Source organism: Salvelinus namaycush, chromosome 16, assembly GCF_016432855.1.
Source record: "Salvelinus namaycush isolate Seneca chromosome 16, SaNama_1.0, whole genome shotgun sequence".
Taxonomy (NCBI): Eukaryota; Metazoa; Chordata; class Actinopteri; order Salmoniformes; family Salmonidae; genus Salvelinus; species Salvelinus namaycush.
The window spans coordinates 12947253-13019174 of record NC_052322.1 but is presented as its reverse complement, the minus strand read 5'-3'; the positions used below and the strand labels follow the sequence as shown (position 1 = coordinate 13019174).

At 43.3% G+C, this 71922-nt stretch overlaps 4 protein-coding genes across 8 annotated transcripts in view; 2 read left to right on the top strand and 2 right to left on the bottom strand.

Moving 5' to 3' along the window:
* Positions 1-19975: 19975 nt before the first annotated feature.
* fam3a (FAM3 metabolism regulating signaling molecule A) lies at positions 19976-26134 on the bottom strand. Of its 4 annotated transcripts, none has more exons than XM_039010482.1 (10): positions 25764-26134; positions 24957-25011; positions 24724-24831; positions 24291-24314; positions 23979-24102; positions 23633-23691; positions 23435-23485; positions 23095-23179; positions 22479-22605; positions 19976-21879 (listed from the first exon to the last, which is right to left on the bottom strand). In XM_039010482.1, exons 2-10 carry the CDS (start codon positions 24967-24969, stop codon positions 21781-21783), a joined length of 690 nt encoding a protein of 229 aa, XP_038866410.1. In that variant the 5' UTR covers positions 24970-25011; positions 25764-26134; the 3' UTR covers positions 19976-21780. The 4 variants fall into 4 exon arrangements, with proteins under 4 accessions (XP_038866410.1, XP_038866408.1, XP_038866411.1 ...); XM_039010480.1 differs by lacking the exon at positions 25764-26134 and adding an exon at positions 25281-25613; XM_039010483.1 differs by lacking the exon at positions 25764-26134 and adding an exon at positions 25114-25155.
* Positions 26135-26294: 160 nt separating this feature from the next.
* LOC120061005 (isocitrate dehydrogenase [NAD] subunit gamma, mitochondrial-like) lies at positions 26295-40665 on the top strand. 2 transcript variants are annotated; one of them, XM_039010478.1, is made up of 13 exons: positions 26295-26660; positions 32336-32380; positions 33239-33250; positions 33411-33508; positions 35200-35309; positions 35496-35556; positions 36311-36443; positions 36584-36717; positions 37044-37146; positions 37377-37523; positions 37788-37882; positions 38022-38082; positions 39374-40665. In XM_039010478.1, the coding sequence occupies exons 1-13, from the start codon at positions 26580-26582 to the stop codon at positions 39473-39475; spliced, it is 1182 nt and encodes a 393-aa protein (XP_038866406.1). In that variant the 5' UTR covers positions 26295-26579; the 3' UTR covers positions 39476-40665. The 2 variants fall into 2 exon arrangements, with proteins under 2 accessions (XP_038866406.1, XP_038866407.1); XM_039010479.1 differs by lacking the exon at positions 33239-33250 and having other exon boundaries at positions 26311-26660.
* Positions 40666-41335: 670 nt separating this feature from the next.
* Positions 41336-45815, top strand: LOC120061007 (translocon-associated protein subunit delta-like). Its single transcript, XM_039010485.1, has 6 exons — positions 41336-41513; positions 43371-43489; positions 43564-43638; positions 43770-43859; positions 44447-44512; positions 44960-45815. Exons 1-6 carry the CDS (start codon positions 41465-41467, stop codon positions 45062-45064), a joined length of 504 nt encoding a protein of 167 aa, XP_038866413.1. The 5' UTR covers positions 41336-41464; the 3' UTR covers positions 45065-45815.
* Positions 45816-67077: 21262 nt separating this feature from the next.
* LOC120060625 (vasopressin V2 receptor-like) overlaps positions 67078-71922 on the bottom strand; it is a 15701-nt gene continuing 10856 nt past the window's right edge. The window contains exon 6 of the mRNA XM_039010011.1: positions 67078-67277. Within this exon, the coding sequence (XP_038865939.1) occupies positions 67078-67277 (200 nt within the window). The remainder of the gene's footprint in view (positions 67278-71922) is intronic.

Here is a 71922-nt window from a genome sequence, read left to right as displayed (position 1 = left end):
GGTCCTCCAATAAATCGGTATTGGCGTTGAAAAATCATAATCAGTCAACCTCTAGTCCACATACCATGTTGTGTGTAGGCTATGCCATATGTATTAGCTAATATGCATATTCAGCTGTCGTTTTTAAACCTCCATTCTAGCATACACGACACACAAAAATCTTTCTAATTACATGCTTTGATTTGTGTTTCTATGCAAATAATATAATTTAACATTTCTTTAAGCCTGCAGCTAGTTACTTGAAATGAGACAATCATGCCAAAACATGATTCAGAATTGCAGGGGCACAACATTGGTTATAGAATTTGATGGGACATAATATTATTCTAATATTTTTTTATATAAAAGGACCAGGTGTCCGCTTGGTCCTAAAGCACGTTTTGTATCACATTCCAATGATAATACTGGAGGAGACATGTCCCCCCCATCCCCAGGGAAAGTTGCGCCCCTGCAAAATTGAATTCGCTGAGACACAGCTAATGAAACACTAGCTTCCTGTGCAGGCACATTGACATGTACAGTATTAGCTGGCTAGGATAGTCAACTAACATTTGCTAACTTTAAATAAATTGGCTAAATGGTCAACGAAGTTACCTCTTCATATGATCAAGACCATTCGTATTGCATGCTGCATAATTCAAGTTCACTCAAAAACAGATATTTATCTTATTTCAGTCTTTGGGAGCTAATGTTATTTCCTCTTAACACACAGACAGCAGATCAGAGGCTGTTTACATCTTAGAAGCAGGCCATTGGCTGCCTTTATCACGAGGGAAATGTACGGAAGTTCTGATTGGTTCCAAGTTCAGCAGTTTGCAAATTTGCTTGAGCTAGACAGTGTTGAAATATACTTTTTCTGAAGGTGAATTGAAGGTGCCAACATATTTTACAGCAGAATATTTCAATGTCAATTTTAAATCAGCTCCTCGCTCGACATCGATCGATCCACTTCACTGTCTTCGGCGTCAGCCCACCACCTTATGGTAACACAACCAGCTAACACATATAATATATGTGTATATTTTGCCCACGGAGACGGGAGATCTTACTTGTGCCCAACCTTCCTACTGTGTCTCCCCTTCTCATCTATCTTCATGTTAATTTCAAAACTGTCTGAATGAAGCAAAAAAAATACGATTTTAAAAAGCGATGCTCTAAAACAGGGGGACAGAGCTAAAAAGTAAAGGAGAACAATTGAGGTGGTTAGGCCTACAAGCAGTGCTCTAACACAGGGTTAGGGTCAATTCCATTTCAATTCAGGAAGTAAACAAAAAATGCCAATTCCAGCCAATTTGCCTCATTGCTTTTCAATGAAGAAAATGGAAATGGAATTGACCCCACCTACACCCTGGCTCTAAGACAGTCTATCCCAAATGACACCCTATCCCCTATGGTCCCTGGTCAAAAGTAGTGCCCTACATAGGGAGCCATTTGGGATACAACCTGGGATACATTTGGCAAGCAGACACAGAGATTGGACACGGCTGCTGTTTAGCATTAGCTACAAAAGATTAGCTCCAAAGCCAACACATCTCTGACCAGGGTAAACTAGCCTACTAGCCTTTTCACACAAAGACACCAAACAAGTCAGCTGCCGAATCACACAGCTTCTCTTTTGTGTCTGAGAACAGTAAGTAGTGAGACAAGAAAATAAACTTGTGTCTCCCGCCAGTTGAGCCCACGACGTTTGACGTCGTTGGTTATTGCTAGACAGCGTCATTAAATCACAAGCTGCTCCGCCGTGTAAAGGGTTCAGCCTTGCTCAGGTGAGAGTATAATCCCACTTTTAGCTTGTCACGCCTTCACCCCTTCAGTGCCACTAAACGACAGTTAACAGAGTCTGAGTCCCCTACGGCAATGGTAATTCTCAAGGCTACAGTTCCTCTTTCGCTACATAGGCCTACTGTTACACATTCTTTCTATGTTCACCTTATCCTTCATCTCAATCTCTTGGTGAGGTTTGTTCTCATTAGGGCCACTGTTCCTCTTTCCCTACCTGTACACACACACACCTACTGTCAGTAAGTTACCGTGACAACAGGATTTCTTTTTACAGTGTAGGGCCCTGTTCAAAAGTAGTGCACTGTGTAGGGAATAGGGTGCCATTTTGGGATGTAGAGTGTACCTACTCTACTTAACCATTATTTATATGTTTCCTGGGTACAGTTGCCCCATTTTTTTCTCCCATTGCTTCTGTCATTCAAACCAACCTGAGTGCAACAAAAAGTGAATATTCTTTCTCTCTTGTATTTCCTTTCCCTCTTCTCACCCCTATCTTTGTCTATGTCTCCAGTGTGCTGCAGTGAGTCTCAAGCTTCATCCCAAATTGCACTCTATTCCCCATTTCACCAGGGCACACAGAGCTCTGCTCAAAAATAGGGCCCTAGTCAAAAGGAGTGGACTATGTAGGGAAAAGGGTGCCATTGGGGATGAACCGGTCTCCAATGTGCTGTAGTGAGTCAGTCTCACAGTCTGAATAGCAAACAGACAACAGGCTGAGATTTTCCCAGGGAGGAGAGAGAAGAGAAGCTCCAGGGAAGACTTCAAATGACTGTTGCATTATGTGAGTCAAGCAACTCTGTGTCAGTGTGTAACTCGATGCAAAACTAATAACTATATATTTTTCCAATAGCCCAGTGAAAACAACACAATATATTGTTACCATTATCATCCCCAGGATGTTTGGCAAGGTGGGGGGATATGTCCCCCTTGGGAAGCTGGATCATTTTGTCTTTTTAAAACACCTGTAACAGCCATTTTCTGCAATCAAGAACCTATGATACAACTATAGAGATCCTATATATTATTATAATGGTTCTATATGTAATTCTATGGATAGAACTAGAGAATATGGCTTGTAAATTGTTCTCACCTGTACTGTAGTTCGCACCAGGCTACTACATACAGTACCATGACCTGCATAGAGTAATGCACAGTATTCTCACCTGTAGTTCGCACCAGGCCACCTCCACCCAGGTCTCAGTGTCCAGGCCTTTGTAAACGGTCTTGAAGGCACCCCTCCCCAGCTCAATGTCAAACTTCAGAAACCTCCCCCCCGGCGAGGTGGCCACGGCCTTCATCTCTGCCTCCTCCTCCTGCTCCCTGTCTCTCTCCTTCCCCGTCTGGGGTGGGGCGGAAGAGGGGGGGTCCTTGGCCCCGGGGTCCTGGGTGGAGCTGAGGTTGGATGGGTCGTGGTCGGCCGTGTCATGTCCCAGGGCTGCAGAGGCGGCGGTAGCGACCTGGGTGCCACCGAGGGTGATGACTGAGTCCAGGTGGGGGGCGGAGTGCGAGACAACTGGGGGATCCGCTACCACATCGTCCTCCTCACAGATCTCCACACTCTTCCTGAAGAAACGCTTCTCTCTCCTCAGCCTCGGCCCGTGACCCCCTGACCTTGAAGCCGCCGCAGTCGCAGCCGGGGACGAGGGTGTGGAGAGAGACATGGGTCTAACCGCCAGGGGCTCCACTTCCTTACTGTCCCTGGTCTCTCCGGGCCCTCCACCCCTTCCGCTGCCTCCTCCTGTCTCCCCTCCCTCTGCGGTTCTCCTCTCCTGGGTCTGGGAGGAGGGGAAGTCTGAGGGGGTGCTGTGCGTCCTCTCCCTCCTGCTGCCCTCCTGGTCCGTCTCCTCCTCCCGTGCGCCAACAGGTTTCTCCGAAGAGTCCTCCGTCCCTGTGGGTTCCCCAGGGTCCGTCGCCATGGGGATGCGCCGCCTCCTCCTCCCCGTCCTCTCCTCCGACCTTTTGGTTCTCCTTCAGTCCCAGTCTCTCCTCTCTTTTTGTGGTCCTCTTCTTACCCACCTTCTAGGTTCTCTGGCTGCTGTTCTTCCAGTGTTGCTGGTGACTACGAGACTGGGCCCTGCCACTAGATTAGACTCCCTCCTTCTCTCTTCTCCTCCTCTCTCCTTTCTTTAGAGTCTTTACAGAGGTAACAGATAAGCAGTACAGTGCTTCTTTTCTCCACCCGACCGACAATAACTTTCGATCCTTACTTTCCTTCTCTCCATCTCCTAAAGTACATAGCCTTTCCCCTGCACCTTCTGAGGGTACCTCAATAAAGCTTCACCTCGGCCAACCTATATACACACAAACACACACAGGCCAAGGAAAGTCTTTCAAGTCTCTGGGAGAGAGGGAAGCTGGTGTCCCTTCCCTCCTTTTCTGGATAAATCCCTCCTTCAAAGTGTAAAAGGTGAATCTCCTCAGGTAAATTCTGTGAAGAAAACAAACAAATAAAAACGCATTAATATTCAGCAGGCTAGTATAGTGAGATGCGAATAACTTTCCACTGTAAAAGTCATATTCGTGCATATTTAAAGCATTCATTTCCAAGAAGAACAACAGTTTGACGTTGATGTTTGAGAATGTTTTAGTTTGATGTTCTGGTCATTGGGGGGACAGAACAGTTTCAGAGGCACAGAGAGGGCAGGCCTGAGCGGATTCTGAAGAATCAAACATTGATTGGATTTTTTTTACTGGGACTCTATACTCATTTCCACAGTCAATACTGACTGTCAAAGGATGCTTGCTCGCAGTGTCTAAAATCATACCAAATCCGATGTTCTTCATTAAAAATGGGGAAATGTTCATACAATCCTCGGAGGAAATGGTTCCATCATTTTGAATGTAACCGATTCCTAATAGCACACGTTAAATACTGCCAGGCTAACACCAATTCATGGTGTTATTCCCAGGCATTTCCCCAGTGTCTATTCCACCTCAAGTGTTGATTGCCTTTTTTGCAAGGGACTGGAACAGGGCATTTTTTTTATTCCTGCAGTTTGTGTTGTATCCAGCCAAACTTGATCTTTTAAATCACAGAAAGCCTTTATTTCGCAGCCAGCCGAAACCGACATAAAGGTCCACTCAGTTTCAACCATCATAAGCCTGCTGAAGAAATTCTCTAGTAATTGGATACTGGCTAATACTTCATGTTGGACGAAATAGTCAAAGATGGCATTATTCCCAGTGTTTGTGGGTAAATGATGAAGACCGTAAGGTGATTAATTGTGCTAATTAGATGGCGTAAGCACAGGCCATGCCACAAGTTTCCCAAGTATGGTCAGACTTGAGATGATTATGGCCTACTCTGAGAAAAACAACAAATCAAAAACCTTGATGACAGCCTAACCTTCGTTAAGGGCTAGAGTAGCATTGATGATTCAACTAAGGAAATGATTGCAGTTTCCTACAGCCCAGCACCACCTATAAAGTGTTGTGCATGACTCCGTAAACTATTTCAACTAAGGAATCTTTAATTGAAGACTATCTTACCCAGCTTTGCTTTGAGTTTATCAGCTTGTCATCAATCAGAAGTTTATGAGTGTGTTGCAACTGTAGTTGTGTTCAGTGAAGACGATTAATCAATACAGTGGTGCTAGATCCTATTGTGATGATAAAAAAACAAATGGACGAGGCGGTATTATGGACCATTTCTGCATGATTCATTCATGAGCAGAGGGGGATAAACTGCATCACAAATGGCACCCTATTCCCTATATACAACCCTGGTCAAATGAGCTCTGGTCAAATGCAGTGCACTATTAAAGGAATAGGGTGCTACTTCAGACGCAGGCCTAGTCAAATTGAACTGGAGTGAACGCCACAGATCGGCACAATGGGGGTAATATATGTAGAGTACACACAGTCATCATAATCATTATCGTCAGCACAGCAACACTGCCCAGGCAGTTAGTAAGGCATGTCATTTGATGCCCGCCAATATACTTCATTAATTTATTCAATGACAGTCAGTAGGGCTGGCTAAGTGAATTTGAGTCGCCCATCAATGGTGTCCACTTCCACCAGACAGACAGTGAGTGAAACTGATCAGACGGAATCTCCACTACTAACACACAACCTTCTATAGAGGGGTAATAGATTAACACACACACACAGATGGAGGATCATAATTTGATCTCGTTTATTGCTGAGAATTTTCCTGCAAAGCAAGAAATACAGATTAACTTTGTGATTTACATAAATTCACTTAAAACCCACCCTAACACAAATTATATTAACAGGAATTCACTTTTCATGTAGCCTACTTTTGGCCAGCTAATAGCCTAACCACCAATCAAGCAACATTATGTACTAAATGTTCAAATGCTGTTGCTGCAGGATTTTATTTTGCTGTGACAATATAGGTCGAATTAAGATCAGGGTTGCACATTTTGGGGAATATTCAGAGGTGGAAACTTTCCGCGGGAATATATGGGAATTAACAGGAATATATGGGAATGAATGGAAATACATGCAAATTAATATTAATACCATTTAAATGTAGATGTTTTTGGCATTGGATATATTTACCATATCATATGGAGAAGGAAACATAAACCTTTTACCTTATCATAAGTAGACATAATTGCAAATGATTAAATCCTTCCAATAGAAATGTAAAAAAATTGTTACGAATTGAACTTTAATTAAATGAGTTCTCTTCACATGGGATGATTTCACTGAACAACAAAATAAAGGGAATATTGAATGATGCATCGCATCTCCCAAAAATGTTTTCAACATACATCTGTAAAATGATAGTCTAGAAACTAAAGCTTTGGTTGTGTTCCACTCAGGCTTCCATGTCTTCTCCCTGGACCTCCTCAATGTCCACCTCTTGAACATGAGACTCTGAGGCCTCATCTTCACTGTCACTTTCCAACCTTGTTGAGGATGGCTCGTTGTCAGGCTCAAAAAGCCTCAAATTTGCCCAGATGGCCACCAATTTTTAAACCCTTGTATTGGTCAGCCTGTTGCGTGCTTTGATGTATGTGTTCCCAAACAAGGACCAGTTGCTCTGAGGCGGCGGCTGTTGGTGGGATTTGGAGGATGATGGAGGCAACAGGGGAAAGAGCCTCAGATCCACAAAGTCCCTTCCACCAGGTGGCTGATGAGATATGTTTGCACGACTGCCATATTGCATCTCCATCCCAAAGCGCTTGCTTGGAAGAGTACTTTGCCAGACTGCCAAGAACCTTGCCCTCATCCAGGCCAACGTGGCGAGACACTGTAGTGATGAGACTATAGGCCTTGTTGATCTCTGCACCAGACAGGATGCTCGTGCCAGCATACTTGGGGTCCAACATGTATGCCGCGGCGTGTATGGGCTTCAGGCAGACGTCTTCCCGCTTTTTGATGTATTTCAGAACTGCTTTTTCCTCTGCTTGGAGCAACAGTGAAGTGGGCAGGGCAGTACGGATTTCTTCTCTTACATCTGCAAGCAGAGTCTGAACATCAGACAGGATAGCATTCTCTCCCTCAATCTGTGCAATGGCTACCGCTATAGGTTTCAGGAGTTTCAGGCTCCTGACGGGTGTTGCTGGGCAGCTTCAATGTGGTGCTCTTATTCTTCTCACTTTGCTTGGTGAGGTAGATTGCTGCTATAACTTTATGACCCTTCACATACCTAACCATTTCCTTGGCTCTCTTGTAGAGTGTATCCATTGTTTTCAGTGCCATGATGTCCTTGGGGAACAGAATCAATGCATGAGCAGCACAGCCAATGGGTGTGATGTGAGGGTTGGAATCCTCCACTTTAGACCAAGCAGCCTTCATGTTCACAGCATTGTCTGCCACCAGTGCAAATACCTTCTGTGGTCAAAGGTCATTGATGACTGCCTTCAGCTCATCTGCAATGTAGAGACCGGTGTGTCTGTTGTCCCTTGTGTCTGTGCTCTTGTAGAATACTGGTTGAGATGATGTAGTTAATTATTCCTTGCCCACGAACATTCGACCACCCATCAGAGATGATTGCAATATATTCTGCTTTCTCTATGATTTGCTTGACCTTCACTTGAACTCTGTTGAACTCTGCATCCCGCAAATGAGTAGATAAAGCATGTCTGGTTGGAGGGGTGTATGCTGGGTGAAGAACATTCAGAAATCACTTCCAATACACATTGCCTGTGAGCATCAGAGGTGAACCAGTTGCATACACAGCTCGAGCAAGACATTCATCAGCATTTCTCTGACTACGTTGCTCCATTGATTCAAAACACTTGACCATGAGCTGTTTCTATCGATAAGGTGTCTGATTCATCATTTGCACCTTGAATAGAAGTAGAGGGACTTTTGTCAGAGGTTGCTTGTTGTGAGCGCTGAGGGAACTTTATGCACTTGGCCAGATGACTCTGCATCTTTGTTGCATTCTTCACATATGATTTGGCACAGTATTTACACAGCTTTTCCTTCTACATTAGTTGCAGTGAAATGTCTCCACACATCAGATAGTGCCCGTGTCATCTTCCTATAAAGATTAGGAAAACATTTGTAAAAAAAAACAAATACAATTCCATGTACAGATAAATAGTTAAGCAGTTATCTCATTGGTGTGCAAGATCTTGAGAATCAGCTGTACATGTGATGGAAGAATGCACTGTGCATGCAGAGGGTTGCAATTCCATTGAATTGGGGCTAGTTTAACCAAAATATGCCACAAGACCTAGAATTGCCTTGTGTATCCCACAAAAAAAGGTTCACTGTTATGAGCTAACTTTTTTGATTAAATTAAGAAAAATTCCCCAAATTCCGGAAATGTAAAGGTAAGTTTCCGACCCTTTGTAACCCTAATTTAAGATCCTACATCTGTACGCACACACACATACAGTACACACCCACAACCATTTGAACGCTGTAATAATTCCCTCTGTGTGTGTGGGTGTGTGGTTTCCCCTGCAGTAAAATCTCTGTCACTCTCCGCCTGTCTCTAGGTGTCAGGTATTTTCCGACCCTGTCACAGCAGCCAATAATCTGTAAACTCTTAACGGTGTCTGTCAACTTGTTTTTGTAGCTCCTCTATTACACAGTAATAGCCTAATACATTTCACAAATATACAGTACTGTTCATAAAGAAAATTGTCAGGGCAAAATCTCAACTTTTTACATGATAAAAGGGCAATGTGCTAAGTAAGCCTAGTTATTGATCACTCGAGCTCTAAAATGTAGCTGAAATATCCTCAAAGAAAACAATAGACTTCCAGAATTTACACAGTTTGAAACTGAATTGAGCCCAACCCTGACACTAAAGAAGCGATCCACTGTTAAATGAAGTTATCAATAACTAAAGAAATGTTCAGAGAAGTGAGGAAGTGAAGAGGTTAAGACCTGTAGTAAATGAATGAGTCTGTCCAGGAGAGTGTGCAGGTGTCGGTACATGTAGGGAGGTAAGCGCTTCAGGACTCCAGTTAGCCTACAATGATATTCATGCGCAACGGGACACACAGTTACAGTATGGTGCTAAAGACTCTTGTCAACCACCATCCTTGTATAGTGTTACGTAACAGCTAGTTCAGAACAGTCAGTTGTGATGACTTGTTCATTTGAATAGCCTACATATGGCATTGGAAGGCTATCTATCTTGTTCAGAAAGAAAAGTATTTTAACAAGGTATCTAAGTAGTCACATCCACCAGTCAGCTCTCTCTGTAGTTGCAATTTGCCAGGGGACGAGGTTACAAAGTAAGTAAATAAAAACGTAATTGTAACGTTGTTATACCCCAACATTTAAAATGTCAACGTTTACTCTCCACAGGGGGACTAACAGAAGCTCATTACAACCATATGTCTCCTTCATATCCTATCACAATTACTCAACATCCAGTCAAGCATGTCCTCTTTGAGAATCAGAATCTCAGACCCACAATATCAATACCTGTCACTCAAATGAGTGATACAATAGTAAAGGTGGGAGGAGATACTAGACTAACTGCTCGGGACACCATGAAGGGAGGAGACCCTAGACTAACTGCTAGGGACACCATGAAGGGAGGGGAGACCCTAGACTAACTGCTAGGGACACCATGAAGGGAGGGGAGACCCTAGACTAACTGCTAGGGACACCATGAAGGGAGGAGACCCTAGACTAACTGCTAGGGACACCATGAAGGGAGGAGACCCTAGACTAACTGCTAGGGACACCATGAAGGGAGGGGAGACCCTAGACTAACTGCTAGGGACACCATGAAGGGAGAAGATACTAGACTAACTGCTAGGGACACAATGAAGGGTGGAAATCCTAGACTAACTGCTAGGGACACAATGAAGGGAGGAGATACTAGACTAACTGCTAGGGACACCATGAAGGGAGGGGATCGAGAAAGAATTCCAGTTCAGTTACATTCCAGAAGCAGACATAAAGACATGTACTAAGACCTATACGGTACAGTAATAAACACTACTGCAAGGCAAGAACCTCCATCTGACTAAAGAATATAACTCCAGTGTGCAGCATGAGGATTGAGACAAAGATGAAAGGTATATGCCCTTTTTCTATATACGGCACAAAAGCTATTATGGTTGTGGAAACATGCCATAGGACTACTCTGGGTCTAGTGGCTGTCTAGTCGAGTAAGCATCTACTAGCCTAATGGGAGCGAGACAGTAATATTCTTCCAAACCTCTCAGCTGACGTATTCCCCTCACATTACCGTTCTTACCCGAGCCGTATCGTCCTGGCTCTCATATGTCCTTTTCACATTGTCCTTATCAATTGACGTGACCACAAACTAGGGAAATGAACCACTGTGGTGAACACCAATGGGGATTCGGGGAAAGACATTTCTATAAGTCTGTGGGATAGACATACCAAGAGTCTTGCTGGCTGGAAAGGTAAGTCCAACATCTGATTGTGGTCTTCGTCTTTATCAATAGATATAAATATGACCATAAACTAGGAAACGGAACCAATGTGGTTGTGGTGAACCCCAGACATTATGTAAGTCTACGGGACATACATTAGCCTGGTCCTAGTTCTGTTTGTGCTCTCCTGCCAACTTCTATGGTAATTTGCAAGACAGCACAAACAGAACTAGGACCAGGTTAGACAGACATACCAAGAGACCACAGACAGTGGGGACAAACATACTATATAAAGTGAGTCTATGAATCAGACAGACATGGATAAATAGGTAAGGCCTCAGCATGAAATGGGCGGCGCAGGAGACAAAACAACAGAAAGGGAAGTTCTCCTTTAAACAGCTTCTTTCCCAGTGTCCCGTAAGGCAAGGAGTTCCTATGTAATGACCGCCACATCCACATACCAGACAGTTATCACAGTGCATCAAACACATTCACACAGCCCATCCCTCTTTCTCTCACACACACACGCAAACACACACACACCCACAAATATGCACGTACACATACAGATGTGTGTAACGTACACTCACGCACACACAAACATGTCCCCTTAAAAAAATGATTTTTTAAAAATAATGTCAAAAGGAATTTCCCGTCACCAGGCAAATGACCGCCCATGTAGGCAGAAAATATGTTAAACCACCACGGTACTGTCCCAAAAATCCCCCTATTCCCTATATAGTGTACTACTTTTGACCAGAGCCCTGACAAAAACTAGTGTTTGGCACCCTATTCCCTATAAAGTGCAAAAGTTTTGACCAGATCCCTGGTCAAAATTATTGAACTATATAGGGAATAGTGTGCCTAGGCATCTGGTCAAAAGTAGTGCACTATATAGGGAATAGGTGCCATTTGAGACGCAACTCCTGTGCTTTTGTGTGAAGGCACATGTTCACAATCACATGTCAATACTGGTCTGAATCCCATCCATTCAGCCTTGCAGTAATGCAGTTACATCAAGTAGGCTTACGTGTAATGAGATGTGAACATTCAATACATGCTGTATTCTGCCTCCCTGTCCCTCCAGGCCCTTTACGGAGCATATCGGTATGTACACCTGCAGTCGGGCTAATAACAAGGCCTAATAGTTTTTTGAAATGCACAGCAAATATCACCATGGCACATTCAGTTGGTTATTGCTTCCTTTCATTTAACCCGCAACTCCTCTAAAGAAACTGGAACTCAAAGTTTGAACATTTTACAGGCCAATTCAAACATGGGAAACTAAATCACACAATTTAGGCTACCACACTCTCAATCACATAGTTAGATATGGAGAATAGACTGAGGGTCTCTCTCTCACTCTCTCCCGTCACACTAAACTGCAAACAAACACTGTGGTACATCGCTCCCTCCCTCTCTCCCTCTTTTCATCCCTCCCTCCCTGCCTCTTTTCATCCCTCCCTTCGTGGGCATACACACATTAATCCCCTAGGACTGAACGGCCTCTGTAGATGTAGTCAGGCAGACAAAGGAGGAGCCAGGGGAATGGGGGTGCATGCCAGTGTGTGTGTGTGTGTGTGTGTGTGTGTTAGTGATGCGCAGTTCACAAACGAGTCGTTCTTTTTGAACGACTCTTTTTACTGACTCGAGAGTCATGATTTGTTTTCTGAGTGACTCGTTAATTTTAGTCGTTTATTTTACCTGCTAGTCCTACAGCAGGATTAATACACGCACCGCCGACTCAGTGGCTTCAGAGACGTGCTACGACCAACAACCGTCTATCATATGTTCACAGGAAAATAGATCACACTGCAGGCAGCACAGAGAAGAAAAATGTTAAGAACTGATAATTGATCGCATGGTGCAATATGTCAATTAATTGATTATTGAATGCTATGATGGACACAGCTTTATAGAACCAAAGCATACAGACTCCACTTAAACTCGAACTCGAGAACAGATTGTTTGGCAGGGCTGCAGTTCGCAAACAATATTGTGCTTATCACCCCCACAGCAGTCAAGCAATACATTCCGCCAAAAGTCGTTCACAATCTAGTCCGGTCCAATAAGTCCCCTATGTTGAATGACATATGATCGAGAGGCTTGTAGAATCATGACTCATGAGTTTTAGTTAATCGTTCGCTGGTACGGGGCCCTGCGAGCCCCCTATGGTAAACGAGAGGCTTATAGAATCATGACTCATGAGTTTTCAGTTCAGCGTGCTCTGGGCATTACTGATTAAAATGAATGAAATGAGTCGAAAGAGTTGTTTTTTTCACTGAACGAGTCAAAAAGATCTGAGTCAGCAAAAAGAGCCGAACTTCCTATCACTAGTGCGTGTTCCTGCATGTAATTGGGGGGGGGGGGGGGGGGGGGGGGGCTGTGTGTGTGTGAGTGGGAGGCAGACAGATGTTTGGGGGGGGTAGTTGGGACATGAGTTTGATGAAAAGTGTGAATCAAGGGGGGACAGAGAGAGAGAGGAGGAGAGAGAGAGAGAGAAACCGCAGGCAGGAGGGGGGCTGGATGGTTTGAAGGGGTGGGAAAAATGTGTGTGTGTGAAAGAGAACAAGAGCAAGAGAAAGAGAGGGGGGTGACACAGACAAAAAGGGGGTTGGAGGGGATTTTCGCTGATAAAATATGTACCAGTGTGTGTGAATGAAAGCAGTGACTATAGCTACATTTCTGCTTGAACAAAAACAACCACAGTTTGCGCAGGGAGGAGTGGGACAGAGAAAAATACAATTACAAAGACAAATGAGAGTCAGATAGGAATGAGAGAGGTTGGAATGGGCGTAGAGAAAAATGAGTGGAGAGATTGGAATCCATTAACATAGAAATATTACTACAGGCTGAGTGACTTGACTGTGTGACTGGGAGCATAAGGAGTAGAAGCTCTGCAAGTTTTGCCCTGAGATGATTTGCTCTGTCCAGGGCACAGCAGTCATAGAAATAGAATCACTGCACAAAATCAATGCCGGTCCACCCATTATGGCATCATTGACTTGAATGGAGATGCCGTTCTAGTGGTTGTATTTCTTTGCGTTTGGTGCCCAGATGCCACCGCCACACTGCCCTATCACTCCTTGCTATTGGTGGGTTCAAACCCTTCTGGGGGGCACGGCAGACAGACAGGGATGGATGGGGACATGGGGAGTGAGGAGTGGGGGACACGGATGGAGGAACCCTCATAAGTTTGCTATTGGTTCAAACCCTTCTGGGTTGGAGGGGAGACATGCATATGAATGGAGGGGGAAGACAGGGGACAAGGCACGGGTGAGGGCGGGGGGGACACGGGTGATTATGGGGACAGGGGGGAGACACGGACAGAGGAATTCTCATAAGCTCGTTTAGGGCTCATGACATTTTGTCAGCCGGTGATTGTCAAGCAAATAACTGCCGGTCTCACTGTAATTGACCGTTAATTAGCATAAACACGTTTAGCATAGCCTACAAGCCACTGATGCAGACCTTTGGAACATCTACATTTTTAAAAGTCTAATAAATCCATGTAATATAGCCTACACCATCACAATAAATCCATTATTTATTCTAAAGTAACATGATAAAGAAAATGTAGTCCATTTCAGAAGAACAGAATAGCACACTCTTAACTTGTCCTTATGTTAGGCCCTGATCTGGCTATGCCATATGGCTGTGGGCTACACTAGTTCATTTAGCAGACAATATTTGCTTTGAATTCCATGCCATTGTTTTATAGTATGAAGAATAAAATTGAGCACAGCTGAATAAAATGGCAAGGATATTTTCTCCAAACTATTTCAAAGGAAGTGTGCACATGCAGCTATTCTGTGTTGAGCGGTTAACAAAGAAACAGGTCCTCTTATATGCTTAATTTAGAGTTATTTATGCCACTTTAGTAGTGATACAAATGTTGGGTTATATGTTTTGATGTTTAATACATTCTAAGGCTGCATGAAGGGACTAATGATCTGAAAAAAGTCACAAGCTGCACACACTTCATCAGTCTCTCATTCCCAATTTGACAAACACTTGATAATTTCCCGGCAGCATCCCCCTTGTGTGGCTGTAATGCCCCCTAAAAATCCATGCCTTATGTGGCCGTCGTGCCCTTGGGCTGAATATAATAGGCTAATTATAAATTTCCATCTCCCGGCTGCCGTGTTCCGAAGCACCTCTCACTCACATGGTTCTCTCAGATGTAGCCAATGCCCGTCACATGATCGGGTCCTTCTCACAGGAATTTCAGCTAAGAAATAGGCTACAAGTGAATGAAGACAGACACATCCGGGATGCAACTGCCCGAATCACTCTAAAACGAATTCTGAGGCACATACTTAAGATGTTAGAACTGTGCAAGAAATATATATTCCAAACATACTCTGGGACAGTTGTGGGATGCGATAGATCCCAAATTAATACAAACACTCACATCAAAAAACGTTTTAAAAGCAATGAGGCTGATCGTTTAGTTAAAAAAAATTAAATAAACTATTAGGCTATTTTTTCACATTATAAGCCCAGCAATGTGCACATTGTAGGCTATAAGAGCGAATGTTCCAAAATGCAATGAATTAGCAGGAAAAGTTACGGCAAATGTGATTATGCATGTAATGCTTTATTATAAAGATGCATTTTTTTGGTGGAAAATTAAGCGCTGCTTATGCTTAGTTAGGCTCTACACAAGTTATAAAGCGGATTAATGTGCTTAATTATAAGAAGTTATTTGTCCACTTTAGTTGTGATACAAACCTTATCAAAACATATAGGCCTATGGGCTAGGATACATGAGGTGTGCGACTATGATTTGAAAAAGTATGGGATGTTTCTTGCCTTAATGCACAAGCAGGGCATCATTCACAAGTGATAAGCTAATATTGTCACCCATCAGACTATTCTTAATTTAATGTTTATTAAATTAAATTCTTAATTGAAATTATATATGTGTGTGATATTAGTTTTGATTTAGTCTATAGAAATGTTGCGCAACATGAAGTGTTTGATTAGATTTTTGATTACATTTGCACTGATGTCAGAGTGATTAGAGGGACAATAGAGTGCTGAGTACCAGGAAGTTAGCCAGTTTGGTAGGCTACTAAATGACCGCTACTAAAGTACCAGGAATCTGGTATTCAATCACAGGCTACTGGTCAAATCCTAACTTGAAAGGCATGCACGTAAACTGGAACTGTCCTGATATCAATACATGATTAACGTAACAGCGTCATTAATTTCACTGGTTAGACTTTGGCCCAGAGGTGGGATGGATACTGAGATGAACAGAGACACTGGTAAATAGCCCACCTGAGACAGTTAGGCTAACTTACAGTATATCAAAGCCCAAAACACTGATCTTCAGCTAACAGGTCTACACTAGAGAAACTTACCATGAAGTGAAAAATAACATTTTGTATTTAAATAGAAGCTGAATGAAAATGTGCACTTGTACCCAAAAACAGACTGTCCAACAACCACCACAAAAAATATACAAAAATCATCTTTCTTGAGAAGAGAGGATCAAACGGACATAAAACACCTTATCTGACTTTGAAAATATAAAACCATCAAAGTTAAACTTCCTTCCTCTCATAATAAATCGACATCACAGTATCCGACTCTTTGACATGTTGCGCCTGTCCTGCATCTACAGATAGACTGGGAGTTGGAAATGTGTTGAAAAACTAAAAACTGAACTTTGATTCTTGTATCGAACACAATGATTGTTCTCTACCCATTAGGGAAACCCAGGGCTGAAAAACACAGCAACTACTTTAGTCAAATCCAGGTCAAGCATGTGAGACGGAAAGTAGTGAAGGTATCAAGCACACAGTGGACCGTTCACTACCAGATCCCTCAGAGAGAGAGAGCAGAATAATAGATGGTTCGATAATTCTGACTCTTTCACACCCTCTCCTGTCCTCTCTCCCCTCGTCTCCTTCCCCACTGAACAGTCTAATCCAGGTGAGAGGGCCATAATCAGCAGATGGCTACATGATGAGTCAGGATTACAACATGTTACTAAAGTGGCTTAGGCCGACTACTGGAGTGGAGCTCTCATCACAATGGATGGATCAACCGGTTTTATTGTATTACTACGCATCAAACTCTTATCTACTCAAGCTCCAATCACAATGGATGAATGAGCCCTTTTATTACTATTACTAGGCCCACTACACATGACTAGTGGCTTGCTATTCCTGGAGCTTCTTCCTATCCATGGATGAAATCAGCCCTTTGTCTTATTACACATCATTACAACTGACCGAGGATAAGCTGATCACGTTTGAACTGAATTTTTTCAGACAAACAAAGAGTACTAAAGTGGCTTAAAGGACACAACTATTGGAGCGCTCTCCTATGCGTGGATGGATGAGCCTGATAGCGTACTGCAGATAGAAATAGAATGATTAGAATGGCCAAAGCCTCTCAGATCATAGCAATTTGATAGGGTACTTATTATATTTCTATGCTACAGAGAGCATCACGTCTGAAGCAAACGGTTTCACTGGAGTTCATTTTGGTATTGCGATTTATTAAGAATATGGATGCTGTACTCATTATGGCTTTCAGTGGTTGTGTTCAGGGGTTTAACATGAAGTCGTCAGCATTTCTACTAAGGAGGAATGGTCTGATAATGAATTGAGCACATCACTATTATAGACCATGGCAGCATCCAAAATGGCACCCCATTCCTAGTGGACTACAAATAGGGAATAGGGTACCATTTCAGACACAACCCATGTGCTTTACTCCCTGTGGGCTAATCCAGTTCCAACTCACAACCAGTGCTTTGACTCTACCGTTTTACAAAAAATGAAATATATTTTCATTAAATGCATTATATGAAGGTCCACTATCCCAAGTGATTATTATTCATTTTCATCAAACCTCAAAAAGTTGTTTGCTCATCAAATAGTCTACTTAAAGCGAATAACCAAAAATAGGTGTCAGGAAAGAATATTGCTCTTTGTTTAAAAAGCAAAAAAAGCACAATAATTTTGCATAGCCAATTTTGACTTACAAATGCACAAGTCATTTACAGCCAATAATTTTTATAGACAGTCACTTCTATAGACCGTCTGTGGTATAGGGGCTGGTGTGGCAATCGTCAGACAATAAACACACTGACTGATTATTGTTTGATCATAACCTAGAAAGCAAATGGCAATGTTAGAGCGTTTGCAGCCGATAGCCGGACATTGTTTACAATAAACACAGCAAGGGCAAGTCCATCCTCAAAAGGCTTCTTTCTTGCTTTTCACTGGCTGCTGCAACTGAATGTTTCGAAGCAGTAGCAGGAAAAAGGCTGTAGTCTAAAATAGGCTCCAGCGAGCGAGGGTTTGATATAATTTATAATTATAGCAAAGTTATTTAATCCCCCCCCAAAAAAACATAAATGGATACGTTATAATGACAAAATATATTCGTTGTTTAAGCAGGGGATGCTAAGCTACCGTATAAATCAATTGGCAAATAATACATTTGATGGCATTATACTAGGCTATCCCCGCCCGCGCTACTAAATGTAAGAATGGCAGAATGTAAACAACGTACCGGTAGCCTTGGAAATAATTTATGAACATTGTAGCCTACCATGTGCTGAATGTAAAATATGACAATTTGACCCGATATCACCGGCTGCAAGAATGTTAAACCCCAATCAGATATCACGGTAGTTTGCGTACAAATGACACATTGTAACAGCTAAACTACCCCGGTGAATAGAAATATAGACTATATTCCAAGCGGTCAAGCAGGGTTGGAAATGTGTTACATTGCAATAGAAATGTCGAAAGCAAACTGCACTTACCTAAATGTATCATCTCGTTGACGTCCGTTCGGATTTATTATAGACAAGCTGGTACCAGACAGCTAGCAAGCTAGCTAAAGCCCTATAATGTATATTCCTGTTATGAAGCTCTATAGCTAACCAAAATATTTCAAACGTTGCTCAAGCGACCTTTAAATTGCACTTCGTTGCCATTAATTGTTTAAAAACAATATTCCCTCAAAATAGGCAAGATACGACACGTTTTCAAATTATTTCCTTTTAAAAATTGTAGCTGCCTGTTGGTAAATCCAAACTTGAAAATCCACACTCGAGTCGTCGAGTCTCAGTCTATACGGGAGCAGGCGGTATGGTATGTCTACGTGCTGCCATAAAGATGCTTGTCTTTCGTTGGTTTGATTACATATTTCCCCGTCAGCTTTCGTTGTGGCGAGATATTCAAGTACACCTACCTATACGTGCATATACCTTCAGACGTTCCTTTATGTACGTAATAGACAAGATACGAGTCACACGGCCATCTCTGTACAAGGTGTAACTGCATACGCTTGCTGGCTTCTCCTTTCCTCACTACAATCCGTGGAGGCACTTGCCACAGGCTCGTCCGATGTGCGCACGCCACCGCTACCCAACAGGGCCACAAGAGGGCGGCACGCAGCTCGACGGTGGCAGAAGTCCGCGAGTTGTTGTGATTCTGGATGGACAGATAGCTACCAACAAATGCAAGAAATTGCCATGTGTTGAATCGTAAGTGACTCGTTTCAGCTAGTTTAATTTTGTTGTTGATAGCATGTCTTGTTTTGACTGATTTCATGTCAATGCTAATATGGCAAAGAAAATCGCCAGCTATTCAACCAACTGTAACGATTTATGAGAGACAAGTGCAAATTAATTTCAAACATTGGATACGAAATATAGTTTACATATATATCTAAGCCAACCGTCCTTTGTCCCATAGTTGCGCACGCGTTGGTTTTGTTGCTAAACAACCAACCCATGTATAAAGAGGCTCAAGTGCAAAATTAACACGTATTTTGGCGCCCCCTGGTGGATTAATGAAATGACCGCTGTCGCTGCACAGTGCATGACTGAAGCATGATGCGGCATTATACATGAACAATTTGGTGCTGCATGCATCAAGCGTCTGAATCCTGATCGATTTATTTTTTAATCATAATTCATAAAATTACATGGACAGGAGGGACCAGGGGCTGTACTGTATGTGTTATGTGTCCAAAGAGTATGAGTGCTGCTCTAGGATCAGTTTTGCCCAACATAGACCAGGGGAACCTGATCCTAGATCAGCACTCCTACTCGGCAACACTTGATACATACGATCTGATCTTCTTTAAGTTCAGTTGACATGCGCTTATTCAATCTTTCACATCAACCCATAAGGCATGACAATAATTGCCAAATACATACTTTACAAGCACTCATACTTCACAAAAGGATAGCCTATAAAATACACCCAAGGTAGTATTTTCATTTACTGACCCACACCTAACCTGGTCCCAGATCTGTATGTGCTCTTGCCAACTCCATTGCCAAGCCATGACAATCATTGACAAGGATTTGGCATGATAGCACAAACAGACTGGCACTCAGGCTAAACCACACAGCACACAGATAATATTGAGATCTTTTAATAACTTACAAAATAGTTTTTCACAAAAATTAATATTAAGAATTCTACAGTACACTTGGTTTCATAGCACTGTGTCTATTTCTGGACCAAAACATTATGCTATGCTTGTTTTCAGTGTATTCTAAATGCAACAAATCATGTATATTTTACTATCAAATTCAAAGTGGAGGAAACTGAGATAAATATCTAACTTTTTCCACAGGGAAAGAGATTCTGTCTTTGAAAATGCAAATAAAGTTACACAAATAACAAAATAAAGACAAGGCCTGAGACACATGGATAGTGTTGTTACCTAACAGTACAATTTCAAAAGATAATGTTTATCTTAGGCACTAACGTCGTCACTCTAGTGTACAATTCATGAATATAGCCTACGAGGTGTAAAAATAAGTTTCTCTAGGATTCTAGACTAGTTCTTTTCCACGTCAAATACACAAGATTACTCAAAGACACTGTATACATTTGCCAAACAAACAATGATTGCTACACAGCAAGTTATCTATAAAAGGTGGGAATTTTCAGCACTTTAGCCTGGTATGTTTGTGCTCCTTGCAACTCAATTGCACTTGCCCATTGTCAAGCCAAATGTTTGACATGACAATGAATGACAAGGAGTTGGCACTATACCAGACAGCCACAACTTAATTGAAATCGTTAATTTTCTATATTAAACCTAGGGTACAAAATATGAATTAATCTTAATTTAGCACAAAACAGATCTTAGATCAGCCAGCAATAACATATTGCTCATGAACTACTTACTTTCTATTATACCTAAATTGTATTCTGGGCAATGTCCATTCAGATAGGCAGTGTTCTCTGGCCTCTTCTTTTTTATTTATTTTTAAACAGACATTACTTGTTTCAGTTATTAATTTCTATCAAGCATTTACATAAAAAAAAAAAAAACTTTTTCCACTTCTATGCATTTGGTCATCAAACATTTGGTCTCTGAAATATCCCTTTCCTCTATTTGTGGTCACCTGTTAATTCTTTCAGCAAAGTTATTAGGCCTCAAATGATTAAATAAATGCCAAGTTCAGATGTCAAGTGCAAATGGTTGCTTCAACTATCAGTCAAGCTAGCCTATTGAGCTCCAGCATTGTCACAGTGAGATTCCAATCAATCAAAGGATGTCCTTTGCAGCATGTGTTACTTGACCAAAAACAAAAAAGTATTGTAGGAGCCTCTAGTTCCATGATTTTGTAACAGAGCATTATTTGTCCAACTTAACTGTCGTCTTACATTACCAATACCATACTCCTAAGTCTCATCAGGGACAGAGGGCAGTTCTGACAAATGCCAGATGGGCTGGTCCATCTTAAGATCAGTTGGCCTGTTTTAAATTGTTTTTGCACAAAATGATCATTGTTTGGCTAATAACAGGGGCCTCAATGGAAAAAAAAAAGATTTCTGGTCCCAGTCCATCCCAAGTCTCACTAATCAGAATGAACGTGACGAAGCCTGGAAATCGAGGAAGTCAAACGATCATAGTCCATGCTTCTGCTGCAACAGTTTCTCAAATAGATATGTGCTGCTAACCTTAGAACCAGAGAAAAATTGGGTCTCAAAAGGTGCTAGTCCTTAGAAACTGTCTGCATTCCAACACTCCACCCGTCTCCCAAAATGTGCACTTGTCTTGCACACTCCCCGTTATTAAAAGCATTGGATCGGTGTAGGGCCTAAGCATTGGCTGGAGGGGTCCCACCATCGTTAAATCCATGATGATGAGTGTGCACTCATTAGGAGAGAGTGGAGGAAGGGATACATGTACCTGCAGAGAGTGTTTAATTCTCTAAGGGGGCACGGAGGGGGATACAGCCGTCCATTTCGAGAGACTCAGGCCAGCCTTCATACTTGTTACTGCTCTTACTGTTCTTCATACGCTGGGGGAGATGGAGAGCATGAACATTAGGCTTTACAGCAGGTGTTCTCAAAGTGCGTCCGTGCAAAAGTATATAATTGGGGGGAAAAATGTAAACATAAATGCACTGTAATGTAGGCTTTAAAACTACCAAGTTCCCTCTGCCTAGTGGCAAACTGTGTAGCATTACAGGAAATTAGCTTAAACTGCTAAATCTCTCCAATGCCTTGTAAATTCTCTTTCCCCGGGCACAAGACTCGTCCAGCCATGTACTGCAGACGTCATAGTAAAACTTCTTGTAATCGTTCTTTAAAATCACAAACAAGTTGAGTTCTCATTATGAATTCTGATGAATTTGCAAACACAAAAGGGGTCCCCGAACCCACAAAGATTGAGAACCCCTGCTTTACAGAACAAACACACTGACAGAGCCATACATATATTACCTATGGACAGAGCTACAAGGAAGAGAACGGTGAGTGTACAGGTGCCTCATGTGTCAGAGGTCATGTCTCCTCATCTCACACATACACATGTTCAAGCACACCCAATTCTAAGTATGCAGGATCACCGTTTGAGTTGCGTACTGTATAAATTTGGCTTAAGGTAAAGATAGTCTACCTGTTCGAAAGGACTCTTGTTCTCGATTCCCTTGGCTCCTACAAACACCCAGCTGTCTCTGAAGGTGAGCTCCTTCACTACTGTGCTACCCAGCTCCTCAAACAGACGACGTGCCTCATCATTCAACCTGACAGAGACACATTAGGTTACAGTCAAGTAGGCTATAATGTCCATAATATCCATTAAGAGACAGTTTCCTGGACAAATATTAAGCCTGGTCTTGGAAACTTCCAGTGGATTCTCCATTAAGTGTGCTTTTTAGTCAGAGTAGTGTTAATCTGTGTCCCTTAGTGTTGTGTTTCGTGACATGCAGAAATGCATTAAAAGTTGTCAGGATGCAAATGTACATTTTTAGATGTAATTGTACTGTAATGGTGTACTTCATTGTTAATCTGGTTTTGCTAAGCAAAACTAAACAACTCGCCCCTCCAGAATTATGTGTGTGTGCCACAGGGCGTAATAACCAGTGTTAAAAGCTTTGCATGTGACTGGAACTCACTTAGCAGTGCCAGGGGGGCAGAAACTACACTATAACAACTCTCTGGGGGGGGGGGGCTTCCATGTGTGTGTGGGGTGGGGGGAAAGAGTGTGTGGAGAGAATATTCTGGACTCTTACTTTGTGGCAGGATCATCAAAGGAAGCTACAAACACAAGTGTTCCCTCATGTAGGGGCCGGAGATACTTCAACAGGTCAGTTACATCTGAGAATGTAGTACAGAGACGATGTCTTAAAGGGGAACGGTTAAACACCTGGATTTATCAGAACAACATGGGTTGGTTTCCTACACACAGATTGATTCTAGTTCTGGATTTAACAGCATGTTCAATGGAGATTCTCTACTGATAGTGCTTCTTAGTCCAGGACTAGACTTAATCTCTGTCCGGGAAACCGGCCCCATTTGTACCCCTTATTTCACAGAACAGCACATTAATATTAGCTAGTTTAATCCTCTCACCTCCTGCCCACATATCAAAAGATTTAGTTTCTAAGAGCTCTCCCGATACCCCTGAAGAGTAGAAACATGAAGTAGTGGTGTAAGTAATTAGTACACACATAATTCAACAGTTAATCAAGCATCACTATTCGGAAATCAATTGGAAAATGTTACTTTATCAAGATTTGTAGGAGTATGAGTGAGATTCTAATTTCTTACCATTTACTAAAGCAATGTTTAGTCCTCTGCCAACATTGTTCTTGACACTGCTCACAAGGCTGAGGGGGAGAAATAGGAGAGGTTGGGAGGCGAGAAGGGTACGAGAGCACAATTATTGTCTGGAGGGGTTAACATACTGTTCAGGGGTCGGTTTTCCCAAAAGCTTTGTAGCACTAAGACCATCCTAAACCCACTGTAGGCAATAGACAAAAGATGAGAGATGAGCTTAGAGCTACTAAGGTAGAGGTAGAGAGAGTGAGATGGATGGATGGAGAGAGAGATAGATGGATGGAGAGAGAGAGAGAGTTGGCGAGAGAGAGTGTGATTGATAGACAAAAATTCTCACATCTTATCCTCCAGGCAGATTTTGGGCCCAATGACGTTGGCGGCTCCAGAGACAAGACGGAAGGCCAGATGTTTCTGAGGACATGGAGCCGACAGACCACACTTGTACCTGCGTGGTTTGGTCTCTGGAAGAGGGCAAGAGAGGAGACATGAATTAGCACAATAGAATGAAAGTGTACCCAGGGGGGGAATATGGTTTTCTACTAAGGGACATAAATTAGCACTGTCCCACTGACATTGAAAGGTTCCAAAATACAACACTTCAAACTAAGTGATTGCCACTGTAAATAATGGTCTTAACCTTGCCACATACCAGCTGTTGGCTCCTCGTTTGTCCCTGTAGAAAAGATAAACATAAACGTTGACCCAGTCTGTATACTCCAATGGATTCTGCTTACGTTTTCTTATGATGTGTCTAATGGTTAACTCTTCGTTTATCCAGCTCTGTCCATTCACCTGAGCTCAGCCTTTATTCTGCCTACACATGTCTATTAATTAACCCTATGTTTTCTGTCTCAATACTTCTGGGAGAACAGTCTAGATACTGGAAAAAAAATCACCCATAGTCATGAATTTTCACCTACACTGTTTGATCAAAGTTCAGTTTAGTTCAATATTATTTCAGCACACAGAACCAAATCTCACATGCACACTGGTCAGCTTTGTTTCATCAAGACTGGGTTCAATCCAAAACATGTAGATTATACTACACACATACAGAGAACAGCAGTGGGGTTGTCTCTTACCACTGAAGAAGTGTTTGACCAAAGAGCTGCTGTCCCCTCCGAGTATGGAGCTGGCTAACACCCATGTGAGGCCCAGCAATAGCAGCACAGCCACAGCTCGCATTGGCCCTGGCACACAAACACAAACCATTACATTAGAATGATCAACAACAATACATTACATTCATTAGATAGATGGGCACACACACACACTTTCTGACACAGACAGTTTTGGTAAGCATATCAATTCTTACCTGCCAATCTCATTATTGATTTCTTTCAGAAGCAAGGGCAGACAGGCAAGTAGTCCTAGGGATAGAAAAACAAACAATGAGACAGAGACGAGACTAATAGTAACGTCAGTAAGCATATGGGCTTTTCACTGGAGAACAATGATGTTTGAAATCTTACAATTATACATTTTAATCAAATTACAGTAATCTCTACCAACGACATGGATTCGATAAGACATGGGGGGTGAAGAGAAGGTGCCCACTGCAAGGAGGGCAAAGTGGCAACACCCACCCACCGTACAATATATATAAACTTTCATTAAAATTTGCATATCGATTTCCTACCTATTGTCTAAAAGAGGATGAATAATCGATTGTCCCAGCTGGTAAATCACCAGCTCGTCACCTGGGACTTTTATTTCTTCCAAGGAAACCTCAATAGTTTCCCCTCGTGAAAATACACCTTTGCTGGGAAACCACACTTGGAAGCAAAAAAAGTAAGCCAATGAAATATGATTTGGACGACTTAGTTGACCATCTGTAAGGTTTGATTCGTTCCAGTTTTGACAAGTACGCCGGATTTATGTTTATTTCATCAAGCTTGCGATTTTCCGGATTCGTTTTTGAGCCTTGAATTTTTCGGTGACGTCGGTCACGGGTATGCGCAATATGGGCTCGCTTATCATCCGCGCGTTCATTTTTCTACGCTACATAAAAACATGTTGACGATATGATGGGATATCATCACCCAAATGCATTACATAAACTAATACGAAGCGAGAATGGATTAGAAAAACTCAATAAAAATATGACTTGAAATACACTTACCCCTTAGTCTAAACCGGTCTAAAAACGGACTTTAGAAGAGCATCAGCTCTAACGTAAATTCTGGCAACATTGGTCGAGTTCGTTTTGCATGGCCCGGTGCCCCGGGTAAGCAGAGTTTGGTTTGTTAGATCATGCCATCACAGAGTTTCTAAACACAGAGATGCAATATCGCGAGACTTTCGGGAACGCTTGCTCGACCGAACAAGCTGAACAGGCCGGGGTTTGGGTTTTCAGAAGGCAATGAGAGAAGTAAAAAATTATTCCTTAGTTGTTAATTTTCTCAAAATCGAAAGGCATAACCTAGATTCGAGGCAACGTCTTAAATAGTTGAACATGGTATTACTCCAACCTCCTGAAAGTGACAGACTGACACGTTTTCATTTTTGTCAAAAACAACTTTATATCGAAGGAGTGCCTTTGAATTGAAGGACTGCTCATGCGCAGTTCTGTGCGATACGACCGTTAGACCCGATGACGTGTTTCTCCGTATAGATGCGGTCTCCTCAACCGCCCTTTCACCCACGTGTTTCCATGGCAATTCCATTGTTTTGGTCAAGTTCATTGCCTTTTTACGGCATCTATGAGCTTAGCTAGCCAACGTCGCCATGACATCGCCTACAAGCGTTATCGGAAATTTCTATTGGAGAAGCAGTTCCTGCCTATCTTCATACTGAATTGTCTTTGATTCCATTGGTCCTTAAGAGAAAACTCTACTCACCCGGTGCAACGGGCCATGCAAAACGAACCCCCAATATTCTCTCTGCTGTGTGGGCACGAGCAAATGTGCGTGCACGCTGTCAGTCAAATTGCATCAAGATGGCCGCCTCCAGTGCAGTGCTCTCAATGTCCAAAATCATCAAACCCATTTGGGGTGGACGGTTGGCAGCGACGGCAAAAGTAAGACCGTTTTTATGATTCACAGTTATGATGATAAAGGAACTACATAAAACTAGGCTTGAAAGAAATAGTGTTTCTAGACTAAAACACAAGGTCATATCTGGTTAGCTTGCTAGCTTCCTGGGGTGCAGTCAATACTCCAAACAGTTATAAAACGTTTTTTTTTCCAACAGAATGTAGCGTTTCTATTGGACATATTCAGGTAGGTCCCGCCCTCTTTGCCGTACCTGGACAATAAATCGAAGGTTAGGTATGTAACCAAGATTATGTGAGCTATATGGATCACTCCAATATATTGTATCACTCTGTGGTGGAGAGATACATCCGAGGTGAAGATTTACAGATTTACTCCCGTGTACACCTGTGTCACGGCTGGGGTCCGCCCCTATATATAGACCCCATGTCCGCGACACGTTCTCTCATCCTTTTTGAGGCACCTCTAGCACTGTAGAGGATTGGATTGATCCATATAGCTCACATAACTGAGGTTACATACATAACCTTCATTATGTTTCACTATATTGGATCACTCCAATATATTGGTATACCCATACCAGATTTAGTCAGTGCTAGAGGGACCTGGTGCAGGTGCTGTCAATGTGGAAGGGGGGTCCCGGCACAGTCCCCGGAAGGGGAGGCGACGCCCAGGATGGCTGAACCAACCGCAGAGGGAGGTGCCATATTTACCCGATAGTACCTAGCAAAGGTGCAAGATGAAGCCCAGCTGGCCGCAGCACAGATATCAGCGAGGGGCACTCTTCTCAGTAGAGCTCAGGACACAGCCACACCTCGTGTTGAATGTGCCACCACAGATCCCAGCACTGGCCTGCCAGCCAGGCGGTATTCTGTCGTAATCGTGTCTACTATCCAGTGAGAGAGCCTCTGCTTTGATAACCCAGCCCCCAGGACCCTCTAACCATAGCAGACAAAGAGCTAGTCTATTGTTCTCACTGACCATGTACGCTCCACATAGGCAGCCAGTGCCCTCACAGGGCACAGCATGCTGGAGGGAGGCCCATCACTCCCCAGCCACTGCCGGGGGGTCGTAAGCAGACAGGATAAAAGGGATGTTCACATGCCTGTCTGACAGAACCGGCTTTGCCAAAGCTGCCAAGACCAGATCCCAGCTCGCCATTGAGCGGATCCTAGTTGGACGCAGGCGACGAACCCCCTTCATAAACCTGGAGACCAAGGGATGGCGCCCCACTGGCCTGTCCATCCACCCCACATGGCAGGCAGATATAGCGTGCCAAATTCCCTCTCAGTGTAGAGGCTGCCAAGCCCTCATCCAAGCGAGTCTGCAGGTATTGGAGGACATACTGCACCCTGCATGACTCGGGCACAATCTCAATACCAGTGCACCAAGAGCAGAACAACCGCCAGCACAACTGGTATTCTGCGATTGTTGCCGGTGCCCTTGCGCTCTGCATGGTGTACATTACACCCTCCTGTAGTCCTAACATGGACCATTGGTGCCGTTCAGAGGCCAAGCCCACAGACTGAGGCAGTGCGACCTCAGATTCCACAGAGTTCCCCCGGCTTGAGACAGCAGGTCCAGTCTCATGGGAAGTTGCCAAGGTGTCCCAGACAACAGGGACAGGAGAAGGCTGAACCAGGGTCGACTGGGTCATTATTTGGCCACCAGAAGCAGACAATGCTCTGCCATCCTGGTCCTGTCCAGCACAGCCTGGATCAGGGGAAAAGGGAGGAATGCGTAAAGCTTCATCCCTGGCCAGTCGTAAGCCAGAGCATCCAAGCCCAGAGGCCCTGGTGGCTCCGACATGGAGTACCACAGGGGGTAGTGTGCGTTGTCCAGGGAGGCAAACAGGTCCACTTGCGCCCTCTCAAACTTGTCCCACAGGTGCTGCACCACCTGGGGATGTAGGCTCCAGTCCCAAGGTGGCTGGCCCTCCCTCGAGCATATTTGCTGCCACATTCAGGATGCCAGGTACGTGCGCGTAGAGATAATAGACGTCCCTGAGCCCAGAGAAGGAGCTCCCGTGCCATAAGATGGAGGCGGTGGGACCTCAGTCCACCCTGATGGTTGATGTAAGCCACCACTGTGGTGTTGTCCGTTTTCACCAGGACATGTCTTCCTTTCAGATGTGGAAGGAAAGACTGCAGGGCCAGCAGTACAGCTCGGCGCTCTAGTGTGTTGATGTGCCTGCCACTCCAAGGGGGTAGCCAACAGCCGCTGGCCGACCTGCCCTTGGTTCAACCCCCCCTAGCCGATCTGGGAGGCGTCTGTGCTGACCAGCTCCCGGCAGCACATCCTCAGCATCTCCACCCCATCCGAGAGAAAGGAGTGACAGCGCCACCTCAACAATGCCCTGATGCACTGTGCGGTCACCCGCAGCTGACGGTGGCGCTTCAGGTGCAGCCGGTGGGAGTTGAACCATCGTTGAAGAGGCCAGAGATGGAGCAGGCCCAGGGGAATCAACAATGAGGCCGCCATCAGCAAGCCCAACGGGCGTTGGCAGGTTAGGGCGGATACCACCTGCACCTGCCGAAAGTGGTCGAGGCAAGATAAGATCGTCGGAATCCTTATGGTGGGCAGGCGTGCTCTCATGAGGACTGAGTCCAGTTCTATGCCAATGAAGGCCACCCTCTGGGTGGGCGTCAGATGACTCTTCTTGTCGTTTACAGTAATGCCCAGCCCGCCAATGCGGGTCAGGAGCATGTCTCTGTCTGACAGGACCTGGGTCCTGGTCGGGGCACAAATCAGCCAATCCAGGTAATTGAGGATCAACAACCCTAGGAACGTGAGAGGTGCCAGGACAGCATCCATGCGCTTTGTGAAAGTGCGAGGTGTCAAGGAGAGGCCGAAGGAAAGAACCATGAATTCGTAAGCCCTCGCATCGAAGCGAATTGGAGGTACTTTTAATGAGCTGGGTAAACAGGAACATGGAAGTATGCATCCCTCAGGTCCAGCGTCACAAACCACTGGTCCGTGGACACAGCCTGCAAGATGCAGGCTGGGGACAGCATGTGGAACCTCAGTACCTTCAAGTACCCATTGAGGTTGCGGAGGTCCAGAATCAGTCTAAACCCTCCTTCTCTTTTTGGGACCACAAAATAAGTGGCGTAGAACCCACCTAGCTGTTCTGATGTCTCGATCCTGCGGATGGCACCCTTGTCCAAGAGCACCAGAATTGGAGTCGGTACCGCTTGAGCATTGTGGACAACATCCATGGGGACTCCACACACTCCTCCTACTTTGCCCTTTGAGACCGGGAGAATTGGCCGGGGAAGGTTGTGTCAGGGGTCCTTCCGGGGCCCGCCTCTCCTCTGGCGCCCCGAGCTCCTGGGTCCCCGAGGCACGTCCCTATGGCGGTGAGGTTGAGAGGTTGTAGCTCCACCGCACGCTGTGCCCCTCCCCGATGTCGTCCCTCAGCACGAGGCAATGGGGCAGAAGATGGACCCCACCGTAGTTCGGGTGCAGGTGGGTGGTGACGGTCCGTCTGCCTTGGACCCGGGGACTGAGGAGGCGGCATGAACTGTCTCAGGGTCTCCCAGTCCCTACGAACCTTATCGGTCTGCTCCAGAATGTCATTAACCCCAGGGCCAAACGTCAGCCCTGGGGTGATGGGGAGAGTGGCAAATGTGTTCTGGAGAGCAGCTGGCAGACGGGATTAGGCCAGCCAGAGATGGCGCCGGGAGGTAACCACCTGCGCCATGGCCCATCCGTTGGAGCGGGCCACATCCCTCTGGAGCAGGGAAAGCAGGCGAGACAACTCCATTGCAGCATGGCCGCGTTGGAGGCCACGAGAGCAGAGGGAGAGCGTATGTGGCTTTCAAGTCCCAGCTTCAGTGGCGGGTTCCACCCTATAATCTCCCAGTCCGGGAAGACCATGGCAGCTATCATGGTGTCCGTGGTCGGGCACTCCCAGAGGCCGAGTGACTCTGCGCCTGCAACACAACTCCGTGGTCAAGTCTCTGCTGTGAGTCGGAAGCGCCCCCAGGCAGAGGCCCAGCTCTCCTGCAAGGCCTTGCAGAACTCAGCAGAGATGGGAACAGATGGAGAGTCATCACTGTCCACCAGTTTGATGTCCAGTGCAGTGGCTACCCGAGTGAGTAGGCCTCTCGAGCTGCTGGGGGGCGATGAAGCCCCACTGCCGGCTTCTGATGGCCTGTCAGCCTGGTAGCCCCGCTCACGGTGGCGAACAGTGCCAGCATCGTCCCCCAGGAACAGCCTATCACTGGCCAACAGGGATCAGCTGTCGTCGCCATCGACGCTATCAACCTCCTGACGCAGGGCATGCGCCCTCCGTTCAAGGTGGTCCCAGCGGTCCGACTCCTGCCCCCGTCCAGGACTGGCAGTAGATTGGCTCTGCCTGCGGTGGCTCTTGCCATGCTTCCTGGGAGGGGTACTGGGCCAAGTAGAGGGAATAACTGCTCGCTGGCGCACCACTCCTGAGGGAGGGAGCTTGTCCTCAGTCCGAGTCTGGCCAACCCATTCGCGAATGGCCTCCAGGCGCAGGCGTTCTGAGAACACCACACAAAACAGGCATCCAGTAGGGCGCTCCACCGCCCTCTCCGCGTGGCTCAAACCCAGGCAGTGCATACACGAGGTATACGGATCTCCAGGGGGATGCCACCATCACACCTGTCCCAAAGGGATGCCATAAGCTCAGCCAAGCCAGCAAGGCCACGGAGCAGGGGTCCGACGTGACCCGCTTGGAGGAATAGGAACCCGGTGAGGAATATATTTGTTTTTTTTGTTTTTCTCCAACTGCAATATTACCTAGCCGGTTTAATATCCAAGCAGGAAACAAAAAACAGAACCATATGATGGAGTAACTCCGTTTTAAGGAACTCCAAAGTTAATGTCTCAACGTAGTGGAAGCCCACCACGATATTCTTACATTCTGCAGGGGAAAGAACAAGAAAAAAAACCCTGCAGGGTAATTAAAGCAATTCACAACACACAGAACAAGCCAGTCCGCAAGTTGTGTAATGTAAATACATTCTGTGGCAGCAAGAGCCACCAATATATTAATGGATGCACACGGAGTCGTAGTGTAACGCTAACGAAACACAAGCACGACAAACCACGGGCGGAAGATACAGATCAACCGCGCGCAGCGAGTGGAGCACTCCAGATGATGGGCTGGCCATGTGGCCAGCTGCTCCAGGCTGCAAACAGCCAGTGAGTATACTTCCACGCAAGGTATTACACTTACCAGTGACTTACCAAGCGAACTTCAGAAAGTTTGTACCTCAAACCATACGGACATCCGCCGAGAAAATGAAAGAGAACGCGTGTCGCGGCCATGGGGTCTATATATATAAGGGCGGACCCCAGCCGTGACACAAGTGTACACAGGAGTAAATCCTCACCTCGGATGTATGCCTCCGCCGCGGAGTGATACCAATATATTAGAGTGATCCAATATAGTGAAACATAAACGCTAGTTTTCGTTGCAAAACGTTTGGAGTAATGATTACACCCCTGGTTAGCATCAGTAATGATTACACCCCTGCTATCTCCTCATCATTTTTGTTTCCAGAATTTGTTCTTAACTGGCTTGCCTAGTTAAATAAAGGTAAAATAAATTAAAATACATTCATACTGTACTGTTGAATGTGTATCACTACTAGAAAGCCTCACAGGTCCTTAATAACCCACATAATCCACAAATTGAGTTAGCTAACGCCCTGTTCTGTTTCCTCAGGTTTTTGGAGCCACAGTGAGCAGTCGCAGAGAGAAGTCAACAGTAGTGAGTGCCTATCTCGGAATCAGTATCAAATAGATTATCTGTGGTGTTATGAGAAGGCCTGAATCTTGTGAATGCTGGCTGGTAGAGTTAGACTTCTTCTAGCCAAGTTTTTCCTTAACTCCACAATGTACATCACATCACTGGAGTTGAGCGGAGACCACTGTTGGCGTACTGAACCTCCGACTTCGAATCGCTGTCAGTCGATACTTGTAAAAATGTACATTCTTAAACTCTTACCGTGTACCTTTCTTTGTTTGCTGAAATCCATACTTTTTAATAAAACCTTCAACCTTCAAATACAACCAGTGATTGTTTCCTCGCATCGACTGACAGCGACTCAATGTAGTCGCTGCAACTCAGCTAGGCCTCTTAACACTTGACATTTTAGCTACACGAGTTGCCTGGTACACTTGATTGTCAGAAATCATACGGGTTGCTGTCAACTATGTCTATTTGAAGCATCATACTAACAAGGTAGTGTAAGTTGTGTGATGTAGCTAGCCTACCCAGGTATTTTACTATGACCAGAACGAGCTTCACACTGCCACTCTGTCAGATGAAAATGTTTCTGAGGGACATTCAGACGGAACTCTAAATACTTCTGCTTGGTATTGATTATTGTTGTGTTGATTTGGTGTGACAAAGCTAACTCTGCTAATGAACCCAATTGTCAGCATCCAGCTGAGCCTGTGTAACCTGATCAAGCCCCTTTACAAATTTTTGGGACCACATTGGGGAGAGGGAATCAGGGATGAGCTACCAATCTAAGGGGGGAAGGGCAACTGTTGGATTTCAGGTGCTTTGCTAATCTCTCACTGTATTGTTCCGCTTTTCCGGCTGTGTTTCTACAACTAACAGGGACAAATCATTGTAAGTACCAGATTGCATCCCATCACATCATGTTACAGGCCTCCACATACCCATGTTACACATAACAAACAACACACCTTATTCACACAATTGCCACACAAACATAGCATGGTAACTCTGGCAGAACAATACACAAAGATGACAAATGTGTACATTTCAGCCCCCTCCTGCAAAGTATGGTGGCAGACACACTGTAACTCTCATACCTGGAGATGGTATTGGACCAGAACTTCTCAATCACGTCAGGGAGCTCTTCAGGTCAGTCAAGTGTGTATTATAACAGTCGATAACATGTTTATGAGCTGTTATTCACAGATAATAAACGGCTTATAAACACACAGCCACTAATATGTCCCTGGGAGCTCTGAACATCTGTTAAAGGAACAAGCCACTCTAAAACTATCCTTTGGTATTTGTTGCATTAGTCCACTGTTGATACAGTTCCACAATGTTTTTAAAATATTTAACATTCAAAACGCTCTGTCACTTGTCACATCATGATGATGGGTTTTGATCATCATGATGATGTGACAATTAGCATTTTGAAAGTTCTATATCATGAGTGGATTACCAAAATATTGTTTGAGTGGATTTATTCCTTTAAGTTTATTATAACTGGTTATAACATTCATGGCTTATAAACACCTATACCAGTTCATTAATTAAACCGTTTTTATTAAATGTACACTACTGTTCAAAAGTTTGGGGTCACTTAGACATTTCCTTGTTTTTGAAAAAAAAAAAAAAAAGTCCATTAAAATAGCATAAAATTGACCAGAAATACAGTGTAGACATTGTTAACGTTGTTAATGACTATTGTAGCTGAAAACAGCAAATGTTTTATGGAATATCTACATAGGCTTACAGAGGTCCATTATCAGCAACCATCACTCCTGTGTTCCAATGGCACGATGTGTTAGTTAATCCAAGTTTATCATTTTAAAAGGCCTATTGATCATTAGAAAACCCCTTTGCAATTATGTTAGCACAGCTGAAAACTGTTGTTCTGATTAAGGAAGAAATAAAACTGTCCTTCTTTAGACTAGTTGAGTATCTGGAGCATCAGCATTTGTGGGTTCGATTACAGGCTCAAAATGGCCAGAAACAAATAACTGTCTTATGAAACTTGTCAGTCTATTCTTGTTCTGAGAAATGAAGGCTATTCCATGTGAGAAATTGCCAAGAAACTGAAGATCTCGGACAACGCTGTGTACTACTCCCTTCACAGAACAGCGCAAACTGGCTCTAACTAGAAAAGAAAGAGGAGTGGGAGGCCCCGGTGCACACCTGAGCAAGATGACAAGTACATTAGAGTGTCTAGTTTGAGAAACTGATGCCTCACAAGTCCTCAACTGGCAGCTTCATTAAATAGTACAAGCAAAACACCCGTCTCAACGTCAACAGTGAAGAGGCGACTCCGGGATGCTGGCCTTCTAGGTAGAGTTGCAAAGAAAAAGACATATCTCAAACTGGCCAATTAAATTTAAAAAAGATTAAGATGGGCAAAAGAACACAGGCACTGGACAGAGGATCAATTAGCCTTTCAAAATGCTAAACTTGGATTAGCAAACACAACGTGCCATTGGAACACAGGAGTGATGGTTGCTGATAATGGGCCTATGTAGATATTCCATTAAAAATCAGCCGTTTCCAGCTACAATAGTCATTTGCCACATTAACAATGTCTACACTGTATTTCTGATCAATTTATATATATATATTTTTTTTTATGGACAAGAAATTTAATTTTCTTTAAAAAACAAGGACATTTCTAAGTGATCCCAAACTTTTGAACGGTAGTGTATATTGGATTAAAGCAGTAGTGAGTGGCTACCAAGTTCCTAAAATGTTATTCACAGCTTATAAACACATCGACATATGTCTCATATATACGTAGTGGTACAACCAATGAGTTGAGGTAGAACGGCTGAGTCTGTTGTGTTCTGTAGGTTCAGCTGTGTGCCTGTGGACTTTGAGGTAGTGAACGTTTGCTCAGCTACTGAGGATGACATCAACAACGCCATCACTGCCATCCGCCGTAATGGAGTGGCCCTCAAAGGTAGGAGAAACACTGTAATGCTCATAGCACCATGCTCTTGTACTCACATTGTAGGCAGGTTCCAGCTATAGAACCAATTATCCATAACTGCAAATGTGTCACTCACTGCAACGTATGATCAATTGTCTGTGTTCTATAGAATGCCTATAACACTGTCTCCATGTTTATGCATTTGTTTGTTTGTAGGTAACATTGAAACCCTCCACACCCTGCCTGCTTCCCACAAGTCCAGAAACAACCTCCTCCGGTAAGTAAAACTTAATATCCAACGTTTTATTTCAAAAAGACCGAGGACATCTTCCTCGAGTGCTCCGTTTCTGCTCACAGTTTTCCTATCTCTAGCCCAAACGGTCGTCTGTTGCTCTGTGGCTCTCTCTGTCCAGCCCTGTCAGCTTACAATGTCTCCACCCGTCTCTCTGTCCAGCCCTGTCAGCTTACAATGTCTCCACCCGTCTCTCTGTCCAGCCCTGTCAGCTTACAATGTCTCCACCCGTCTCTCTGTCCAGCCCTGTCAGCTTACAATGTCTCCACCCGTCTCTCTGTCCAGCCCTGTCAGCTTACAATGTCTCCACCCGTCTCTCTGTCCAGCCCTGTCAGCTTACAATGTCTCCACCCGTCTCTCTGTCCAGCCCTGTCAGCTTACAATGTCTCCACCCGTCTCTCTGTCCAGCCCTGTCAGCTTACAATGTCTCCACCCGTCTCTCTGTCCAGCCCTGTCAGCTTACAATGTCTCCACCCGTCTCTCTGTCCAGCCCTGTCAGCTTACAATGTCTCCACCCGTCTCTCTGTCCAGCCCTGTCAGCTTACAATGTCTCCACCCGTCTCTCTGTCCAGCCCTGTCAGCTTACAATGTCTCCACCCGTCTCTCTGTCCAGCCCTGTCAGCTTACAATGTCTCCACCCGTCTCTCTGTCCAGCCCTGTCAGCTTACAATGTCTCCACCCGTCTCTCTGTCCAGCCCTGTCAGCTTACAATGTCTCCACCCGTCTCTCTGTCCCCCAGTACCACTTTGGACCTGTATGCCAACGTCATGCACTGTAAGTCCCTCCCTGGAGTCCAGACTCGTCACAACAACATTGACATCATGATCATCAGGGAGAACACTGAGGGAGAGTACAGCAGTCTGGAGCATGAGGTTACACACACACACGCGAACACACGCACACACTCACACACTTTCACTCTCCTCAACTTATCCCTTTCTTTTTTTAATACACACTCTTTGCTTTATAAAACCTGTGTTAGCATCCCTCTCTCCTTCCCTTCCTCCTGTAGAGTGTATCAGGGGTGGTGGAGTGTCTCAAGATCATCACCCGGACTAACTCCCTAAGAATCGCTGAGTATGCCTTTAAATTGGCCCGGGAGAAAGGTCGCAAGAGGGTCACTGCCGTCCATAAGGCCAACATCATGTAAGTCAAGTCAGCCGAGGTGTAGATGTGTATTCCACCCGTTGTCTGTTATAATGACTCACACTCTGAGCACTTTGGGGCTGCGGTCCAATTGTGTACCCTTCTCCCCAAAGTGTGCACTCGTTCACTCCCTCTCATAAATTTAAATGACCCAGAGTTGTGTAAGAAATATGGTGGTAACTGCACCCGCCCCCTAGCCCATGCGTACACTTCCAATGCTTTGAAAAGCATGAGGTGAAGTGAACAAGTCAAGTGGACACTTCAAGAAGAAGGGTAGAGAGTCAGAATGCAACCAAGGGGTTGAACGTCCATTCTCCCCTTCACAGGAAGCTGGGAGATGGTCTGTTCCTGCAGTGCTGTAGAGAGGTGGCTGCTGGGTACCCTGACATTGCCTTTGACGCCATGATAGTCGACAACACCACCATGCAGGTATGAAAACCAATGCTATCTTTATTATACAGGCACACCAGAACGTTTTTACTTGGTCCCAGATCTGTTTGTGCTGTCCCGCCAACTCATATGGCCGTTGATATTGCCAACAGGCACTTGGCAAGACGGTACAAACAGATCTGGGACCAGGCTAAGAAAGTTTATATCTCTTTAGTCCATATTACTCATGCTTATTAGTGTTGTTTACCCATTCCCCTCTGATTCCCTAGCTGGTGTCCAAACCCCAGCAGTTTGATGTGATGGTGATGCCCAACCTGTATGGGAACGTGGTCAGCAACGTGTGTGCTGGCCTGGTGGGAGGGCCAGGGCTGGTGCCAGGGGCTAACTACGGCCGCGACTATGCTGTCTTCGAAACGGTCAGTCCACTGGGCACCTGTAATGTCTGCAACTCTGATAATGTAATGCGATGCTCCTACAGTGGTTTATTGAGACGCAACTACAACAGACAACGTTTCGATCCCATTGGGATCTTACTCCAAATAGGGCTTAGCGTTTGTAAATTGAGGAGTGAATGCTGAACTTAAACAGTAGTCAGTTGACTTGGCCAAGTATGTCAATGATCTCTCGATATGCTCGCTCTCTGTCTCTCTCTCTCTGTCTTTTCTCTATGTGACTTTCAGGCCACCAGGAACACAGGGAAGAGTATTGCTGACAGGAACATTGCTAACCCCACTGCCATGCTACTGGCCAGCTGCATGATGCTGGACCACCTCAAGTAGGTTCACCTCGCATCGTCTAATAAAGGGGCTGTTTCTAAACCATGACGATGTGTATGTGTTATTTGAGCTGCAGTCAACTTGTTGAACAGAACAGATGGCGTGAAAGTCAACTCATTGTATTTCTGTGCGTCTCAGGCTCCATGATTATGCCACTATGATCAGGAATGCAGTCCTGACAACCATGAACGAGACTCAGGTAAGTCAGGTTCTCTCACCTCACTGCACAATACACTCACCAGGGGTGTATTCACTAAGAACTCCCGAGTGGCGCAGTAGTCTAAGGCACTGCATCTCAGTGCAAGAGGCGTCACTATAGTGCCTGGTTCGAATCCAGGCTGTATCACATCCGGCGTGATTGGGAGTCCCATAGGGCGGCGCACAATTGGCCCAGCGTCGTCCGGGTTTGGCCGTCATTGTAAATAAGAATTTGTTCTTAACTGACTTGCCTAGTTAAATAAAGGTTAAATGTAAAAAAAAAAAAAATTTAAAGAACCCAACAGAACCAAATGAATGCAAATGGAATGAAATGTGGAGGGACCTAACTGAATTTGTCATTGTAAAATGTTTTCCGTTTGGAGTAAACTGTTTGTGTTGCAAAATGTTTTGCAACTGTTTGCTACGATCTAATGAATACACCCCTGCTCAATACTCTCACCTCACTCTATCTGTATCACGCTACTCAATACTCTCACCAGACTTAACACACGTCACTGCTCTGTATATACACACACACCTCACTGCCGACTGACCTGCTGAGGGTCTGGACAGTTATCAATGGAGCGCATGCAAATGAAGAGCTATTCACATTTATTCTTTCTTTTTTTAAAGTATTTGAATTGTCTGCCATTCTAGCTAGAAATGTATCAAATTCCTCCTTTACACTCTGGGCCACGGGTAGGCAACTAGATTCAGCCGCGGCCCGGTCAGAGCGGATGGGCGGGGGGCCGGAACATAATTCTAATAATTTGTACAAAATAAAAATCACTCACTTGGCCTAGTGCAGGGTCGGCAACAGGCTGCCCATGGGCCAAACCCGTCCTGCAGGCAGCCTGTTGCCGACTCTGCTCTAGGCCAACTTGTCCATCCTGTAATCAAATGTATGCTGCTCTATAGAGCCTCTTCATCGTACAAAATGTTGCCATTGTACCCACTGATTTATTATCGGTGTAGAATTCCTCTGAGCAGGGTGTGATTGATAGTAATTCTGGGGCCTGGGGAAAGCAATATTACAGAATATTCAGAAATAAATGTATTGTGTAGAGTAGATATGATTGTCTGTCACGGAGAATATGGAATGGTGTTCGGTCTATTTGCTATATTTATATCTGTTTCACCTATATAGTTTTTTTGAGTAGAATGTGATTTGTGACTAGTTATATGTCTGTTATCTTGCAGTTGCACACAGCTGAGGGGGATATAATGGCGATGTTGACAATTGTCTCAAGTATCATCCTGCCTATCATAATAATATTATTCTTCTCCTGCAGTTGCACACAGCTGACATTGGGGGGCAGGGCACCACCTCTGAGGTGGTCCAGGCTATCATGAGGAACATCCAGAGCAAGGGGCCTCTCACCAGCGAGCTCTGAACACATACACTTTGTGGATGTGTCTCGTATGTTTAAAACAGCTGTAATGTACTGTATGTGTGTGCTGAGTGAGTGGGGGAGTCTTTGTGCATGTTTGTTTCTATAGTGATACTCCTCAGTGTTGTTGACGTGTGGGAGTGGTTCAGTCCTGTCTTTACACACACACACACACACACACACACACACACACACACACACACACACACACCTCTTTCAGACTAGCAGAGTGTATTCATCAGTTGTCTTCTCCTTTGTATTCATGTCTGTATCAATGATTACGTTTAATTTCACACCAGTCTGTCTTTCCATAACCATTCCCTGGCCGGTTCACGCACATTAACCTTTGTGCATAAACAAAGGAAGTAGTAGGCCCAAACTCTACATCAGTAATAGCATGCTGTAGTGAAGAAGTAAAAGCAAGGATCTATCTCTTAGGTTTAACCCCAGGACATGATAGCTACTCTCTGCATCCTACAAGCCAGCACATAATAGCTAGATTGCAACACATTCAGCTCCACTTGAGACATTGGCTTTGTTTGATTGTATTTAAGCAACCGTTCTTGGGTACATGGGTTCACTGTAGTCATTTGTGAGAGTTGAACCGGTTTTAGTATTTTCTCACAGTACAAATTACAAAGAAAGAGTGTAAACAGTTATGTTTCTCACAGTACTGCAATCTTGATAATAAATGTTTTGATGTTCTTCTCACAGTCCAGCAGTGCTTAGCCTTGGGTCTCTGTCTTTCTGTTATCATCTTTATCAGATGCTGCTCGTCTTTCCCAAAATCAAATCAAATGATTTACCAATGTCTTTTCTGTGGTCTTTAGATCAATTCACTCTCTTTATTTGACAAGGTTTTTGTTTTACTGTTCTATTTAACTTTTATCTGTTACATATGTTCTATAACAACGGTGTCTTCATTCGAACAACTCAGAACTGTACACTGAAATGCCATTATTATATACTTTGTCAAACATACTGTTTTTCACTTGATCCTTTGAAAAAAACTAAACCAGACTCTGTGTTGTACTCAAAAGCAACCAATGTGTTTGTACCTCAAATACCTATATACTGTCTCTCATTAACGCACAGTGGTTGAAATCTAGAGTGAACTCAAGCACATTTACCTGCTAAATGAAATTGTGTTTATTTTGGTTTCATGTACTATGTAAAAAGGTTATCTAAGCCTACTTTTGTTGGGTAATACTTTTTCCGGATCCAACACATTGCTTGGTAAATTTCAGTGCAATAGATGCTGCAACAAGGGAACGGTATTGGCATCAAAGCAGGCAAATTGAAGGGATACTTCCCAAATGGCACCCTATTCCTTGTATAGTGTACAACTAGTCAAAAAGTAGTGCACTATATAGAGTGCCATTCGGGACTTTTCCAGGCAGTTATTTTGGAACTAGTAAACATACCTATAGACACAAAATGAGTTATGAAAGGTAGGGTGCAAATACTGGTTGTCAGTAGAAGTATGATTTAGGTTATGATTAGGAATGAAATACGCAAAGGAGGGTTAGTCAAACAGGAATTGGATTTTATTTAATCCAATTTGGATGTGATAAACAACTCCCTCTCTCTAGAAACACGTTTAGGCTATGCTACCTGGAATTAAATAACCCAGAAATGCGCATCTGATATTGTTACATCCATATTTGAATGGTACTTTTATATTGAATATACTTTTACCACCATGAAGTATGTTTTAGACTTATTTACTTAAGTGAGACACCGTGAAATGTGTAGTTTATTCTAACTGGCCTATAAAATACATTTCATAGTCTCCGTGAGGTGACGTGTTAACACAGCCACGTTCCCATAGTGCATTGCGCTGTAAGTGCATTGCGCTGATACGGTGCGTTACAGCGCAACCGTCTAAAAGCTGACGTAGACTTTTTGAAGGAAGACGTGTCTGCAACAACTGCTGAAATAACTAGCTGCACAAGTCTTTTGTCGTGTTAAAGACTTTTTGAGAAATCAACCATGATGATCAGAATAGCCGCGTTTCTTGCTCTTGTCTGCTTGTGCACAGGTGAGTAATTTCAGAGAGATTGCAACAGTAACTAGCTAGCGTCAATGAAATCTACAGTGCATTTGGAAAGTATTCAGACCCCTTGACTTTTTCCAAGTTGTTACGTTACAATCTTATTCTAAAATGGATGAAATGATTCCCCCCCCACAATCTACACACAATACTCCATAATGACAGTTTTTAGAAATGTTTGCAAATTTATATATATATATATATATATAAAAATAAAAAAACGTAATCACATTTACATAAGTATTCAGAACCTTGACTCAGTACTTTTTTGAAGAACCTTTAGCAGCGATTACAGCCTCGAGTCTTGGGGATGATGCTACAAACTTGGCACACCTGTACTTGGGGAGTTTTTCTCGTTCTTTGCATATCCTCTCATGCTCTGTCAAGTTGGATGCTATTTTCAAGTCTCCAGATATGTTCGATCGGGTTCCAGGCCGGGCTCTGGCTGAACCACTCAAGGACATTGAGACTTGTCCCGAAGCCACTCCTGTGTTGTCTTGGCTGTGTGCTTAGGGTCGTTGTCCTGTTGGAAGGTGAACATTCGCCCCAGTCTGAGGCCCTGAGTGCTCTGGAGCAGGTTTTCGTCAAGGATATCTGTACTTTTCTCTGTTAATCTTTCCATCGATCCTGACTAGTCTCCCTGCCGCTGAAAAACAACCCCAAAGCATGATGGTGCCAGGTTTCCTCCAGATGTGACATTTGGCATTCAGGCCAAAGAGTTATATTTTGGCTTCATCAGACCAGAGAATCTTGTTTCTCGTGCCTTTTGGCAAATTCCAAGCTGGCTGTCATGTCCCTTTTTACTGAGTAGTGGCTTCCTTCTGGCCACTCTACCATAAAGGCGTGATTGGTGGAGTGCTGCATAGATGGTTGTCCTTCTGGAAGGTTCTCCCATCTCCACAGAGGAACTCTGGAGTTCTGTCCGAGTGACCATCGGGTTCTTGGTCACCTCCCTGACCAAGGCCCTTCTCCCCCGATTGCTCAGTTTTGCCGGGTGGCCAGCTCTAGAAAGAGTCTTGGTGTTTCCACATTTCTTCCATTTTAAGGATGATGGAGGCCACTGTGTTCTTGGGGACCTTCAATGCTGCAGAAATGTTTTGGTACCATTCCCCAAAGCTGTGCCTCGACACAATCCTGTCTCAGAGCTCTACAGACAATTCCTTCGACCTCGTGGCTTGGTTTTTGCTCTGACATGCACTGTCAACTGTGGGACCTTATATAAACAGGTGTGTGCCTTTCCAAATCATGTCCAATCAATTGAATTTACTACAGGTGGACTTCAATCAAGTTGTAGAAACAGGATGATCAATGGAAACAGGATGCACCTGAGCTCATTTTCAAGTCTCATAACAAAGGGTCTGAATACTTATATACTTATTTGTTTTTATTTGTAATACATTTGCTGACATTTCTAAAAATCTGTTTTTACTTTGTCATTGTGGGGTATTGTGTGTAGATTGATGAGGAAAAACATTTATTCAATCAATTTTAGAATAAGGCTGTAACGTAACAAAATGTGGAAAAAGGCAAGTGGTCTGAGTACTTTCCAAATGCACTGTATTAGCTAGCTAGCTAGCTATGTATTTGGATAGCTGGATAAGAAGGTGAATGTTAGCTAACAAGGTTGGATAGCTAGGTGGCTAGCTACAGTAGCCATTCTATTCAACCATTCTATTCAACCCAATTTTGCAGATTTTATCAATCTGCACCACCAGATAGTTGGCTAGCTAAGTCAATTATTTTGTTATGCGCTAGCTAGGCTCTGAGAGTAGACATTAACAGTACCTTCACATTTAAGGTAGCTAGCAAAGACTGCTTGATGTCATTTCTGCCCATGTTGTTTAGGTGAGAGCTGTTCAGAACCTGTGATCACCCCCTCTGCCTACACCACCTCTGATGCCGTCATCTCCTCTGAGTCTGTTTTTATCGTGGAGCTCAGCCTGGCCTGCGCCAATGGAGCCCAGGTACTGTAGTTAGACACGACAGACACACCTCTCTTTTTCTCATCACGCTCTAAATGTGTATCTTTCTTCAACAGAGTGTGGCTCTGTATGCTGACGTCAATGGCAGACAGTTCCCCGTGACCAGAGGCCAGGATGTTGGCAAGTACCAGGTAAGAGATGGGTATGATGTGGACATCAAACTGATACACTTACCAAGAGTCACTTGAGCCTCCGTGCACATGCTGTGGGTTTATGACTTAGTTTGTCATGTCTTCGCTCTGTCTCTCTCTGTGTTTCTCAGGTGTCTTGGAGCATGCCCCACAAACAGGCTAGCTCCGGTACATACCAGGTCAAATTCTTCGATGAGGAGTCCTATAGCTCTTTGCGCAAGGTAGGTTCTTCATTCCTATTCATCTAGCTATGAGTGTAACTGGGGACTTTTGCCACGTTCAAGACAACCCTGAAATTTCTGACTTGGAAACTCGTAGAAAGATGAGTTTCCTGCTTGGAAAGTATCAGAATCAACGAATACGAAGCTCTACGCAAAAAAAAGTTTCCACATTTTTACTCAGAGGTTCCTAGTGGTCATGAATGCGGCATCACTCACACTTGGCAAGATAATCAGCGATCTACCTACCAGTCATTTTCAATGGAAGGAGGAGACAGCGGCTTACCGGTTGGTGATTAGACAGCAAGAGAGTTCCACATTTTCCCAAGTTTATGCACATTTCTTTGATGTGACCACCCGATAGCCAATCGTGAGAGCGCAGCTCTTGCTAGCAAGCTTGGGCATTGGCTAAAAATAACTGGTTATGCATGCTGTTTGAAAGATACAACCACCAGGGGAGATCTCAATGTCTTGATTGTTGATTATCTCTGCAAGTGTAAGTCCAGAGTAAAATATTTGTGCATACTGTCAGATAGGACCTATAGCCTTATGCAATTGTGTGTGTTTATATTTGTTTGTTTGTTTTTTAGGCACAGAGGAACAATGAGGATAGTGACTCCATCCAGCCTCTCTTCTCTGTCAACGTGGATCACAGGGTGAGGCAGCATAACAAATGAATACTCGATGAAAGACAATCATGTCTATAGTATACGCATTACGCTTAGAAAATGGAGACGTCACAAACGGCAGAAGAGTAAACACTACTGGAGGCACCTTGCCGTTTTTGGAGACAGTGTTGTATTTGGTAGCAAAAAGCAGTGGGCCGCAAACTTACGGGAAATACGTGAATTGTTTCCACAGTTAGCTGAGATGTTTATCTAGCTAGCAAATGTTAGTTACATAAAGCTCAGACACATTTTTGCTAGTTAAAGTAGCACTGTTCTGTCAAACACATCAGTCTTCAAAAATGGTGTCACCAGTTGTTTACATTTATCAATTGTGTTGCACCTTCCATGTGTCTTCACACATGATGGAACACTTGTATTTAGTGTTTTTCATTCTCATCTGAGATTCCTTCCTAACTGGTGCTGCGTTGTTTCTAGGGTGCATGGAACGGCCCGTGGGTGGCTACTGAGGTTATGGCTGCTCTCATCGGTATCCTGCTCTACTACCTGGCCTTCAATGCTAAAAGCACCATCCAGGCATAAAGGACTGCAAGTCCCACAATTCTCTGCAACTGGAACTCTAAAAGACTGTTGAATTCTGGTGTGACTTTTCTACCAATCCAGAACAACAATTTGCCACCATCCATTTCGAGATGCGGAACTAGTTGTTTTATATTTTGTATTTTTTTAAGCAGAAGAAGCCATTGCATTTTCTCAAGTTGTGGTAAAAATTGCACACCTCAATCAAACCCGATGTACCCCACTAACTGAATTGAGCACAGTAATTTTGTGTTCAAAAGCAAACCCAGGTCCTGAAAGTTAAAGGATTGTTTCTATATGCCAACACTGACTTCCTTTCACAGCCTCAGACTTATTGTTTACCTACCGGTGGACTTGGCATCTGAGAGACAAGAATATGTGTTCATCATTCTGTGGTCTTTCTTGTGAAGGACCTTCATTGGTACTGATACTACACAGTCTAAAATGACTGGTTCTGTATCTACAAGAGTCTGAGTAGGAGTGCTGATCTAAGATCAGTTCCCCCATTTTCTATTCATTATGATCTGAATAGCAATACTGATCCTAGATCAGCACTCATACGATGAGATACTGTGAATATGGACACGGGTGTTTAAGAGTCTGATGCCACTGTGGACTTGGGAGTTGCTGACTGGCTGTGTCTTACCTACAGTACATGGAACAGTTGCACTGGCTGGCTGAAGAGGCCAAATATTCAAGAATTGATGATTATTTGTGCTTGGTGGTCAAATGAATAAATGGTTTGCTTTTCTCATACTGTGTCTCAATTATGCTGCACACATCTACGTTTAGGGGCAAAACATTATCCAATGCCACACTAGAATGCATCAAACTAAAATGAGTTACTACTAGAGTATAAAGTAGAGCAGGGGTCCCCAACTACATTCAGCTGCGGGACAATTTTTTTCTTGAGCATTTGGTCGAGGAGCCTGATCATAACTATATATCATTTGTAAACTGCAAATTGATCGCAAGAAGCCCAGAGTTTTCAAAAACCCAAATTTCTGAATAAAAATACTGTATACTAATATAGTATTTGAAAAACATAAAATCCCACGGTCTGCCTGTTGAAGACCCCTGAAGTAGAGCATGACCTTAGCGGTGAGGAAATTGAGGGATGTGTTGCCTGCTACATTACATAGGATGCCTGTTAAACTGTATAGGCTTTTATCATAGCTGTGTCCCAAATGGCACTCTATAGGGCTCTGGTCAAAAGTATTGCACTGCACTATATACAGGTATCTGCCAAAATAATGGAAACACTTATATGAGAGATACAAATATATATTGAAAGCAGGTGCTTTCACATGTGTGGTTCCTGAGTTAATTAACACCCCATCATTCTTAGGGTGTTGAACAAAAATGCTGGGCAGGCCATTATTTTGGCTAACATGGCTATGCCCCCATAGGATGACAATGCCCCCATCCACAGGTCACTGAATGGTTTGACGTGCATGAAAACGATGTAAAACATTTCTGTCTCAGTCACCAGATCTCAACCCAATTGAACACGTATGGGAGATTCTGGACCGAAGCCTGAGACAGGGTTTTCCATCAACAAAACATCAAAGGATGGAATTTCTCGTGGAAGAATGGTGTTGCATCCCTCCAATACAGTTTCAGACACTTGTAGAATCTATGCCAAGGTGCATTGAAGCTGATCTGGCTCATGGTGGCCCAATGCCCTAAAGACACTTTATGTTGGTGTTTCCTTTATTTTGTCAGTTACCTGTAGGTAATAAGGTGTGCCATATATATAGCGTATATACCCCTTGACTCAACACCATCCCTTCAATGTATACCACAAATTCTGTAAAGGAATTCTCATAAATAGTTTTTCCTTAATGATGTCTTCTTTAGCAACCTATTCTTCTCCATACTCAGCATCTCCTCGCTCCTTTGTGTGGTATTATGTGGTAAACATATCCATAAATTCCTGCATCATCTAGCCCTTCCTATTGCTGTAAACAGGTTCACATGCATGCATATAAGGAGGCTGAAAACCCTGGTTCTGTCCCAAAAGGTGTATTATGTCCTGTATAGTGCACTACCTGGTCAAACGTAGTACACTAAAAAGAGAAAAGAGTGTTGTTTGGGACACAACCCCTTAATGGAACCAGTGGTTATTTTAGTATTGCAGGGGAAAGCTCAGGGGAATAACTGTCACACTGGGGTATGCCTTGATAGTGGAGGAGAGAGCATGCTCTACATTTCAAGACTGGCTGAGGAAGGAGTCTGATTTTAAGTGGCTGTTGCAATCTGGATCTCTCTTTATCTCTCTCTTTCTACTGTCAAATCTGTCTGGCTGGTTTGTTCTCAACTGTCTTCTAAGAAAGTAATGTAGTTATTTTAGGTCAACCTTTAAGTGGAGGCTGCTGAGGGGAGGACGTCTCATATTAATTTCCTGGAATGGAGTCAATGGGAATGGTATCATACACATCAAAGACGTGGTTTCCATGTAGTTTATACCACTCAATTTATTCCATTCCAGCCATTATTATGAGTCGTCCTCCCCTCAGCAGCCTCCACTGATTCACTGTAGAGTCGGTTTCATTAAAGTAGTTTTTCATTAGTTATTTGCAGTACTCCCGACTGGACAGCGTGTGGCAGCTGTGTGCTGCAGGTCTGTGGTTCACTACCATCATAATTGAACAGTGTTGCTACATACACTCCCTCTCTCTCCAGCTGAAACACCATCATCTCATAGGTTGGTCTGCGGATTACTTGTAGATGAAACCCTCATTTTTAACTTTGTGTGTTATCTTTTATGCTACTCAACTTTTTCCTTCATTCATGACACATTGTGAATGATTCATATGCCTCTATGGCAGAGTCTGGTCTCTATACAGTAGCAGTGTCTAGTCTAGGCTTATCTATGGATTTCAAGGAAGCATTTCTAAATAAGTGATTTCTTTGCTGTGAACCAGACAGTGTGACAGTGAGTATTATATTGTATATATACTATATATATATGATTTATCGCATGGGATAGGCCTAGTGTTGAAACTTCACTGGTTTATGAGAACACAGTAACTGTAACTCCCTCTGTCTATCCAAGCGAATTATGTCAACTCTGTACTTAGTCCAGGTAACACGATATACAGTACACTCTCCTGTATACCTAAACAATGTACAAAGTACACATGAGCTTTCTCATATCTATCTTTTCTTTAACTGCTTTAACAACACAATAGTTCAGAAACATCTGAAATAACACGTGGTGTGTGTTTGTGGGCATGCGCTTGTGTGCGTGTGTGTATGCCTCTGTGCACATGCATGTATGTGAGACAGTACGCATGAAAGACACTCCCTTATCACCAAGCTTGTTCCTGTGCTATGGTGTGACTAGGAAGGGAAACGTCAAAGCCTTGGACTGATGCATACATACTGACATGGCTAACCCTTCATTTCTGCCTCCCTGCTCTCTATCTAATGCCCCTCAGCTGCGTTGCTAGGACCTCTTGGACTAACACCATCAACCTATAGATGTTGTCCAGAATGGCACTTCTATTCTCTATTTAGTGCACTACTTTTGACCAGAGCCATATGGGCCCTGGTCAAAAGTAGTGCATTATATAGGGAATATAAATGCCTTATATTGTGAATAGGGTTACATTTGGGACTAACACATTGGACTAATACCACCTATATTTGTCCTCTGCAGTCAGTTGACCTACCTACAGTACTGTATATCAATAGGTCACTTTAACACGTGAACAACCCAGTGGGAATAGTTGGTTGAAATAACGTCATCACTGGTTGAATTATGGCAAAAATTATGTCATTACAACCATGGGCGCCTGCCTTTGTCTGAAAGTGGGGGTACTAAAGCTTAGGAGGGCGGGGGGGAGGTGCTAGGGGACCTCGCCCAGAATTTTTTTGCGTTTATTAAGTCTACACTTTCTTAACAGGGGGAATCCATATTTATGAAAAGAACACAGCTATTTTGCTTATGCTTTGATGCAATAAATTATATTGAAAAAGGGTTTTAATGACTAGATTACTAATCTACTCCCTTCCCTGAAAATCCCACCAATAGTGATCGATTGACAGGCCAAACTATTAAGAATGTGGCCAGGATAACGCATGACAATGAGGAAATGAAATCGAAAATGGGAGGAATAATATAGTTTTACTCAATAAGGATTTGAATTTGAGTTTGGACTAGGTTAAGAAAAAGCATAGTTAAATTGCACATTAAGTTTTCATCTTCTTTTTGTCACAAATAATGTGATCACAATAATGTAGTACAGTTACAAATGTGAACTTTTATTTATATTTTAACAATTGTTTTTCTCAATATGGCAGTGTTCTCTGTTAGAGCATTGAACAAGAACTGTCAACTTGAAAATCCACACTGGAGTTTTTCATTTCAATTTGGTAATTATGTTCACATAAAAATAATATTGCTAACATATTATTAATTTATCAATATCATTATCAAATTAGCATTTTTTGGGGCAGCTATATATACCCGTAAATTAAGACCTGAATCGGCAATAGAAAGAATAAAATGTAGCTCCAGTAATATGGCTCATATTTGAATGTTTGGGCTAGAGCGGGGATATCCAACCTTTTTTATTTCATAAAGGCTACTTCATACTAAAAATAGTTTGTGGAAGCTACTCATATACAGCCTGCATATTTGAGAATCTTGTCTTTTTATGATGAAAGAAAATAAAAGGGTTTTACATTTGAACAAATCTTGTCATAAATTGTCATTCTGTCCAATAGTAACCTTTTGAACAACAACCGCAGTTAGTAAGCTGCATATTTGACAACAAATCATGAAGAAACTGAATTATCATGCAAAGTGTGAGGAATAACAAAAGTGTGATCTCATCAAGTACATTAGTTGACATTCCGCTTTTCCTCTGACATTGTTTGAAGCACTGTCGCCATGACATTTTTTTTAAATTAAGCAGCATACACATTTGATGCAATAACGTTATAAATTGTGAGATACAAATAGCCTGTGCTTTTTCTTTTATAAAATAGGAGCATACAGATAAAACTTTGGCTGAATTGTAACTGTGAAGTGGCCGTGGTGCACTTGCATATGGGTCTCAGCCAGGACTGTTACTTTTGTAACTTAATTAAAACATTTGAACAATGTGATTTAACTGATTGAAGTTGGGAAAATAGGTGGCAAAAAAAACGGAATGGTGTTAAATGCATGTAAACAGCTTGCGGTGTTACGTATTACCCGGCAGTCAGGTGCAGAAGGTAAGTATAATAATGATAAATGATAAACAAATATAAAGATAAACAAAACCATGAGAAGCGTAGAGAACGTGGATAAAAACAAGACTATCTAGTGACTGATGGCTACTGAGGGCTAAATAAAGGGAGAGTAATCAAGGAAATAATGATATCCAGGTGTGCGTAATGACAGGGAGCAGGTGAGCATAATGATTGTTGCCAGCGACATCGAATGCCGGAGCGGGATTAGGTGTGACAGTACTCGCGATCACAAGGAGGGAACACGGGAGCCTCACTGCGGTGGCTGTCCGCCTGATACTTCTGATGGTGGACGGAGCGCTGGAGCCTCGGTCTGGCTCGGAGTCCATGGAGCTGATATCCCAGGACACACTGGAAGGAAGTCAGCCCGGTGGAGGAGTGACTAAGTGAGTTCTGGGCGTACTCCCCCCAGGGAAGGAACCGGACTCTCTCCCCCTGTCGGTCCTGGCTGTGACTCCTAAGGAACCTCTCCAGCTCCTGGTTGATCCTCTCCACTGGCCTGCCCATTGGACTGAGGCTGGTATCCAGATGTGAGGCTGACTGTGGCCCCCAGCTTCTTCATAAAGGCTCTCCATACCCGCGATGTGAATTGAGGACCACGTTTGGAAACAATGTCCTCCAGAAAGATTTGGTTTGGGCACATACGGAGCAGGAGTTGACATAGCGGGCGACCTCCCCCACCAATGTGGGCCACCAGTACTTAGCAGGGAGAGATTGAATGGTGCGGGTGATACCTGGGTGTCCAGCGGCGAGGGTTCTATGTGCCCAGATCAACAGCCGATTCCTTACCCCCATAGGGACGTAGGTGCGCTCCGGAGGGCAGGTATCAGGCACAGGTTCCCTCTCCAGAGCCTGGCGGATGACTACGTCTACGTCCCAAAGCACAGGAGCAACGATTCGAGATGGTGTAATGATAGTCGCACTCAGGATCGGAACCTCTCCCGAATCGTAGAGATGGGACAGGGCATCGGTTTTGATGTTCTTACAACCTGGGTGATATGACAGGGTGAAGTTGAATCTAGTGAAGAAAAGGGCCCACCTTGCTTGGCGCGGTTTAGCCACCACGCCGTCCGTATGTACTCCAGGTTCCTATGGTCGGTGAGGATGAGGAATGGCTCCTTGGTGCCCTCCAGCCAGTGTCTTCACTCCTCTAATGCCAACTTCACCGCCAGGAGCTCCCGGTCGCCGATGTCATACTTCCTGTCTGCAGGAGACAATTTCTTTGAGTAGTATGCACATGGATACAATTTCTGTTGGTTACCTTGGCGTTGGGACAAGATGGCTCCCTCGCCCACTTCTGAGGCATCCACCTCCACCACGAAGGGCAGCATGGGATCTGGGTGTTTCAGCAACAGGGCGGAGGTGAAACTCCCCTTCAATACACGGAAGGCCTCATCGGCTGCAGGACTCCACACCAGCTTACGAGGACCACCCTTGAAGAGAGAGGTGAGACGAGAGGCAATGGAGCTGAAGTTCTTAATGAAGTGGCGGTAGAAGTTGGCAAACCCCAGAAACCATTGGAGTTTGGTGGTTGGGACTGGCCATGAACTCATCCATACTCACCCTCTGCGGGCTGATCTGGTATCCCAAGAAGGAAGCATCGACCTGATGGAACTGGAACTTCTCCACTTTAACATAAAGGCGGTTATCCAGGAGGTGTTTTAGGACTACTTGGACATTAGCGATGTGATCCTCCAAGGTGGCCGAGTAGACCAGGATGTTGTCGATATACACAACCATCTGGTGCCTGATCATGTCCCGGAACACCTTGAACACGAACGCCGGAAACACTGACAGAGCATTGGCTAGTCCATAAGGCATCACCAACTACTCGTAGTGCCCAGACGTCGTGCTGAAGGCTGTTTCTCACTCATCCCCCTCTCGGATGCGGATAAGATTGTAGGCGCTCTGTAGGTCGAGCTTCCTAAACAAACGGGCCCTGCGGAGCTGGCCCCTGTTCGATGGCGGCCGGTACCAACGGGAGAGGGTAATGATACTTATTGGTGATGGAATTGAGACCTCTGTAATCGACGCGGGGATGCAGACCCCATCCTTCTTGGTCGCGAAGAAGAATCCTGCCAATGCAGGATGAGCAGACAAAACCCTGTTGGAGAGCCTCCTGGATGTACTCCTCCATGGCCTCGGTCTCAGCCACTGACAGAGGGTAGACGTGGCTACGTGATGGCGCAGAGCCTTTTAGCAGGTCAATGGCATAGTCCCAGGGGAAATGAGGAGGGAGACAGGTGGATTGGGTCTTGGAGAACACCTCCCAGAGATCCTGGTAAACCTCCGTGATGTCGGGCTGGAGGGCAACCACAGGACTCTCAACCGATGTGGAACCACAGGGCAAGGGAAAGCAGGTCTTCCGGCATCCGGGTGCCCAGTCGGTAACTTCTATCCTCGAGCAGGAGATGGTGGGGTCATGACGTTGGAGCCACGGGAGGCCGAGGATGATGAGGAAGGGAAGGCTCTCCTGGTGCATGATGATGAGGGAAGGAAGGCCCTCTTGGTGCATAGATCCCACGGTGAAGTTGAGTGGTGCTGTGACGTGTGATAATGCCAGATCCCACTTGTCGATTATCCAGGGCGTGGTCCGGAAGAGGAGAGGAGAACGCAGAGGACCTCCTCCATAGCCACACCCAGTTGCACCAGCTGGTCGTGGTGTTGGTGGAGTAGAAGACCTTGTTCGTTGACCGTTTGGGAGATGGTTTTATCTTCTGCTGCTTCCATATGTCGAGGTAGTATTCTGTAACGTATACGGCGGGAGTCAGGAAGCAGGTGCCGAAGGTGAGTTTAATAATGATAAACGCAGATAAACAAAACATGAGAAGTGTACAGAACGTGAATAAAAACAATACTACATTGTGACTGATGGCTACTGAGGGCTAAATAAGAGAGAGAGTAATCAAGGAAATAATGATGCCCAGGTGTGCGTAATGATAGGGAGCAGGCGTGTGGATTCATGGTTGCCAGGGCTGGTGGTTAGTTAACCAGTGAGGTCGAGCGCCGGAGCGACATGGGGAGAAAAACACTTTCACAGATGTAATAATGTAATATTAGGCCTACTGATTATTTCTAACTATCTTGCGAGCTACTCATTAACAGCCCGCAAACTACTGGACATGCAGTTTTCTGCTAAGGTGCAACCGGAGTCGGAGTCTGCGCTACATCAAAAATAAATCATGTTTTATTGTCACATACAACAGATAGGTGTAGTGAAATGTGTTGTTTTACAGGGTCCGCCACAGTAGTATGGTGCCCTTGGAGCGAATTAGGGTTAAGTGCCTTGCTCAAGGGCACATCGACAGATTTTTCTCCTTGTCAGCTTGGGTATTTGAACCAGCAACCTTTCTGTTACTGGTCCAACCCTCTTACCCCTAGTCTCCCTGCAAATCTCATGGACAGATAAAGAGGAAATGACAAACATTCGAGACAGAATTGAACTTCTGCATCACCAAGATTACAGATAAGCCTAATCAGACATGCCCATGCGTGTCATGGTTCTTACAGGCAAAGTGAAATGACACAATACATTTGCTCGTGGTGCATGCAAATGATATGGAAACACCATTGGACCAACACCATCAGACATGAAACAACAGATACAAATGTAACAACAGCGCAACAAAATAGATTTTGCAGGTGCCTTTTGATTTTACACACCAGTGGTCCAACTTGCTTTCCAACTGCACTGAACCAAAACTTTAGAGTGGTCGACAAAACCATTCATCTTGAGGTGACGGGGGTGCTAAGTAGCCTACAATCTGTTAATTGTTATATAATATTTCAAATGGAGATCTATTTTAATACAGACTAGCTCAAAACATTACTAATCATTGAAAATGACAAATTACCCAATGGATCTTGACAATTTTCTAGTAAAAAAGCATACGTTTGCACCCTTTGACAGTGGGGTTGCAGCTGCTCTGTTTGCTCCATTGCTCAGGCGCCTATGATTATAACATGTTTACAAGCAGAACTGGTTTGAAATATGGTTGAAATTGTCATTACAACCTGTTTTGCTCACTTGGAAAGATTTAGAGTACAGCATTTTTGTTTTTGTTTCTTTCTTTGTTAAATTAATACAGTACTTTCGTGAGGCTACATGTGTTGATCAATTGAGTTATTATTTTTCTTGTTGAAAATTATAGCCTACCTAAACAAATAATGTGTGGTTATAATTTCTTCACATGAGGGATCACTTCACTGCGCTGATAGTTGTTGAAAATTCAAATCCCATCTCTCGTTCAGTCTTTGAGTGGGTTTAATGTACTGTAGTAGTGGGTCTGTGTATTCCTTTATATATATATTCCTTTACAGCAATGAGAGATAATGATACATCCTAGACACTGAGCCAGAGATGGACTAGCAAACAGACCCACAGAGTCAGAGGCTGGCATTTTCTTTTCAACAACTATCAGTGGACTGAAGATTTTGATACTCATGTTTCTTTTATTCAAACTCATCTTTTATTCTGACTTGGGTATCAACATCGCTTCAGTGCACTTATAATTGTTGAAAAGGAAATGGCAGTTTGCTAGTCCATCTCTGGCTCAGTGTCTAGGATTTGGACTGGAGTGTGGGGTTAGGATTAAGAGTGTGTTAATGGAGTTGTAGTGTACTGTAGTGTACTGTAGCTGTGTGTCTGCTCCATCAGGCAGAGGAAAAGTCATTTGTCAGAGGTGTGAAACAGGCTCTGCTCTGGGGGCCTTTGTGCCAACACACACACACACACACACACACACACACACACACACACACACACACACACACACACACACACACACACACACACACACACACACACACACACACACACACACACACCACCGGGCTAGGGCTCTGGGCTGCAGACACCAAAGGAGCTTAGCAGGACTCAGCAGAGTGGAAACTGGCGTCACGCAAATTATTCTCACATGAAGTAGCTACCGAACCAGACCAGCTGTTTTCTACAGACAGTCAGACAGACAGGCATGCGGGCAGGCAGACAGTAACCTTTGTTGAGGCCCTTCAGTTTGGAGGAGAGTTTTAGTTGCTGAAGAGCTAAACATAACAGTTTAACCCTCTGAAAGATAAACATTTTCTCTATGATATTTACTGCCTTAACACGTACAGTATATTTGTTTTAACATGGACCATCTTCAGTTCCGGGCTAGTCTCATAGACAAGACATAACATTGTAAACAAAAATCCGGGACACTCAAATTAGTATGACATGTTATGTTTGGTGTGGTTAAATATTACAGAAGATTAGCTAATGTATAAACGAAAGTAGGAAGGTTGGTGGGTAGGCATATAACGTGAATGTCTAGCAACCCGAAGGTTGCGTGTTCAAATCTCAACACAGATAACTTTAGAAAATGTGCAACTACTTACTACTTTTTAACTACTTTCCAACTACTTAGCATGTTAGCTAACCCTTCCCCTAACCTTAACCCTTTAACCCAACTCCTAACCTTAACCTTAATCTTAATCTTAACCCTAACCTTAACCTAAGCCTATAACCTTTAACCTAGCTAATGTTAGCCACCTAGGTAACATTAGCCTTAGTGACCTAGCCACCTAGCTAATGTTAGCCACAACCAATTGGAATTCGTAACATAGGTGCTCCGCTACCGGGGCCGATTGGGTGGGCGTCAGGGGCCACAGGGCCAGGGAGACACTGCATACTGGATGAATAGAGGATTCACTGTTGTTGCTCATCATATATATGGAAAATTCTTAATATATTGTACGAATTTCAATTCGTAACATATCATACGAATTGGAATTCATAACATATCATACGAAATGGACATCCGCAAATGATTACATACCATACCAAATGTAACATATCACACTAATTTGAGTGTCCCTGATTTTCATTTACTATGTTACGTATACCACTGAGTCCAGGTTGTCATTTCAGACAGTTTGGAGGAGGGTTTTAGTTGCTAAACATAACAATGTAATAAATCATAAATTATAATAGAAGAGTTAGTGTCAGACATGTCTTTGGATTTGATATAGTACAGTATCACCCCTAGCGGAATACCACACACTGATGTTGTATTGAGAATAATGGATGGTTCTTCTGCTGTAATGTCCATCATTGATCTATGGGAAGTGTTTTACAGTATGTCTCTTACAGTATGGGCCCGTCCCAAATGGCACCCTATTAGCCGACTCTGGTCAAAAGTAGTGTACTTTATAGGGGATAGAGTGCCATTTGGGAAGCAACCTATGTCTTTACTGTATCTTCCCCGTTGTCTTCTTTTGTTCTGTAAAATAAAAGTGGGGTGACATCAACCGGGTTCCTCAATGTTTTACTTTTCTTCTCTCTCATCTTTCCTTCCCTCTCTTTCCCTCTGTTTCTTTCTCAGCTTCTTTCTCAGCTTCCCTCTGTCATTGTAGGCTATCATTGTAGGCAAGTAAAACGAAATGCATGCTTTTCAACCGATCGCTGCCCGCACCCGCCCGCCCGACTAGCATCACTACTCTGGACGGTTTTGACTTAGAATATGTAGACAACTATAAATACCTAGGTGTATGGCTAGACTGTAAACTCTCCTTCAAGACTCACATTAAGCATCTCCAATCCAAAGTTAAATCTAGAATCGGCTTCCTATTTCGCAACAAAGCCTCCACTCATGCTGCCAAACATACCCTCATAAAACTGACTATCCTACCAATCCTTGACTTCGGCAATGTCATTTACAAAATAGCCTCCAACACTCTACTCAACAAATTGGATGCAGTCTATCACAGTGCCATCCGCTTTGTCATCAAAGCCCCATATACTACCCACCCCTGCGACCTGTATGCTCTCGTTGGCTGGTCCTCGCTACATATTCGTCGCCAAACCCCCTGGCTCCAGGTCATCTATAAGTCTTTGCTAGGTAAAGCTCCGCCTTATCCCAACTCACTGGTCACCATAGCAACACCCACACGTAACATGTGCTCCAGCAGGTATATTTCACTGGTCATCCCCAAAGGCAACACCTCCTTTGGCCGCCTTTCCTTCCAGTTCTCTGCTGCCAATGACTGGAACGAATTGCAAAAATCACTGAAGTTGCAGACTTATATCTCCCTCACTAACTTACTTAATTTGCACACACTGTATACAGATTTTTCTATTGTGTTATTGACTGTACGTTTGTTTATCCCATGTGTAACTCTGTGTTGTTGTTTTGATAAGTGCGAACCATCTAAGGGCAGACATATTTTTTCTCTTTTATTTGAAAACATCCATCTATTCCCTCCTAGTAAATCATAATAGAGTTTCTCCCTCTCTCACGCCCAACGGTCAAAGCACCATGAGCCATTGTTCGTTTAGATACACATTTCAAAAGACCCGGAAGTACTAACATTCTATTTTTCAGTGTCTGTGAACTGCTATTGTAAAGTGCAGGAGATATTTTGCTCAGAACTTTGTTGCCCATAAAACCTGTAAAAAAAAACTTCAAAAGAAAGAAAAGAGCGCTAATAAAAATACTTGTTTTTCTCTCAGGACCACATGTCTGTTTTTACCATGCTGGACAAATCACAGGATCTTCAATGAGCATGGAAAAGACAAGCCTCAAAACACTCCATAACCATGGCAACAACATGCGGGTGTTAAGTGATAAACTCTCACCCCGATTCTATTGGCCGCTTAACAAAATAACCTCAAGCGACAATAAAAAGAATGCAAATACAAACTCCTTTCAAAAATATTCACATATAAAAATAAATAAATTGGGATATCCAACATTATAAAAGAACGTGTGACTATATTTGGAGTGTGACTGATGAAGTTGCAAACAGTTGTAGTTAAATTATAGTCATAAATATAGACGCTGCAAATGCCTGTGGCCTGAGAAGATTTCCTGGAAAGAAACAAACTCCCTAAATAATATTTGCAGCTGTTCTGACAGACAAGTCTCTAGATACACCTTGACAGTGGGGGAAAAGTACCTAATTGTCATACTTGAGTAAAAGTAAAGATACACTGTACCTTAATAGAAAATTACTCAAGTTAAAGTGAAAGTCACCCAGTAAAATACTACTTGAGTAGAAGTCTAAAAGTATTTGGTTCTTAATATACTTAAGTATCAAAATTAAATGTAATTGCTAAAATATACTTAAGTATCAAAAGTAAAAGTATAAATCATTTCAATTCCTTATATTAAGGAAACCAGATGGAACCATTTTCTTGTTTTTTTAAATGTATGGATTGCCAGAGGCACACTCCAACACTCAGACATAATTTACAAACAAGGCATTTGTGTTTAGTGAGTCTGCCAGATCAGAGGCAGTAGGGATGACCAGGGATGTTCTCTTGATAATTGCGTGAATTGGACCATTTTCCTGTCCTGCTAAGCATTCAAAATGTAACGAGTACTTTTGGGTCTCAGGGAAAATGTATGGAGTAAGGAGTATATTATTTTCTTTAGTAATATAGTGAAGTAAAAGTAAAAGCACTCAAAACTATAAATAGTAAAGTACAGATACCCCAAAAAAACGATTTTGACTTAATTACTTTACACCACTGCTCCTCGCTAAATAAAAAGTAATCAAGAGAAAGAAAGAAAGAAGTGAAATCTTTGTGTTTGATCAGCATAATGGTTTACCCAGATTGTTTGTTTTTACTATTTGTTACATCAAATGTGTTACAGTGTGAAAGTGTGTTAATCAACTGCAGCTTATTTAGCCTTCACACTGTGTGTGTGTGTGTGTGTGTGTGTGTGTGTGTGTGTGTGTGTGTGTGTGTGTGTGTGTGTGTGTGTGTGTGTGTGTGTGTGTGTGTGTGTGTGTGTGTGTGCCTCAGGTCACACTGAGGTTGAGTAACATACACAGGCTGAATCTGAAATAGCACCCTTTTCCCTATACAGTGCACTACTTTTGAACTATGGTGCCATTTTGGACACAGCAACTGATTGCCCAGTGTTGTGCAGCCTAGCCTAATGTGTTGGAGGGAGGATTCGGGTCTGTCTTTTATAATCTGATTTATTGGCGTAGTTTATGAGGGTTATTCCATGAGCCCTTCATTCAGACTGCCATCCTCAGAAGTCCTTGGCTGACCCTAATATAATTGATTTGAATGAGGAAGTTCACCTAGTATGTCCCTGGCCAGGCCATTCATACAGTCATACTGTCACACAGCTGGTTGTTAATTTCTCTAATAGCCTGTTACACACACACACACACACGCACGCACGCACGCACCCAATTTTCCCTAACCCCTAACCCTAGCTCCTAAAACTAACCCTAAACCTAATTATAAGCCTAACACTAATTCTAACCTTAACCCTAAACCCCCTAGAAATAGCATTTTACCTTGTGGGGACTAACAAAATGTCCAACATTTTTGTTAATTTACTATTCTTGTGGGGACTTCTGGTCCCCACAAGTATAGTTAATCACGTCCACACACACACGCGCACGCACACACACGCACACACAAGCACACACACTAATACCCAGTCACAGCGAGGTGTCCTGGCAGGCCTAGGGAGCCGACCCTGCAGTGCCGTCTCTGTAATGAATAAGTGACCTTGACTGGAGACATCAGACAGAGTAGGCCGAGCTCAGCATGAGTCCTCTTTATGGACTGGAACTACCTGGGTTCAAATAATATTTGAAATAATTTCCAATGCCTTCATCTTTGCTTGATTGAGCTTGTCTGGCTTAACGGGCCAACAGAATAGTCCCAAAACTGCAAACCATGTCCATCTGGCACTCTAGGCAGGCCAGAGCAGACGCTTAAAGTATTTTTAAAAAATGTATACTATTTGAACCCAGGCCTGTCCTATGGACACAGATGGAGCTCTGTGCTGAGCCGAGCTCCTGTCAGATTACAAATGACCACTGACCCTGCCCTGGCTATGCTCTATCAATGACCTCTGACAGCACTCAAGATTTATAACAGCCAGTGGTTTTATATTAACTAATGTTTGTGTGTGTCTAGAGAAAACCTTGGCTTGTCCCCCGGCTGAAAAGGAAGTCTGCTATGCATGCAAGATTACCCCAGTGAAGACAAGGAAACAGACAGGGGAAATGTTTCTAGGAATGATATTGTAATTCTTGTGGGGAACTTGTTTTTCTACACCGGAGTCAGTGTTTTTATTTCCATCCTCTTGTGTATTCGTTGGTTGCGCCACAAGCGGATGCGTTCAGGAAAGTATAATCCACCTTGAAAACATATTTTTCTTGGCTTATGAATCTGTTAAAAATCAAGAAAAAAACTATCTGAACAGAAAAGCTACCTGAGAGCTCTCAACAACAACAACAATAAACAATCAACACAACAATAACAACAACAACAATCCACTTCCTTTTTGTCAATAGAAATGTGTTTGTTTGTTTGGAACTTCCAGAGGACATGACACCCTTTAAACACTACTTAGCCGAGCCGAGCCGTAGTGTTATTCGTAGGGAATATACAGTAGTTGTAACGGATGAAAAACATATAAAAGGCTAGAAAGAGTGCAGGATAGATAAACAACATCTCTGTTCTAGGAGAGATCCCACAGAACTGTAATACTCTTTTCAAACTGGCTTGCATGTCTTATTATAACGCCATCCCTTTACGGTTACAGTAACTATGGTGGACGATGCGGAACCAGGCGGGAACACTACGGCTCATGTGAAAAGGATATAATGTTGAAACCTGAACACAAATCATACAGATGAAGCACTGAGCCATCATGACCATCAGCCTACTGTAACTGATCTACTGGACTGACACGTAAAAACATCTTGTTCATTTAGTTATACTGGTCACACAATAAAGACACGTATCACACGTTTTCTTAAATACAGTTCACAAACCACACTGGAGAAAGTCTCATTTGAAATTGGTAGACACAGACATGTGGATTTAATCTCTTTTTATACACACAAAGTTACAACATGTACGTATGTAGCTATCATAGTAATAATGATCTTAAAGAAAGGTTTGTAACAGATTATTGTTGTCATAAGTCTGTCATGCAGTTGAAGGGCCTATTTAGTGTATTATTATAAATAAATAAAGGAATAGAAAATATAACAAAAACAGACATACATACATCGCTACATACAGGAACATAAGGTAGTAACAACGGGAACTTAAATATGTCCATTTCTCATTTGTTTAGACATAGAATAAATTAGAGATATAAACACATGTGGAACATATAACATGACTTGAGGTCTGACATAATATGAATCTGATCCCTGCTTTTTGTGGTTTGTCTGTCTGTCTAGAGGGAAGCCCCTCTACTACAGTAAATACTGTATTATATTGTCCTATGTGTGAGGCCCCTCTACTAGAGTAAATACTGTATTATATTGTCCTATGTGTGAGGCCCCTCTACTAGAGTAAATACTGTATTATATTGTCCAATGTGTGAGGTCCCTCTACTACAGTAAATGCTGTATTATATTGTATTATAAGGCCTCTCTACTACCAGATCTGTATTATAAGGCCTCTCTACTACAGTAAATACTGTATTGTCCTAGGATGGGGCCCTAGCCTGGTCTCAGATCTGTTTGTGTTGTATTGCCAACTCCTATGGTCAGTTGGCAAGATAGCAGATCTGAGACCAGGCTAGGGAGGCCCCTCTCTCTACTATTTATTTTATTGCTGCTATAACCAGTGCTTGACTTGGGCAGGAGCTCACCGGAGCTGAGTACCGGTGCCTCAAATGTTCCACTGCTTGAGCTCCTGTTCCTCTTATAGAATATTAGCTCAAAAGTATTGTGGAGCTCCTGCACCTGAATATAAAGAGTACAGGCACCCAAAACGAGTACCGGAGCATGTTTCAGTTCAAGTCAAGCACTGGCTATAACAATACAGGCACTTTGTTAGGTTCTGAGTGATTTGGATCTAGCCTGGTCCCAGATCTGTCTGTGCTGCCTTGCCATGACAATAGGCAAAGCAGCAAAAACAGATCTGGGACCAGGCTAATTTGGATCCTGATATCAACTGAATGATAGTTTCACCTTAATAGACAACGGATGCCCTCATTCTATATTTCCAAAACACAACTCATCTTAGTCCTACTAAAGCATACTAAATTCAGTATCTAGTAAATATTATCTTATACATCTCAACTTCATTGTTACTGTACGTTAGACCTGAACATGTGGCTATTCTTTGTTTCCTATGCAGATATTGTAGCATTAACATATTTGGTATATACACTACCGTTCAAAAGTTTGGGGTCACTTAGAAATGTCCTTGTTTTTTAAAGAAAAGTGCTAACATAATTGCAAAAGGGTTTTCTAATGATCATTTAGCCTTTTAAAATGATCAACTTGGATTAGCTAACACAACGTGCCATTGGGACACAGGAGTGATGGTTACTGATAATGTGCCTCTGTACGCCTATGTAGATATTCCATAAAAAAATTGCAGTTTCCAGCTACAATAGTCATTTACAACATTAGCAATGGCTACACTGTATTTCTGATCAATTTGATGTTATTTTAATGGACAAAAAATTAGATTTTCTTTCAAAAACAAGGACATCTGTAAGTGACCCCAAACTTTTGAACAGTAGTGTAGTCTTTTTGGTTCTTTATCACTTTACTCAAGTACATCTCTGTTGGAGCCTTTACAATTATAGAAAATACAGGTAACTGTCAAAATAAAGGAAACACTTGAGTAAACGAGGGATACAAAGTATATTGAAAGCAGGTGGTTCCTGATTTAATTAAGAAATTAACATCCCACCATGCTTAGGGTCATATATAAAATGCTCAGTTGCCCATTATTTATGTGTGTCTGTGTGTGTGTGTGTCTCAGATCACCAGATCTCCACCACCGTCATTAAAACACCAATTGATGAAAGGTGTCAAACACTTGTAGAATCTATGCAAAGGCGGATTGAAGCTGTTTCCGGCGGCTAGTGGTGGCCCAACGCCCTATTAAGACACTTTATGTTGGTGTTTCCTTTATTTTGGCAGTTACCTGTATGTCGGACATAGTATATATTCATCATAATCTCTTACACAATCTGTAAATAATAATGGTCGTACTGTACTGTGCCTCTGCAATACTTTCAATAAATATATTTAAAATCATTGATTTACATGGAATGGTAATTTCGGTCATTGTACAGTCTAAATTAAATTCCTCGTGGTTTTTCTACAATGTGTTATTACTTGTGCATGGACTTGACACCATAAAATATTCAGATGTGGTCATCACTGCATATTAGCAATGTGATATCTCTCTCGTGGGCAGTCTGTGAAGAGTCACGTTTCCATGTGTTTATGAGCTATACTCATAGTGTGACATCCATACATGACGGTGACGGTGGTATTGCACTTCTAGGAAGTACTTCTAAGAAGTCTCTCTCTCTCTCTCTATCTCTTCTCGCTATGTTGAACATGCTCCCACGCTGTCATCCTCTGTTTATTCTGCTTCCAAAAATGGTCCTCTTCAGTTATTTCTTTCACACTCACTCTCCCTCGCTCTCTGTCTCTCAATTCAATTCAATTTAAGGGCTTTATTGGCATGGGAAATGCTCACTCTCTCTATCTCTCTCCCTCCCTCCCTCTCCCTCTACTGGGATTCAGACAGTTACTCTAGATCTAAACAAAAGAGTAAAAGTCATCCACTGTTCCTCTACCTTCATATCACCTTTCCTCTCCTCTCTTCAGGCCTCTGATTGGAGTTGGGTTGCAGCCAATAATCAGCATAGGATCTCCCTACAAGAAGAGACAGAAGAGAGACAAGGACACACACACACAAACACGCACACGTGCAGACACACACACATACACACACACGTACACTCAGCTAGTTAATCAATACAAGTGGTAGGTAGTACAGAGATCCAAAGACTTGGCTCTGTGGAATGAGTCCCATTCACCCTCCCACAGCCCCAGAGCATCTGTAGCTGCGTCCAAAATGGCACCCTCTTTCCTATATAGTCCACTACATTTGACCAGGCCCCATAGAGCTTTGGTCAAAATAAGTGCAATTTGTAGGTAATGGGATGCCATTTGGGGCACAGATTGTTTCTCTATCTGCATATTCAATCCACACACTCATGCATACAATGTAGGAGATTATAAAATCATGCATATGTAATCAGAACCAACCATTGCACCAGTATCAGCTTTTTTTTCTCTCTCTCTCTCTCTCTCTCCCTCTCTCTCTCTCTCTCTCTCTCTCTCCCCCCCTCTTTCTCTCTCCCTCTCTCCCTCTCTCCCCCTCTCTCTCTCAATTGTATTTTATTTTTTTCAATTCAATTTGCTTTATTGGCATGACGTAACAATGTACATATTGCCAAAGCTTACTTTGGATATTTACAATATGAAAATAATAAGAATCAAAATTGTTAACGGGACAACAGTAACAACAATAACCAAGGGTCAAAATAACTATACTTTGAACAATAACAATAAGCATACAGTAGAGGACATGTGCACGTTGATTGGTCTGTCAGACACTGTCCCTCAACTTATGGCAGGCAGAAATGTAGTGCACTGCCAACCCACAGCTCTCTGCGTCATCCCCAACAGGACGGGTAGCCTACTTTCATCAGAGAGGTCTTTGAAAACTTGAATAAGGGTTTCAAATTTGGGGAAATGACACTCTCTAATTGTTTAATATTTTTGACATTTTGTCAGGAAATGCAGCTCCGTCTCAGGTTCTGCTGTTGTGCAGTGGTTGCACAGCCTTTCCTCTACAGGGAGCCAGGTTTTCCTGTGTCTACCCTTCTCAATGGCAAGGCTGTGCTCACTGAGCCTGTACACTCTCTCTCTCTCTCTCTCTCTCTCTCTCTCTCTCTCTCTCTCTCTCTCTCTCTCTCTCTCTCTCTCTCTCTCTCTCTCTCTCTCTCTCTCTCTCTCTCTCTCTCTCTCTCTCTCTCTCTCTCTCTCTCTCTCTCTCTCTCTCTCTCTCTCTCTCTCTCTCTCTCTCTCTCTCTCTCTCTCTCTCTCCCTTTCTCTTTCTCTCTCTCTTGCTCTCTCTCTCTTTCTCACTCAGTCTGCTGTCTGGCTGCTTTGTTCTGTAGTTTGAACCATAGCGTACTGTGAGCTCATGCACTGCTTTGTACATTAGGCATGTAGTCCAGTCAACAAACATTTAATGTACTGCCCATGCCCTCTTGCGGGAGGTGAAGTAATTTGTAGCCTTGTAGCCGACAACTGCACTGTTCTCTTTATATAGAGACATGTAGAGACAACGTATAATACAGGATGTTTATACTCCATGGTCTGCTTATTCAAAGGAGAATTTGAATATCTTTCTCTGTTTTCGTTCCGTTTTCTACCAAGTGAACATCTGATCCTGCTGTTGATATATTAATATTTATAGGTACAGTACCTATACAGGTGCTGTAAAGGTGTATATTCCATTACGTAGTGTCGATGTCTTCACTCACATTTGTCCTCCTCAGCTGACTCACGTTTCTCCTCTCGTTCAATAGCAACCTCCTCGGTGTGAGGGAGAGAAGACAGAGGGGACAGACAGACAGACAGACAGGGGATGTTTCATAGGGGTCCTTCCTTTCTGGCCATAACACAGCTGTCCATGTTTCCGTGTTGGGGGAAATGTGTTTGCTGCCTGAAGGTCAGTGCGGGCTGTCCTCTAGTCTTAGGTGCTGGCAGCAGTGGAGGTGGTGGTGTGTGTGTGAGACAGTACAAGTTGTCCTTGGTGGAGTGTGTGTGCTCTAAAAAATTGAAGAATATATATATTTTTAAAAGTAATAAATAAAATCTCAAAAAGATAGGAATCAAAGTGATTGACACCCCTGTTTTTATTAATACTCCAGCACCCTACCCTTGTGAGGATAACAATGCGATTGGAAAACACATTGGGAGGGAACTTAGATCATTCCTCCATACAGAATATTTCCAGATCCTTGATATACTTCGTCTGCAGCGCGTATGGACTGCATCGTCAAAGATCCACCAGCATATTTTACAGTAGGTGTGAGGTACTTTTCTGCGTATACTTCTGTTTTTCAACGACAAACCCACCACAGGTGTGCGTGGCAGAAGAGCTCTTTTTTCATGTCATCTGACCACAGTACCGGTTCCAATCCAAGTGCCAATGCCATGTATCAAACTCCAGGAGTTTACATTTGTTGGATGGCATGAAAATAAAGCTCTTTGGTCACGTACACCAGTGGTGGGTTTTGCGTCGAAAGAAAGATGCATATGTAGAAAAGTATCCTATACCTAATGTAAAAATATGGTGGTGGATCTTTGATGTTGTGGGGCTATTTGGCTTCCACTGGTTCTGGGGCCCTTGTTAAGGTCAACGGCATCATGCACTTTATCAAGTACCAGGACATTTAAAAATCCTTAAAGGAATGGTTAATTGACCACCAAATCATCATTCTGCAATGGGCATCCCATCTTAGTCTCCGGACTTGAAAGCCTGTGGTTTGAATTGAAGAGGGCAGTCCATATGCGCCACAGATGAAGGATATCAAAGATCTGGAAAGATTCTGTATGGAGGAATGGTCTAAGATCCCTCCCAATGTGTTCTCCAATCTCATCAACAACAACAAAAATGTAAGGGCTCAGTGTCGTTATCCTCACAAGGGTAGGGTGCTGGAGTATTGAAAACAGGGGTGCCAATAACTTTGATCCCTATCTTTATGAGATTTTTTAAATGACTTGTTTACCAAAATCTCCTTCTCTAAGCAATTGTATTAGTATCAATGAATATAATTTTCAACAACAAAAATAGCATACAATATGGCTCAGTATTCGTATTATTTATTTCCTAATGATTTTTTTGCTCATCTTTATCAACGGTGTCAACAAATATTGACCCAACTGTACGTACGTGTGAGTGTCTGAGTGTGTCAGTAGAGGCTGTCCTTGGTGGTGGAGGTGTGTGTGGTGGTGGAGTCGTCAGGTATGGAGCCCCTGCGCGGGGTTCTTGGTCTGCAGCGTAACATGGCCTGTAGCTCCCTGGACACAGAGCTGCTGAAGAAGGTGTAGATCCAGGGGTTGGTACACGAGTTCAGACTGGCCAGCAGCATCAGGATGGTGAACGCTACGCCTGCAGAGAGAGAGAGGACACACACACGGTCAGACAAAGACACACACACAGACGCGATCGGGCAAACGCACACGCAGCCATCAGTCAGCCTGCAGGGCAGTGAGGAACATTACATTGCCAGAGCCAGCAGCACAGCAGCCATAGGCTACAACCAGTAAATTACAGCAGAGCTGAATGATCGCAATAGAGTGTGAAGGTCAGAGATATAGATAGGTAAGGGGTCATATAGAATAAACGTTCCTCCTCTTTGCTAAAAACAGAGGTTGGGTGATTGTGGAGGCCAGGTCATCTGATGCAGCACTTCATCACTCTCCTTCTTGGTCAACTAGCCCTTACACAGTCAGGAGGTGTGTTTTGGGTCATTGTCTGTTGAAAACAAAATGATAGTCCCACTAAGCGCAAACCAGATGGGCTGGCGTATCGCTCCAGAATACTTTGGTAGTCATGCTGGTTAAGTGTGCCTTGAATTCTAAATAAATCACTGACAGTGTCACCAGAAAAGCACCACCACATACCTCCTCCTCCATGCTTCACGGTGGGAACCACACATGTGGAGATCATCCATTCACCTGCTCTGCATCTCACAAAGACACAGCGGTTGGAACCAAAAATTTCAAACTTGCTTTCCACCGGTCTAATGTCCATTGCTCGTGTTTCTTTGCCCAAGCAAGTCTCTTCTTCTTATGGGTGTCCTTTAGTAGTGGTTTCTTTGTAGCAATTTGACCATGAAGGCCTGATTCACGCAGTCTCCTCTGAACAGTTGATGTTGAGATGTGTCTGTTACTTGAACTCTGTGAAACATTTATTTGGGCTGCAATCTGAGGTGCAGTTAACAATAATGAACGTATCCTCTGCAGCAGAGGTAACTCTGGGTCTTCCTTTCCTGTGGCAGTCCTCATGAGAACCAGTTTCATCATAGCGCTTGATGGTTTTTGCGACTGCACTTGAAGAAACTTTCAAAGTTCTTGAAATGTTCTGGATTGACTGACCTTCATGTCTTAAAGTAATGATGGACTGTCGTTTCTCTTTGCTTATTTGAGTTGTTCTTGCCATAATATGGACTTGATCTTTTAACAAATAGGGCTATCTTCTGTTTACCACCCCAACCTTCTCACAACACAACTGATTGGCTCAAACGCATTAAGGAAAGACAGTCCACAAATGAACTTTTAACAAGGCACACCTGTTAATTTAAATGCATTACAGGTGACTACATCATGAAGCTGGTTGAAAGAATCTCAAGAGTGTGCAAAGCTGTCATCAAGGCAAAGGGTGGCAACTTTGAAGAATCTCAAATATAAAATATATTTTGATTTGTTAAACACTTTTTTGGTTACTACATGACTCCATATGTGTTATTTCATAGTTTTGATGTCTTCACAAATATTCTACAATGTAGAAAATAGTACAAATAAATAAAATCCCTGGAATGAGTAGGTGTGTCCAAACTTTTAACTGGTACCATGTGATCTCACGGGACTAGAATGAACTGCTTGCATGTTGATTGTATAAAGAACTTGTGTTTGTCTTATTATTCTGGGAAAGAACTCCGATTGATTCTCAAAGAATTCATAGCTTCAGATGAATCAATTAATTACTATTATTCTAACTGTAGTTTTATGGAGCCATAACTAAAATAACTGACAAGTCAGGTCTTCTTAGAATACAATTTTTTCCAATAACTGGACTGATACCCCGTTTATAATTCCATAGTAATAAGTGTACACACTACTTTACAATAGTGCTGTTAAAAAGGCCAGCTCTTATTTAGCCGTTTCATCACCCCTAATCTAGTAGTTAAATTGTATTTGCCCAACACCTCATCTTCACCAAAGTGGTACCTATAAATCACCCCACTTGTATCAGCCAATCACAGTCCGGCATTCCCCGTGTACCTCCTGCCATCAGATTGAGATCGCGCGGTCTGAAGAGAAGGAAGGACATATTGGACTGTTTTCTATGATTTCTGTTATTGCGTGCATCTAATTGTAAGTGCTGTACATGTCATTGCTTCTTTAGTTGGCTGTTGCTAAGGCAGTCCATATTACCATATTTAGAAGGTATTTACCTTTACATCATGCTACTCTTTTAGCCAGCTAACGTTAGCCAAGTAAATTAGGTGCTAGGCAGTCATGCCAGCTAATTTATACTCTGTGTACCACATGCCTCCTTTACGATATTATTTTCACGTTCATATTGTCAGCTTGTGTGGGAGAGTTAAAAAGGTTATTCCATCAAACTTAAAATGATTTAAATAGTACACAAGGCAGAACAGAACAACCAGGTTGGGGGTCAACAGGAATATTCCAAGTTCAGACAGAGGGGGAGAGTCAGATCGCTATGATCGCCAGGAACTTTACTTTTGGTGTCTATTTTTAATTGTTGCGCTACTGGTGCTGCCTGTTGATGTTAGGTAGGCAGCTACAGTAGCTGAATGATGTTAACATCTTCGGGTTTTGTTTCATTAAATGTATTTTATTTCATCTGGGTGCTTGCGTCACCTACTAACACCCTGGTAACGTTATTACACGTTAGCTCCCGTTCTCCTCAGTCCTACAAAGCACTAACGTGAAATAAATAAAACATCCCACGGTTATTGCTGTAGATATTGTTATAAGGGAGTGTGAGACTATTGAAACATGTATCTTTGAGAGTTTTATTGTTGTTATTAATATAGTTTACAGAGTGCTAAAAAGTGTTGCTGTTGCTAGCTAGCAGGCCTTTCTGTGATGCAGACGGTTAGCTAAACTGCCGACTGGTGCTGGCGTTGCATTATGGGAGATGTAGTTTTGGCCCTCTAAGGTCTGAATGGGATAGAGGCGATTTCACGTTGTAGCTTGTTTGTGTTGCAGTGTTTTTGTACATGAGTTGTTGTATTTTGGTACTGTCAACACTGAAAGCACCTAGCAATGTATTGGGGATGTGAGACAGGATATGTGTTTTACCTTTCTTCATGCTCCTGTGTAGAACAACTTGTCAGATGGTGCATTGGAGACTGATGTGTTCCTGTCCTGTCTTTTCACAATACTATTGCAGATCGACATAAAAGCCTAAAAGACAGCCGTGGTGTCGCTCTTCATTTCTTGGTTCTCCTGTGGTACATATAAAGACCGCTACACTTATAGCCGTGTTTATGGACAATTACAACCTTTATTTAGCCTCATGCTACCTTGCACTGTATATTTAGTCGTATGTATGTATGTATGTAATCTAATTTAGCCTGTGCCTTTCCTGGTGGGGCAGTTACTATTCCTTGTTGTGGTCTCCTGCACATGCGCAGACCTTGGGTACATTGCAGTCACATTTCAGTTACTTTCTATGTCATTCAATTGATGTATAGTTATCATATGGTTACCAATAATTGGGCTTTTGTGCTGTAAGTGTGTTACTATAGCCTATGCATTTTGTTTTGCCCCTTACATTATATCTTGGCATAAGCAGTATAGAGATTGTGTATTTATGTGTATTCGAGATACTAGCACGAATACCACCACCAATACCATCTACTGGGCCTGTATATTGTATGTAAGCCTATACTCGTGGTTATTCCTTTCTATTCTGTTCCATAGAAACACTTTTATACACTCTCACTTCCACTGTGAGCACTGTCAATCAAGGAGTATGGTGTGGTGAACCCTTATCTGTAATAAACCTGTTCTGAAGATATCTGACTTGTTCTTGCTGGACAGACCTGTGGCGGCTGTACCGCATCCACTGGCAGATATAGCTCTCTAGTCTATCGCTTAGTATTTTTCAAGTGCACAATATAGGGAATAGAGTGCCATTTGGGACATAGGCATGGAGAGATCGAGGTCATGGTCCCCTTCCTACTCTTTGGCAACAACAGAGAGTAGTGACTATTTAACAGTACCAGTATTCAGTGTGGAAACGAACTGTTTACGGTTTTCCATTTTAGTTTCCCTCTGGCACTATTAGACGTGCTGTAAATTTCTTTCTGGAACAAAAATCTCTAAACTTTACCTATTTCCTTTTGCCACTTTCTACTTCTAACATGCCGTTTTTATGTAATAAGTAGGACACCAAGCACTGGCCTCCTCCCTCTTTACTATTGCCAGTTTAGGAAGATAAAAGGAGCTGGGGGTTGACTAGAGACTACACAGCTGATAGCAATCGGTGTGTGCATGATGACTTATGTGTGCGTGTTTGCATGCGTTGGGTGCCTATTCATGTGTGTGTTTAACTCTGTGTGCGAGCTGTTGGCAGATGCTATTGTTGATGAAATGTCAACATCTGTCTGGGGTGTGAGCAACAGGAGATATAAACAGGTTATTTACTGACACTGAGGTATGCTTAGTGTGTGTGTGTGTGTGTGTGTGTGTGTGTGTGTGTGTGTGTGTGTGTGTGTGTGTGTGTGTGTGTGTGTGTGTGTGTGTGTGTGTGTGTGTGTGTGTGTGTGTGTGTGTGTGTGTAACGATCTGGGCGGAGTCAGGCGCAGGAGGCAGAAAGTTCAGGATAGCGTTTATTACGCACAGGGAAAAAATAGCGCTCGCCAAGAATACCGGGCGCACAATAACAAAATGCCCAACACAATACGTACTGCCACACAATAACACAGTGGGAAAAATAGTTAAGCACAAAGAGCAGGCGGGCCTACCAGCTTAAATAACCCAACTAATCAACCTCA

Coding starts and splice junctions, on each gene's coding strand:
- fam3a (XM_039010482.1), bottom strand. Junction 24,315..24,723: donor GGTCAAACACTTCTTCAGTG/GTAAGAGACAAC, acceptor TCTTTTCTACAG/GGACAAACGAGGAGCCAACA. Junction 23,692..23,978: donor ATCTGCCTGGAGGATAAGAT/GTGAGAATTTTT, acceptor TCTCCCCCTCAG/CCTTGTGAGCAGTGTCAAGA.
- LOC120061007 (XM_039010485.1), top strand. CDS start 41,465: ATGATGATCAGAATAGCCGCGTTTCTTGCTCTTGTCTGCTTGTGCACA. Junction 43,860..44,446: donor CCTATAGCTCTTTGCGCAAG/GTAGGTTCTTCA, acceptor TTTGTTTTTTAG/GCACAGAGGAACAATGAGGA. Junction 44,513..44,959: donor CTGTCAACGTGGATCACAGG/GTGAGGCAGCAT, acceptor CGTTGTTTCTAG/GGTGCATGGAACGGCCCGTG.
- LOC120061005 (XM_039010478.1), top strand. CDS start 26,580: ATGGCCGCCTCCAGTGCAGTGCTCTCAATGTCCAAAATCATCAAACCC. Junction 33,509..35,199: donor CACGTCAGGGAGCTCTTCAG/GTCAGTCAAGTG, acceptor TGTGTTCTGTAG/GTTCAGCTGTGTGCCTGTGG. Junction 37,883..38,021: donor ATGATGCTGGACCACCTCAA/GTAGGTTCACCT, acceptor TGTGCGTCTCAG/GCTCCATGATTATGCCACTA.